The following is a 72,089-nucleotide window of genomic DNA, read 5'->3' on the forward strand; positions in this document are numbered from 1 at the left end:
AAACTTGATTTCAACGATTCAGTTTCCTGGGTTGAATGACTGGTTTCAGGCTAAATTATCCAGGCAGTTCAGTAACTGGAAGTCACTGTTTTATGCCTAATTTTACATATACATATGTGTATGTATAATTTTTCAGGCAGTCAAGTTTTATGAATAGTCCAAGCCAGAGAGATGTGGGCATCTGTGATCTGTTTTACATAAGGCAATGTCTTTTATATCTTTGGAAATAAATATCATGCTATAATTTCTTTTGTGATTCTTTTTTACTTAGAAATAAAATAGTTATGTTTTCCCTATGTCCTTAAATCTGCTTAGTCAAAGATCCATTACCACCATATTCTTCCAAGTGTCCACACGCTGACCACGTGTCTACTTTGGGTAGCAACAATGACAATAATGGCTAACATTTACATAGCACTTGCCAGGTATTATTCTAAGTGTTTACTATTTATTAATTTGTTTAATCCTCACATTAACCTAAAAAGATAGTTTTTCATAAAAGATGGGATAATTGGGGAATAGAGAGATTAAGTAATCTGCACAATCACGCTGCTATACATGGCAGAGCTGGAACACACCACTAGGCAATCTGTCCTTCTTACCTCTCAGAGCACAGCCTGGCCAAGGGTTCATACCCAGCAAGGACTGGAATCAAATTATCTCAAGAGCAAAGTGTTCACCATTTACGTCCAATCTCTTTTTCTGTTCTTTGTTAATCATTCCACAGAAAGAACTGAAAGCCATTTTCTAATAGACTGGAGAACGTGCCAACTTGATAAGATGTACTATATGTGAACTGGGGGCAACAAGCCTGTGTCCTCATCCCAGATGTCACATATGACAAAAGATTTCACAGCAGGTGCTGATTCGTTATCAATTCCATTTTACCTGTTTCTCATCCATGCTTTGTTGAAAAAGAAATCTGAGTGGCCAGGCACTCAAATATCATTTATTTCAAAATGCCTGCCTCACGTCATCCTAAATGTCATTACAAAACGTAAAAAGGGGACTTTCCTGGTGGTGCAGTGGTTAAGAATCCGTCTGCCAATGCAGGGGACACGGGCTCGAGCCCTGGTCCGGGAAGATCCCACATGCCGCGGAGCAGCTAAGCGTGTGCACCACAACTACTGAGCCTGTGCTCTAGAGCCCATGTTCCGCAACTAGAGAAGCCACCGCTATGAGAAGCCCAAGCACAGCAACAAAGAGTAGTCCCCCCTCGCAGCAACTAGAGAAAGTCTGTGCGCAGCAACGAAGACCCAACGCAGCCAAAAATAAATGAATAAATAAATAAATTTATTTTTTAAAAAAACCAAACGTAAAAAGCTCTCCTTACTCCTTTTTTTTTTTTTAAAGAGCACGTTTTTCTGTTTTTTTAAAAATTTATTTATTTATTTTTATTTATGGCCGCGTTGGGTCTTCGTTTCTCTGCAAGGGCTTTCTCTAGTTGTGGCAAGCGGGGGCCACTCTTCATCGCGGTGCGCGGGCCTCTCACTATTCCGGCCTCTTGTTGCGGAGCACAGGCTCCAGACGCGCAGGCTCAGTAATTGTGGCTCACGGGCCCAGTTGCTCCGCGGCATGTGGGATCTTCCCAGACCAGGGCTCGAACCCGTGTCCCCTGCATTGGCAGGCAGATTCTCAACCACTGCGCCACCAGGGAAGCCCTCTCCTTACTCTTTAATTGGCTACAGGAGAAAACAGTGGGGTTACACAGTGCCTTATGATCACATCATGCACTGAAGCATGGAACACAGAGTGCTTGAGGCGAAAAGGTAAGGAGGCTTTCCTCCCTTCCTCTCTCCCTCCCTGCTTGGTGTCCTGTACAGGTTGCTGTCTCCTCTACTACCCCACATTTCAGGCCTGAATTATGTCTTCACGCTGTGGTTGATACATTAAGCCACTGATCATTCATGAAAGACGTGAAGAGGGAAGCTTATCTGGGAATCAAAATCCTAGTGTTTTTTCCAGGCTCCCTTGGAACTTGGAGGACACTGTCCTGGGCTATAGCATCAACCGGCCAAGAACCAAGCTTTGGTAAATTATTTAAAGGGAAAAAGACATTCCAAATGTCTGTTTTACAAATGTTACATGAAAACCTGGTCTTAGTTCTTTTGCAAATCATGAATAAGGGTGTGAAATCAAGTAGGAAAATATGGTCTTTGGCTTCTGTCCTTACTCCCCAACCCCTACCATCAACACAGCAGAACTTTTCTCAGCTATTCTCCTCTTGTCCTTTGGCCATTTTTCTTCATCTATCAACCCAGTTCTCCCCTTGTCATACCCTTCTACCAACCTTCTCTAATAGAATCATGTATATAATTTTTTTCCACATAGTTATTTGAAAATGTTTTCATTTAATAAAACAGCAATTAAATTAGAAAGATAACACATTTAAATGGCTACATTTTCTTTTCTTTTTTTAAAAAAAATATTTATTTATTTATCGCTGTGTTGGGTCTTCGTTTCTCTGCAAGGGCTTTCTTTAGTTGCGGCGAGTGGGGGCCACTCTTCATCGCGGTGCGCGGGCCTCTCACTATCGCAGCCTCTCTTGTTGCGGAGCACAGGCTGCAGACGCGCAGGCTCAGTAATTGTGGCTCACGGGCCCAGTTGCTCCGCGGCATGTGGGATCTTCCCAGACCAGGGCTCGAACCTGTGTCCCCTGAACTGGCAGGAAGATTCTCAACCACTGTGCCACCAGGGAAGCCCCTCTTTTTTTTAGCATCTTTATTGGAGTATAATTGCTTTACAATGGTGTGTTAGTTTCTGCTGTATAACAAAGTGAATCAGCTATACATATACATACATCCCCATATCTCTTCCCTCTTGCATCTCCCTCCCACCCTCCCTCTCCTACCCCTCTAGGTGGTAACAAAGCACCGAGCTGATCTCCCTGTGCTATGCGGCTGCTTCCCACTAGCTATCTATTTTACATTTGGTAGTGTATATATTAGTCCATGCCACTCTCTCACTTCGTCCCAGCTTACCCTTCCCCCTCCCTGTATCCTCAAGTTCATTTTTACATCTGCATCCTTATTCCTGTCCTGTAAATGGCTACATTTTCAAGATGTGAAGGGTGGAAGAAACAGGGGCATTACAGGGTGAAAGCCCTCTGTTGAGTACTTCTGGGTCTCATGGTTTACCAAGTCTCTAATCAGCTGTGTGATATAACTGGGGTATACTAAGCATAGCATTTTATCAGCATGGTGGTTGTATTAGTCATACTATTCTCCCTTGCCTATTTCCGTCCCTAAAGCCTAGAAAAGCCAAATACTTACTTTCTCAGCCTCTCTTGCGAATAGGAGTAGGCCCTGACCCAGTTCTAGTCAATAACATATGAAGGGAAATCTGCTGGAAGATTATAGGGGAGGTATTTTTCTCCCTGTTAAGAGAGCAGTCAGTGCAGGTGGAGAAGGCTCTCTCCCCACTGCTTCCTACTTCTGCAGGTGGTTGTGTGAGGACATGATGGTGGGAGCTGCTGCAGCCATCTTGCAGCAAGGAGAAGGCCAAGAGAATTGCAGAGACACTGACAGAGGGACTGATATCATTCAGTTGCTGAAGTATTCACTCAACAACAGTTTGTTGAATGTTTATTATGCACCAGGCATTGTACTAGTGCTGGGGGTTCATATTGTACAAAATAAACAATGTTCTTGCTTACAGGGAGCTTACATTTTAGTAAGAGGAAAGACAGCCAATAATAAATATATGTCAGCTAGAGTTAAGAGTTATGGTGAGCAATTAAGAAGGATAAGGGATCTGGGGAGTGATGGGGTGATATTTTATACAGGTGGATAAAGGAAATTCTATCTGATAAAGTGACAATTGAGAGACCTAAAGGAAGTGAGGGAGCAAGTCAGGCAGATATTTGAGGGGGTGGGTAGGAGTGCTCCAGGAAGAGGGAACAGCATATGCAAAGGCCTCATTGCCTCTCTGGAAGCAACAACAAAGGAGAAGAGGGTCCATTTGCTTGCTGAGATTTTGCCAAGGAGAATCACAAGGGTGCAAAAGAAAGAAACCTGACCCAGAAAGAAAAGTATGGTTGAAAGGACTTCTTTTGCAAGAAAGCAGTCATTGCTGCTTATCTTCTTATTCTGGTGAAAAGTATGACAAGTCAATTCCAAGACTCAGTGAGCCTGATAATACAGGAAATGATCAAAAATAAACCCCTTTTGAAGGCTCTGGATTGTTTCATTAGAGCAGTGCTATCCAATAGAAATTTAATGCTAGCCTCATATATAATTTAAAATATTTTAGTAAGCATATTAAAAAAGTAAAAACAAGTAAATTTAAGGTCATATTTTATTTAACTGAATATATTCAGATATTATCATTTCAACATGTGACACAAGCCTCATTTCAAGTGCTCAGGAGCCACATGTGGCTAATGGCTACCATATTGAACAACATATCTTCAGAGAACCAAATATGAAAAAACGCTTTTTTAACAGAAAACTTCTGTAAGTATAAAACACAAAGTATTTTTAAAAACTCAGTAATAATTTTACCGTTTTAGTGTATCCCAACCAAAACTCAGACCATTTCTAAATCATTAAAATCTAGAACAATATTTGAGAAAAATCCAGGACTTGGCAATTCAAGGGAAAATGGGGATGATAATATCCATTAAGTTGATGTATATACTAAATGAGATGATATATATATTTTAAAAAATAGAGCATGGTGTAAATATGCCTCTATGATATGAATAGTATTACTTCTTTGTTTTATTCGTATATTGGTCCCTGGTTATATAAACACTGCAGAAATCTGTGGATGATCCTTTCCTTCCAATATTATTGTGCTTTTTGTTTTTGAAACAATTATACATTAGGAAACACCGACCAGGAACACAGTTAAAGTCCTAGGAATAATCAGTTTGATAAAAACTGTGACCTTTCCCAACATTCAAGAAATATCTGGGTCTGCACACATGGGAAATCTAGGGAGCTTCTAATGTAGCAACAAATGCGGGAACGGGAAACTCTGATGGTTTCTGAAGCCTTTTTTGAATTAAAATCTGATTTAATTTACTGTATTCTGAGAGATATAAGTAAATATAAACATAAATATATAATGTAAATATATAAACATCTTTTTTCTCCATAATGTCTGAGATTTCTGAATTTCTCTGTAATTACATTTAGCAGCGAGAAAACATCCATGACTGTGCAGAGCAGATCCCAGGAATCTGTCAGCTTTTCGCAGCATAGTAACCCACCGATCACTGCCTCAGACCTTCAATAGATACATAGGCCGTGTGCCTGTGCTTACAGAACTTCAGAGGTTTCCATGGATACGGGAATTTCAGTGTTAAAGCACATTGACTATCGTTTTTCTTGTCACCAAGAGTCCTGTAAACACTTGTGCTTTAAGATTTTTGTGCAGAAATTTAGCATTTTATAGAGGACCAAGTCAGAATTACGTTTTCCCAAATGCATTGTATGATTTCCCCTTAGGGCAAAGTCCCTGAAATCATTTACATTTGTGGCCTCTTTTTACTAATGGACTTTTATTTATTAGACTAATAAAAGACAATAAAGGCTTAACTACATTGTCAGTATCACTTTTAAGGGACAGATATTTATACTGTGTAAATGTTACAATTAATGAATAAGACAGTTTGCTCTAAATTTAAAATGGAAAGAAGCAAATAGGAAAGCAAGAACAGGAATATTATGTATATATTTAGCCATTTCTCTTCCTGAACAGGGTGAGATGTAAGTGTCAGTTTCAAGGACACCCTTGTGTCACATCTATCAACAAATCATTGTTTGGATGCACTCTTTTTATATTCCGTTTTTTTGTATAATTAAAAGACCTTTTTGTAAATCTGTGAACATGGCAGGCTATGTCATTACTTTTCCCATTTCATATACGTATAACTGAGGCTCTGGTTTAAGGAATATGCCCTGTGTCACACAGCTAGCAAGTGGCAGAACTGGGATTAGAACCCAAGACTCCTATCTCACTGTCAGGACTCTTCCATTGTCCTTTTTCCTGGGCAGAATACAGGCAACTTCTTCTATAGAAGGCATACCCCTGTCCTTCCTTCCTTGCCACAGGCTGATTGTTTTCTGTGCCTCTGACCTGGGCGCCATCATATCATTCTTTTCTCCACTCATTTCTCCAATTATTCAGTCCCCTTGACTGCCCCAGACACTTGGCTCAGCCTAACTGACCAAGTTTAGTAATTTCAAATGCACATAACCATTGGGAAGCAGCAGTCACAAAGATATCACATAGCCTGGATGTGCCCTACACGAGGACTCAGTAGGGAAACAGATTTCTAGCTGCAACCATATTGACCAAGAATGTACAAAGCCCATTGAAAGAGAGGCTTGAGCAATTCGTACCAAAATCCAGTCTGAGCAGACATGTTGCCTGGATAGTCAAGTAGAGAAAAAAGCTTTTACTTTTACAGCATTGACTTTGGGGGGCAGGGTTGGAACTATATGACTGACTGTCTCTACTCCCACTTATTATGCTCTGGAGCCAAAAACCTCTGCATCATCTGAGCAAGTATCTCAGTTAAGGCCATGAGATCTTTACAAGACCATTTTTGCATGAAGTCTCTCTCATTCACCTTGTATTTGTGCAGGGTCTTCTGTTTTTGCGGTTTTTTCACCTAAAAGGAAGACTTTGCTTTTAATGTCTAATAAAAGAGGGAGTCTGGGTAGAGGAAGAGCTCTTGACTAAGAGACCTGATCTGGGCCCTTCCCTGGGAGACCCTGAGTGTGGAGCTTCACAGCTCAGGCCTCAGAGCAGCTGCCAGGACCTGAGTAATCATGGGTTTGTTGTGAGGCTCAAATGAGACAGAGGATATGAAAGTGCTTTGCTAATTGTAAAATATGCATTAAAAAACAGAGTTCTTTTGCATAAATAACAAGGTCTTAATGTATAGCACAGGGAACTATATTCAATATCCTGTGATAAACCATAATGGAAAAGAATATAAAAAAAATGTCTCTATGTGTATAACTGAGTCACTTTGCTATTCAGCAGAGATTGGCACAGCATTGCAAATCAACTACACTTCAATAAAAAAACATAATACAAAAAAAAAACCCCAAACAAAACAGAGTTCTTTTGAGGACTAACTTCACATATTGCCAATTGATTTTAGTCCCCATATGCTAAAAAGGCAAATAATGACTCTTGTTAACACTGGGCTTTTTCTGGACTTTATTCATTTTACAAGAAACATGACTAAAGTATCTCCATTACGATTATTTCAATATGTTTCAACCTTTTCAGCCTAACTAGGCAGCAGCTGAGGGCATCATCCACGTGGTGCTTCACTTAATATAAAAGCCGAAGTAATGGGAATTAGTTATTTGGTTGTTTTATAACATCTGCTCCCATCACATACCATGTATAGCCCTCAACATCCCAGGACTACAACTCCAGATTCAGACAAACTTTGGCTATTACTACCCGAGGCTAATTTCTCATTCTTTCAGGATGGAAATTTTAATTCTGCACTGGTCATCCGTAGAGTACTGCCAAGGAATGATTAACTATCTCTCCAATCTGTAGGAATGAAGGGAAAACTCAGAGTTCTCCTGAACGACAAAGCTTTCTCTGTTTCCCCTACTAATTCCATTCAGGCATCGAACTGAATTTACTCTTAACTGAATGCATTTTATCTATACCTGGCAGGGATCTAGAAGTAAAATTACAAGATTTATTTCATTTTGATTCTATCATGATGCATTTAATCACAAATATCCCCCAAAATGAAAAGATAATTTATCCTTGTGCCCTGACTGAGCAACCCTCCTCGGTTCAGATTCATGAATCCATAATGCAGGGAGGAGAGCAGATGATTAAGTGTCTGATTAGAGAAAACAGATTAACCTGGCAAACATAATAAATTTAGCTCATAAGCAGGATGGCATTATAAATGCTCACAATAACTCTCCTGTATAAAATCATGAACCACTGCCTTCAGTGATGACTCAATTGAAGTAGTTGGGGAACATAAAGCAAATGCATGTTTATGGATCTCTCTTTGAGACATTAAAAGAGTATTGAAAGGTATATCTGATTCAGTTTATAACTAAAAATACATTAAATAGGGAACATGTAAGAAAAATATTAACTCATAAAAACAAAGCTACAACCTCTTAAGTGTTTGAGTTTCTGTGTTACCAATAAGTATATCTAGATGCCACATGTTTTCAATGTCTTTCTAGTACTTTGTTTCCAAAGATGCCAAAGCCAGACCCCAATTTCAGACCCTGCAGATTCACCCTTAACCTTCACCACGGAACCTGATTCCTTTATAAAGGCGGCTGCATCTTTAGGTAGTTCTTATCCCATTGGGACAAAACAACATAAAATTAGAGAGCTATTTCAGCCTTTGAATCAGTGGGGAAAAAATCCTTCCTTTTAGCTGAGAGTCCATTTATATCAGGGTAAAAATCTAGGGTACGACTTGTTTGAAGGCAAGTCCTTGTGCTGTGCTCCAAAAAGTTCACTTAGCAGTCTGCGGGCCTTCCTTACTTAGCTGGTTTGTTATTCCTGGCCTCCCTTTTTTAGCAAGGAGAAAATGGATACTCTTCATGCCCAGCTTTATTTTTAAACTCTTACAGCTATATTCCTGGAGGACTCTGCTGGCCCATGGCCTGAAAGAGAGGCAGTTAGGCCCTGCCCTGTCACGTGCGCACCTGAGTCTCGAGTTGCGCAGAATAAGGGACTTGCTCTGCTCCTCTATCTAGAACCAGACCTTTGTCAGGGACAGGGCAGGGGAAGTGGGGAGGGGAATGGGCTACCCGAGGGAGTCGTGTCTTTAAGGAAGGCCCCATCGGACGGAGCCAGGTAAATTTCCCATTGGGAGAAACTGGTGCCTGGACGTCTAGGGCCCTAGGCACCCTTCTTTCCTCCTTTCCGCCCTCCTCCCACTTCTGAAGTTGATCTTAGGCTGCAGAGGGCTGACAGGGAGGAGTCCAAAGGGGGTGGGGTCCACGTGTGTCCCCACAGTCCTGGGCGCCGGAACTGGCTCCCGGGTACACATTTTGTAGGTATGTGTGGTGGGAAGCAGGGAGGTTTTTTTTAAGGCCACTCCCTCCTCCCACCTTAGCTTAGACTGAGATGCTTTCTTGGGGCACAGGGACCAGGATCCTTTCTGCTGCCTCAGAGGAATTTGTGTAGAGTGAGGAGGGGCTCACTCCTAGAGGACGCAATGTGTATTCATGCTCGCGAATATTTCTGGGCTCAACAAGACAAGTTAACGGTACAGCCGCCGCGCCTAGACCAGCCCTTGGTACCGGGAAAGTTTGATGCAGGAACGTCCCAGTGGCGGGGCAGGGTGTCCTCGGTTAGTTACCGCGCTGGGGCTGCGCTTCGGCGGCGGCTGGGTTTGTGTGTGTGTCTGTGCGGGCGGAGAGCAGGTGTGGTGTCGGTACTCCCAGGGCTGCGGAGGGGACGGAGGCAGGCGGGCGGACGGGCGGAGGGTCCCCAGGCGGTGGCGCAGGCCGGCCCGGGCGGCAGGAGCAGCGAGCGTGCGCGGCAGCGTCGGAGCGCCGGGGCCTCGGCGGCGGGGTGGCGTTGGCGCTGGAGGCCGGCCCTGGTTACCGGTAGTAACGCCGCTGCCGCCGTGCCCTCCCCCGGGCGCAGATGGAGTGGACCCCCGGCCGCTAGCTGGAGGGGCAGCAGCGGCGTGGCCGGCGCGACCCCAGGACCCTCGCCGCTGCCACCGGTGGGGGGAACAGCCCAGGCTTCAGAGTGAGGTTTGCTGGGGAGGGGGAGGGAGGACCTCTAGGACCCCGGACAGCCTTGCTGAGCCGACTCTCAGACGAGAGAGCCCCAAGGACCAGTAGAGAGTGTCTCATTTAATCCATGTCCCTTCTCCCCCTCCCCGCCCCCCTTTTTCTTTTTTTGCAAGTGGGAGAACAGAGTCCATGGGGAAAGAGAGACTCGCTTTCCCGTGTGACACAGCTATCAAGTGGCAGAACCAGGACCGGACCTCGTCTTGCTTACTAAGGCCTTCTATCCACCATCCTCACTGAAATGAGTGTGAATAATGATATAAGTATTTATTATTATAATATATTAGGTTTTGGAACTATGAATGGTGATATCACTTTGGCATTCAGGACTATTAATGTAATTTATGTGCTGGAAAAGCCCAGCCACTCTGTCCTCCCTGGGCTCGGGATCCTCGTTCCTTCATTTATTAAACATTCCCTGGGCAGTTATTTGTGACAGGCACTCTGCAGCAAACTGCAGGTGTAGAGATAAAGAGGAACCAGCCCTCCACATGGAGCAGAAGAGAAAATTCCCCAGACAGCAGTAACTCCCGCAGGTGTAGGAAACGCAATGGGCGTTAGAGAGATAAAGGAGTAGTGGTAGCTCGGAAGGAGACGTCACTTGTGGCTGAGAGGAGGTGGACCTTGGGGAGGAGGTGACATCTGATCTGGATCCTTAAGAGTGGGTCATTTGGAAATGGGCAGCGCATTCCAGGTAGAAGTTTCGGTATTAGCCACATAACTCCAGGTGAGAGTGAGGAATAATGGTTTGGTTTGCCTAGAACGTAGGGATTACATTAATTACAGAGGGAGCGAGATTCGGAGTCGACAGGGGGATCCATGGAGGGATTCCAAGCGAGGAATGAGGGGGCAATGGCTGAGGATGGTTCATTTGGCTGGGAGTTGGAACCCTCAGCTGTAGGGAGAGGATGTCGGAACAAGGATACTGGCAGCTCTGAGGGTCTGTGAATTAGCCGTTCTGGGAGCACAGGGCTTCGTGGAGCCATCTCAGTGTGGCCGGGCTATGGATGAAAAATGCAGCTTGGGTGGAAAATGGTCCAAATTGAATTGGGAGACTGTTGGACTGTAGGGGTAGCCCGTGCTCATGTTTTAGACTGCCAATAGCATCCTTGGGAGTAGTTTGTGAAAAAGTGCTCTTAGTATTCTTGTTACACAGGTGGCCCCAGGGACACAAGCAGCAGTTAATCAGCCTGACCCTATCTGTGCAGGGGGCCGTTATTTCTTTTGATGCATCCCAGGGGACCAACAAGGAGCTATAAACAAGGCAGCTTGTTTTGGCATGAAACAGGAAGTTTCTTGTACAAAGATTGCAGACACTCTTTATTATAAACTAGTCAAACAATTCTGTGCAGATGAACTGTTAAAGTACTTTTAAAGGTGCACTTTAAGGTACACCTTAAAGGTGACACACAGATTTCAGCGGAGGACTTACAAATGTATCTTTAATTTGTTCTGTATTATCATGTTCATGAAGCACTACATAACACACTTGCACTTGAATGGAATGGGTAGATGTCCATGTAAATCAAATTACCCAAGCAGACAGGTTTTAGCCATTTCCCTAAGGTATGAGTCTGGGAACCTTCTAAACGCTTCTAGAAGCTTCTCACCTTCACACCTCCCCTGCAGAAGAGCAGGGGTTCCCCAAGGCTCCACTTCCTATTACTCACTGGTTCCACATATGAATGTTTAAAAACTTCCTGTGTTGTCTTATGAAATATACATTATGCTTTTGCATATCTAATGAATATTTGAGAAGGGGGAAAAGATGAAATATTGTTTAGTAGCAATTCCTTTGGCTAGTGATGTTAATCAGTGGAGTAAGGAAGCAGCCTGCAGTCTGGAATAAGAAGACAGACCTGGGATTGAATTCTAGTTCTGTCAGTTACTACCTGTGTGACTTTTAGTTCTGATACTTAATTCATCTGAGTCTCAGTTTCCTCATCTGTAAAAAAGGTGATTGTAATCATCAGCTCACAACTGTTACCCAGTCTCACAGCGTGCAAGAAGGGCTACAGAAAGGCCAGCAAGGGAGGAGGTATAGTGCACATGGGGACAAGCAGTTACAGATGAGGAGCCTGACCTTGGACGTAGGCTAATCTGAGTCCACATGTGGGTTCTGCCCTTTCCCACTGTGTAACTTTGGATGAATCCCTGAACTGCTGTGAACATCAGGTTCCTCATATTTAAAATGGGGGAAATAATTATATCTACTTTGTGCTGTTGATTTGAGGATTGCACAGTTACTGGGAAATAGAATGAGATGAACACTAGAGGTGGAAGGGACCTTGGAAGGCCTCCTCACCTTACCAGCGCTACCCCCCGCCCCCACCATGGAAATCTTATTTTTATCAACTGTGACTGTGTGTAAACATTCCCAGTGACAGAGACTGATATCTGTACAAGGTGCTCCATTCCATTGTTGGATCACTTTCAACAAAAGAGAAATTTTCCATGTATACAGCTAAAAGCTGCCTCATTGTAACTTCCCCATATTGGTCCTCTTCTATGCTCTGTACGAAAAAAATACATTGATTTTATTTTTTTATTAAAGATTTTTATTTTGAGGTAATTGTAGATTCACATGCAGCTGTAAGAAATAATACAGAGAGATCCCTTTTACCTTTGCTGGGTTATCCCCAGTGGTAACATCTTGCAAAACCACACTGCAGTATCACAAACAGGTTATTGACTTGGACCACATGGAGAGGCAGAGCATTCCACCACCCCTAGCATCTTTCATATGTTGCCTTTTATTTGGGGGGGGGCTTCTTTATTTTTTTTTAATATATATTTATTTTTGGCTGTGTTGGGTCTTCGTTTCTGTGGGAGGGCTTTCTCTAGTTGCGGCGAGTGGGGGCCACTCTTCATCACGGTGCGCGGGCCTCTCACCATCACGGCCCCTCTTATTGCGGAGCACAGGCTCCAGACGCGCAGGCTCAGTAGTTGTGGCTCACGGGCCCAGTTGCTCCGCGGCACGTGGGATCTTCCCAGACCAGGGCTCGAACCCGTGTCCCCTGCATTGGCAGGTAGATTCTCAACCACTGCGCCACCAGGGAAGCCCCATATGTTGCCTTTCTATAGCCACACCCACTTCCTTCTTACCACTTCCTTAACCCCTGGCAACCATTATTAGTTCTCTGTTTCTATAATTAGGTCATGTCAAAATGTTGTATAGATGGAATCATATATATAACATGTCATGTCACTGGCTCTTTTCACTCAGCACAGTTCTCTAGAGATTCATCCTTGCTTGTGTTGTTCAATTATTAATAGTTTGTTCTTTTTTATTCCTTAGGAGTAGTGTTCCATGGTATGGGTGTACCACAAATTGTTTACTGTTCACCCATGGAAGGCCATCTGGGTTGTTTCCAGTTTTGGGCTATTATGCTATAAACATTCGTGTACAGGTCTTTGTGCGAATATACGTCTTTAATGTCTTCAGTCTCTGGGATAAATGCCTAGGAGTGCAATTGCTGGACCATGTTTTAGTTACAAGTTAAGTTTTTAAAGGAATTTCCAGACTGCTTTGAGTGACTGCAACATTTTATATTATCAACAGCAGTGAATGAGTGATCCAGTGGCTCCACATTCTTGCCAGCATTTTCTCTGGTCACAGTTTTTTAATTTAGCTATTGTGATACGTATGTAGTGCTATCATGGTTTTAATCTAAATATCCCTAATGGCCAATGATGTATAACATGGCTTGACATCTGCGGCTCTTCTGTGATAAAAGGTGTCATTGTGTCTTTTGCTCAAGTTCTAATTGTATTCTTTGCTTCTTAATTGTTAAGTTTTGAGAGTTCTTTGTATGTTCCTGATATTGGTCCTTTCTCGGATATGTAGTTTTCAAAAATTTTCTCCTGCTCTGTAGCTTGCCTTTTTGTCCTTTTAATAGAGTCTTTCGTGCTGCAAAAGTTTTAAATTTTGAGGACATCCAATTTGTCAGTTTTTCCTTTTACGAATAGTACTTTTGGTGTCAAGTCTAAGAACTCTTTGTTTACCCTAGATCCTGAGGATTTTCTCCTATGTATTTTTCCCTCTATGTTTTATAATTTTATATTTTACATTTAAGTCCCAAAGTGACAGAACTAGCATGGAGAAGACCTGAAACAAGAGCTCATGTCTCTCACACCTAGGCTAGTTATTTTTCCCTCCGTATTTTATAATACAAGTGTTTCAGGGAGTATTTTAAAAAGGTTGGCATTTGCTACTATCACTTTTTAGCTGTAAAATGGGATAATAACATAATAAACTCAAATCATGGTAGATTTTTTAAAAACTGAATTAGTGTTAATTGAATAGTGCACTTGAAAAAAACTTTACACTACAAAGTACTTTCTGTTCAAATGGTGGTTATTATTGTAAGCTTGGCTAGGTCTCTGAATGCTAACAGGCAGCTGTGTGTGCTTGCTGATTCCTTTTCATGGGAAATGTGTTTGTTTATATCATAGTATAGTATCCATTTTTCCTTTTAGTGACCATGTGACCAAATTGTGAACTGCCATATTAATAAGACTCAAACATATTTGAGAGGGTGGTTAGACTTAATAGTTTCCATAAAGTTTTTTTTTTTAAATTTATTTATTTATTTATGTATTTATTTATTTTTGGCTGTGTTGGGTCATCGTTTTTGTGCGACGGCTTTCTCTAGTTGCGGCGAGCGGGGGCCACTCTTCATCGTGGTGCGCGGGCCTCTCACTATCGCGGCCTCTCTTGTTGCGGAACACAGGCTCCAGACGCGCAGGCTCAGTAGTTGTGGCTCACGGGACCAGTTGCTCTGCGGCATGTGGGATCTTCCCAGACCAGGGCTCGAACCCGTGTCCCCTGCACTGGCAGGCAGATTCTCAACCACTGCGCCACCAGGGAAGCCCCATAAAGTTGTTTTAATAGTTATTTTTCAACAGATGGGCAGCTTGCATTTGGCCTCATTTCTGTGACAGTATGATGATTGAAGTTTTCAACAGATGGCCTACAAATACTTGGGAAAACACCCTCCCAATATTAATTGTTGTAAAAAAGACTTTTAGTGTGCCAGGAAAATGATAGTCTGTATCCCCAAGCTCTTTGCCTATGCTATTATAACTATAATTTAGATGATTTGGAAGTTTCCCTTTCTGGCACTTGGGTTTATTTTGTAAATGAGTATGCGTATCTACATTAGAGTGAGAGATGCAGAGGAATACTCTGTTGTCAATTAGATATTCAACGTGGATGTAGCATGAAATCTCCTTTTGATTATCAATGAATGTACATAACTTCCTCTTGCTGAGTCATTCTACTTGGATGCTGTACATAGAAAATGTAATGTTCCATAAAAATCAACCATCAGAGACTTATATGTTCTTTCTGAAAACTACTGACTTAAAAGGAAAAAAATTCACCAAACTCTGAATTTTCAGACATACCCATCAATATGATGAACTCCCCAACCTTCCAAGTTGTCCCCCTTCTGCATCAACCACCTTGCGCTGTTTTGGGAATCAGAAATGAGGAATCAGACAGTAAGTGGGGCAGTTGGGGAGCGGTGGAAATCTGTGGGGGTGTTTGTGGTTGTCATAATGACAAAGGGCATTTACTGATATTTAGAGGGTGTGTTGTCGAACTTGGATTTGGGTCCCCTTGCCTGACATGCAACAAAGCCAACCTACTGACACTGGGTTGTGGTGAAGGAAAGTACAGTATTTATTGCAGGGTGCCAAGCAAGAAGAATGGGCAGCTTATGCTCAAAAGTTCTGAACTCCCCAATGGCTTTCAGGGAAGGGTTTTTAAAGGCAAGGTGAGGGAGGGGCCACAGGATGTGTGATCAGCTTGTGCTCAATTCTTGGCTTGGTTGGCATCAAGGTGAAGTTTCAAGCATCGTTAATCTTCTGGTTTCAACCAGTCTGGGTCTATGTGCTTAAAGTCAGTAGTTTTCACCTGGTGGGGTTCTGCTTCCTGTAAAAACAACTTAGGAATGTGTGTCAGATATTTATCTATATATTTCAGGGAACTGGAAGTTCGGTGACTCCGCTATCTGGCTGATTTATAGTCTAAATTTTTACCAGTTTCCCCACCCAACAGCTATTCTTTTTTTCTACCTCTTCATCTTTCCTAATCATTAACTCTTGAGCCAGCCTTTTAAGACTCAGGGGAAGCCTGGGAGATTAAAGCAAAAGCCTTTTTCTTCAAAGGACAGGGACACAGGGACTTGTATATGGTTTCAGGTGGAGTCCAGTGTCCCTGGTTCTGCACAGCACAGTTCAGCACAAGGAAGAAAGGTCCTGTGTCCTACACTATGCCTGAATATCTGACTGGACACTCATCTGAGCCTGGAACTTGTGTCCGCTTAAAGCACAGAGTAAGTTTTGCAAGATAAAGTATATTTTTGCACAGAATGTTAGTGTCCACCCAAACCTGTTTTTGATTTTACTAAGTCACTATATGAAAGGCTGAAAGACTTCTGATCTTCTGCTTCTGAATCCTGACTTTTTCATGCTAAGTGCTTTATTATATTTTTTGTGTAGTCATGAACTGAGCATTTATATAGTAAAACAGATATTATCATGAAATGCTTATTATAATAAAGGAGCCCTGGGGTTAATCAGTATGAGAAGCCTTGCTATAGAAAATTAAGCAATAGTAGAGAAATTCTTTCTCCACTTGTCCATGTGTGCACACATAATTCCGTGTAGGAATCATTGAAAGAAAAGGACAGTGGTGTGAATCTAAGTATTTAATAAGGAATGCAATCCCAAGAAATTCTGTATTGCCATGTTTCTATAGAAGTCTTGAACTGATTTTCTTTTGCCAAGTCATATCAGCTAGATCTTCTTTGTGTCTGTCATTGCAGATGGCGTTTAATGATTGCTTTAGTTTGAACTATCCTGGCAACCCTCAGCCAGGTGACTTGATTGAAGTGTTTCGTCCTGGCTATCAACACTGGGCACTGTACTTGGGTGACGGATATGTTATCAACATAGCACCTCTAGGTAAGGTTTGTTTCCAGAAGCTCCTGGGAGCTTTTTAGTTTTCTTGTTACAAGAAGGAATCATGAACAAAATCATAAAATAAAACAGACTAGAAATAAAATGTAGAAAGTAGATAAATCCAACTGATCTAGGTTTACAGAAGGACCTTCTAAGAATAAAGTGGCATTGAAGAAATCACAAAAGCCAATTAACATTAAAATTTTAAACCTCTGGATTAAAAAAACACAGTTAAAAAGTAAATACTCAGCTGGGGAAAATATTTGCCACAAACATGACAAGAGTCACAATGTCTTTATATATAATACAAATAGATTATTTAAATTCATTCAACATCTATTTATAGATTTTCCAGTATGTGCCAAAGGCTATTCTAAATGCTAGGGATACATAAGCCAGTCCCTACATAGTGGAGCTTACATTCTAGTGGAGAGAGAGGGAGACAGAGACAGAGAGAGAGGGAGAGAGGGAGAGAGCGAGAGAGGGAGAGAGCAAGCCTGAAAGAGGGAGCATGAACAAAATACAGAAAGTAATGTTAGATTAGAGATAAGTGATAATGGAGAAAATCATAGAAGCAGGATAGGAAGTGCTGGGGAGTTGTGGCTGCTGTAGTTTTAAATTAGCTGGTCAGGAAAATCTCATGAGAAAGTAACATTTGAGACATGACTTGAAAGAGGTGAAGAAACCCAGCATGTGATATTTGGGGAAAGAGTTCCTTAAGCTGAGCGAACAGTGAACACCCAAATCCCAACAAACAAATGGGTAAAAGATTGTGAACAGTTTGTAGAAGACAAAAATCCAATACCCATTTTTTAAAAAAATTATTATTTATTTATATATTTATTTTTGGCTGTGTTGGGTCTTCGTTTCTGTGCGAGGGCTTTCTCTAGTTGCGGCAAGTGGGGGCCACTCTTCATCGCGGTGCGCAGGCCTCTCACTATCGCGGTCTCTCTTGTTGCGGAGCACAGGCTCCAGACGCGCAGGCTCAGTAATTGTGGCTCACGGGCCTAGTTGCTCCGCGGCATGTGGGATCCTCCCAGACCAGGGCTCGAACCCGGGTACCCTGCATTGGCAGGCAGATTCTCAACCACTGCGCCACCAGGGAAGCCCCCCAATACCCATTTTTAAAGGTTTCAGCTTTTCAGTCATCTAGGAATTACAAAATAAAATGACAGATTTTATGCCTCTCACATTAGCAAAATTTTAAAAAAATGATAATCTGTTGATAAAGGTATAATGAAATAAACACAAGGATACTGTTGACAGAAATATAAGTTGATAAAATTGTTCGCAAAAACAATTTAACAATATGTGCTAAGAGTCTTATAGGAGTTCATATGCTCTGACCCTGTAATTTTACCTCTATGAATCTATTCTTGGGGAATACTTTTAGAAATACTTATTTAATATTTGCGTATGAGGATGTTCACTTCTATCTCATTTATGATGGTTTAAAAAACAGAATGGATCAATGGCCAGCAAGGGAATGGTTAAGTGAATTATGATTTAGCCACAAGATATTAGGTGTCTGTGTTTGGCAGAATTTTTTAGTTGCAAGTAACATAAATCAAATTCAAATTCACTTAAACAAAAAGGCAAATTCATTGCTTCAGTGAAGGAAACTACAGAAAGAGTAGAGATGGTGCTGGCCTCAGGGATGCCCGGATCTAGGGGCTTGAACACTATCAAAATTCTCCATCCCACATCTGCATTCTTTTTCTATATATTGTCTTCATTATCCCAGGCTATGTCTAAGAAGCTGAACTGATGACCATAAGCATCCTTAGGCTCTCATCCTTATAGGCTTGTGACCCACAGGAGAGAGTTACTCCCTGCCCATTGCAGTTAGAAAAATCATGGAGAATGACTCTAATTGTCTGGTGTGGGTCCCATGTCCATCACTGAACCATCACTGTGTCCAGGAATAGGATAGTATGACTGGCCTAGAAAGAGTCTTTTCCAGAAAGAAAGAAACAGTGGTAAGATGGGGTGCTTAGTAGACTAAAACAATAATACTTTAACAGCTAAAGATCATTTCTGGACATCTTTAATTGCATGAAAGATGATCTTGTATGATAGCTATTGGAAAATTCCAGATTAAAAGTGCATTGTGTAATATGGTACCTGGTGTGCAAAGAAATCATATATACACACATACATGTTAATGCAAACATATACACACACATAAACAAATGATAATAAAAGACAGTACAAATACATCAAAATAATAATAATAGTTATTTCTGAGTGGCAGGATAATAGGTGGTTTATATTTATTTATGTGTTTATGCTGTATTTTTCTGTATTTTCTACAGGTTTAGAAATGAGCACAAATTATTAAGAAAAAATGTATGCAAATAACAAATAGCCTAGAATATTTTTTCCTCAAGATACCTTTATAAAGAAGTGTTTATAGGCCTAAGTCTTACTATCTTGAGAGCTTCTGAGAACTGTTAATGAAGTGATTTTTTGCAAGATTTTGAGTTATTTGCCTCTTGTTCTAGAATATTGGAAGTGGAAATGGCAAATAAAATGACATTTACGATACAGAGCCATTCATTCTGTAGAGTCTAATAATTAACACTAAGCAATTCTTTACATTATCTCTGCAGTTTTCACATTTTGAAAATAATATGAGGTTTTTGTGCAGTTTTCTTTTTTCCCATCTTAAGCTCCATCTTAATGTGGTTCAAGCACTGAGCTTTGATTGATCCTGTAGACTGAAGTTAAATTCCTGTTTCTGTTAACTACTTGTGGGATGTTCCACAAACCAGTTTATCTCTCCAAGCTTTGATTTTCTCATCGGTAAATTGATTGCATCAAACTAGTCAAAAAAAAAAAATTGAATAATTCTAACTAGGATATATGTGTCCTATGAACTTGTAATGTGTAAGAACCTCCAACGTGTAAGATAATTAACTGGAAATGCTGCTCCAATGAAAAGGATTTTGAAGGAGAGAAAAAAAAGAGGAGTGGAAAAAAAAGTTTGCTTTTAGTCATTACTGAAAGGAAAAGTGTCATAACACTGGTTATACAGAGACCCTTCATCTCATGGTTTACTTGAACAATGGCCAAGCATAGCAGTCTTGGGCAGATGGAGAGGGCCTAGGGCCTGGTGTTAAAGCTGAACACTAAGGAATCAGATGCCTCAGACGCCGACCACGGCACACCAGGATACAGAGGTTTCAGGCAGTCTAGACCAATGCTTACTAATAGAGGCCGTAAGATGGAGTGGTAGGGCATGGGGCATTGTGACAGGTGGGTAGGGCACAGCTAGGGGCCACATAGCGTGGACAGTGCCGACTACATTAGGTTTAGTTTTAGGACTTAGTTTCTTGGCTAAAGGAACTAGCAAAACAAAGGCAGGGCCCCCGCCTGACCCCAACTTACCTCTCAGAAGACTGGGGTCCCCTGCAGGTTTCAAAGTGAAGCCTAATTAAAAGAGCAAGTGTCAAAACAGAGCTGGGGGTAAGGAGTGCTGCTTAGATGCAGGACAAGAGCAATAATCATAATGCACTAGTGCTAAGCCCAATGGTATTAGTTTGGAAGTGTTCAAATGCTGAAAAATAGACAGCGTCATAGAAAAAGGGGGCAATGATCTTACCTGTACTTTGTTAGAAACATATGCCAAGATCCCTAATAATAATACCAATTGATAGAGAACTTATTCCTCAAAAATAGGTAGAGTTTTCACACCCAATTTGTTCTATAAATTTTCAAAAAGATAGGTAGATACAGATTTTCAAAAAGTTTTCTTATATTCTCACTCATATAGTAATTGAATAAGTGTTAGTGATAAATTAGAGAATGAGGGTTTACAGTTAGTAAGATTAAATGGTTTCTGGTTTGAGGATAAGTTAGGATGGCAGTGGAGTTCACTGGGCTGGGTCGCTATATCTTGCTAACCAAAATTCTCCTTATAGACGATGGCATTTCTTCATCATTTACAAGCGCCAAGTCTGTATTCAGCAGAAAGGCCCTGGTGAAGATGCAGCTTTTGAAGGATGTTGTGGGAAATGACACATACAGAATAAACAATAAATACGATGAAACATACCCACCACTCCCTGTGGAAGAAGTCATGCAATGGTCAGAGTTTGTTGCTGGACAGGAGGTGGAGTATGACTTATTTGTCAACAACTGTGAGCATTTTGTGACTTTGCTCCGCTATGGAGAAGGAGTTTCAGAGCAGGTGAGTTTTCTCTAGGAGAAATGGAAGTTTCTTACATTGGGAAAATAATAGCTACTGACTATGGTCAAATTTTCAGGCCTCAAACAAATGGAAAAGAACAAGAAAATATGAGAACACTGAAGGACAAAGGAGGGAATCGAGTTGCCCAAAGTCATGCAGCAATTTCATGACCAAACTGAGACTAGAACATTCGTATCATGAATTTGGGTTAGAAGGGACTTGAAGCAGAGTCAAGACCATAGCTTTCTGTCATTCTTATTGCCCTCTGTCCTTCAGTTTTTTCCCATTACCCCACCATACAGCAATTAAATCAGTAACTTTATATACTGAAAAAAATATGCTGAAAAGAATGCTGACATTTTTGAGAGGGAGTTCATTTGCCGAAAACATAGATGGTAATAGTGAGATTCTTTTCCATTAGCTGAAAGAGGCTAACTGATGCCATAGCTTGGTGGCTTTGTAAATTTCTTCTGTTTCCCTGCAATGCTAGTTTCAAAGAAATGTTGTGCTTTTGAGGAGATCCTTTGATGAATCCTTTGATTCATCAAAGGCGATCCTTTGATTCATTTGAGCTTTTGGACGATTTTCAGTGGATTAATTGACTTTTAAAAAAAAAATTATTTATTTATTTTTTTGGTTGCGCCGGGTCTTAGTTGCAGCAGGCAGGCTCCTTAGTTGCGGCTCCAGGGCTCCTTAGTTGTGGCATGCGGACTCTTAGTTGCGGTATGCATGTGGGATCTAGTTCCCTGACCAGGGATTGAACCCGGGCCCCTGCATTGGGAGCTCGGAGTCCTATCCACTGTGCCACCAGGGAAGTCCCTGGTGGGGGACTTCCCCCACCAGAGGAAGTAGCTTATAGTTTTGTTATTTACCATCACTATTCGGTAGTATGTCAGATTCCTCACTAAAGGCATGCCCTTCACCTACCTATCTTCCCACCAATCCAATTCCATCATTGATGTTTTAACCTAAAGATTTATTAAAGTGGTGTGAGAAAATGAATATATAAAGGCTTCCAGTATCTTTAAATGGTGGATCTGTTATATAAATATCTATTCTGAGGAATGAAGTTACAATTCTGCTCACGAAAGCTTGGGAAAATGGGAGATGGAACATAATGAAAGGATACATTTGTTTTTATTAAGAAATAATTTAATTGGAAATTCATTTTTATTAGGAAGTACATTACCATAATGAATGTTCTATTCACATGTAGCAATAAACTGCTTCTGAGCCAAAACACAGAGGACACGCACACAAGTCTCAGCTCACCTTTGCATTGAAAAGTAGTGGTATAGCTAAGAAATAAAGTTTGTTAATGACAAAGTTGTCCACTGCACTCAATCAGTATTTTTTTTTAATGTGGCTAAATCAAAAGGAATTAGAGCCATCTTTTTGCTTTGACTCTCACTTGTAATCTATCATCTTTCCACCTTTCATACCCAGATCAAGACCCATGGAAAAGCAACCATTTTTTTAACAACTAATAGAACTGTTCTTTAGTAGGTTCTGATGAAGATGGTGTAGTGACAGCCTTAAGGACACACCTAAGCTTTGGAATTCTGCTGATCTGAGCTAGAGCCCCATCTTCACCACTTCATAGATGGATGACTTTGGACACATTGTTTATCAGTTTCCTAATCTATAAACCGAGGTTGTTTTATAGATTGTAAGAGATTTTTAAAGTCTCTTAGCATACTCCGTTACATATTATTCATCCCAATAAAAAGTGTACTTTCATAGACTACTTTTAATTTCAGTATTTTAGCAATTTTATAGATCATTGTTGACACTCTTCAGTAAAATTCTGTTGATCTAACAAACTACAGCACTCGAATTGTTATTTTTATTACTATCAATAATTAATAGTGTTAGTACTAATGATAACTAATATTAGATTTGTTTTTCAGGGTCCCTTTAAGGCTTAGGGGTCTTGAGCATAGAACAGTACCCTTGGGAAATGGCTGTGTATTTTCCCCAATTTAAAAAACTATAAATACATAAAAAGGTTAGAAAGGTGGAAGATTGTGGCCCCATCTTTTTCTTCTTTGTACTTTTCTGTATTTTTAAAAAAATTAATGGACTTTACTTTTTAGAGTAGTTTTAAATTCACAGCAAAATTGAGCTGAAAGTATAGAGAGTTCCCACATACGCCCCCTCCCACACACACATATGTATCCTTCCCCGCTGTCAACATCCTACAGCAGTGTGGTATATTTGTTATAAAAGATGAACCAACATTGGTACATCCTTATCAACCAGAGTCCATAGTGAAGGAAGCCAGAATATGCCACCCCCAAATATGTCACTTTGGCATAAGGATTATTTTGAGCAATTGAGAGACAACTGAGTAGAAGCAGATGCAAGAAAAGCTCTCTGCCCTCCCCCTATTTGCCTAAAAGCAGGACATAAATTTTCAAAGGTGTTCCTCCTCCCCACTCTACCAGGAAGGACAAAAGTTAATCATCAGGGACAACCAGTGGTTAATGTAAGGCCCTTATCAGCCTAGAGAGGGCACTAGAGGTATCTACATAACAAGCTACTCACAAGCCTCTGTTTACCATTAGTTTCCTGTATGTTTACCTTCCCACAGACTGTTGCCCTTGGAAGGCGAACCACTTTCCTTTGTCCTGTCATTTCTCTACAAATTTATTGTTCTTTGTTGAAGATGCTATATAAGCCTGAATTCTTTGTTTCTTATTTTATCTATTTATTTTTATACAGCAGGTTCTTAGTTATGTATTTTATACATATTAGTGTATATATGTCAATCCCAATCTCCCAATTCATCCCACCACCACCACGCCCTGCTACTTTCCCCCCTTGGCATCCATACGTTTGTTCTCTACATCTGTGTCTCTATTTCTGCATTGCAAACCAGTTAATCTGTACCATTTTTCTAGATTCCACATATATGTGTTCATATACGATATTTGTTTTTCTCTTTCTGACTTACTTCACTCTGTATGACAGTCTCTAGGTCCATCCACGTCTCTACAAATGACCCAATTTTGTTCCTTTTTATGGCTGAGTAATATTCCACTGTATATATGTACCACAACTTCTTTATCCGTTTGTCTATCAGTGGGCATTTAGGTTGATTCCATGACCTGGCTATTGTAAATAGTGCTGCAATAAATACTGGGGTCATGTGTCTTTTTGAATTATGGTTTTCTCTGGGTATATGCCCAGTAGTGGCATTGCTGGGTCATATGGTAATTCTATTTTAAGTTTTTTAGGGAACCTGCATACTGTTCTCCAAAGTAGCTATATCAATTTACATTCCCACCAACAGTGCAAGAGGGTTCCCTTTTCTCCACACCCTCTCCAGCATTTGTTGTTTGTAGATTTTCTGATGTTGCCCATTCTAACCAGTGTGAGGTGATACCTCATTGTAGTTTTGATTTGCATGTCTCTAATAACCAGTAATGTTGAACAGCTTTTCATGTGCCTCTTGGCCATCTGTATGTCTTCTTTGGAGAGATGTCTGTTTAGATCTTCTGCCCATTTTTGATTGGGTTGTTTGTTTTTTTAATATTGAGCTGCATGAACTGTTTATATATTTTGGAGATTAATCCTTTGTCCGTTGATTCGTTTGCAAATATTTTCTCCCATTCTGAGGGTTGTCTTTTCATCTTGTTTATGGTTTCCTTTGCTGTGCAAAAGCTTTGAAGTTTCATTAGGTTCCATTTGTTTATTTTTGTTTTTATTTCCATTTCTCTAGGAGGTGGGTCAAAAAAGATCTTGCTGTGATTTATGTCAAAGAGTGTTCTTCCTAGGTTTTCCTGTAAGAGTTTTATAGTGTCTGGTCTTACATTTAGGTCTCTAATCCATTTTGAGTTTATTTTTGTGTATGGTGTTAGGGAGTGTTTTAATTTCATTCTTTTACATGTAGCTATCCAGTTTTCCCAGCACCACTTATTGAAGAGGCTGTCTTTTCTCCATTGTATATCCTTGCGTTCTTTGTCATAGATTAGTTGACCATAGGTGCGTGGGTTTATCTCTGGGCTTTCTGTCCTGTTCCATTGATCTATATTTCTGTTTTTGTGCCAGTACCATATTGTCTTGATTACTGTAGCTTTGTAGTGTAGGCTGAAGTAAGGGAGTCTGATTCCTCCAGCTCCGTCTTTTTTCTGCAAGATTGCTTTGGCTATTTGGGGTCTTTTGTGTCTCCATACAAATTTTAAGATTTTTTGTTCCAGTTCTGTAAAAAATGCCATTGGTAATTTGATAGGGATTGCATTGAATCTGTAGATTGCTTTGGGTAGTATAGTCATTTTCACAATACTGATTCTTCCAATCCAAGAACATGGTATATCTCTCCATCTGTTTGTGTCATCTTTGATTTCTTTCATCAGTGTCTTATAGTTTTCTGAGTACAGGTCTTTTACCTCCTTAGATAGGTTTATTCCTAGTTATTTTATTCTTTTTGTTGCAATGGTGAATGGGATTGTTTCCTTAATTTCTCTTTCTGATCTTTTGTTGTTAGTGTATAGGAATGCAAGAGATTTCTGTGCATTAATTTTGTATCCTGCTACTTTACCAAATTCATTGATTAGCTCTAGTAGTTTTCTGGTGGCATCTTTAGGATTCTCTATGTATAGTATCATGTCATCTGCAAACAGTGATGATTTTACTTCTTCTTTTCCAATTTGTATTCTTTTTATTTCTTTTTCTTCTCTGATTGCCATGGCTAGGACTTCCAAAACTATGTTGAATAATAGTGGCAAGAGTGGACATCCTTGTCTTGTTCCTGATCTTAGAGGAAATGCTTTCAGTTTTTCACCATTGAGAATGATGTTTGCTGTGGGTTTGTCATATATGGCCTTAATTATGTTGAGGTCGGTTCCCTCTATGCCCACTTACTGGAGAGATTTTATCATAAATGGGTGTTGAATTTTGTTGAAAGATTTTTCTTCATCTATTGAGATGATCATATGGTTTTTATTCTTCAATTTGTTAATATGGTGTATCACACTGATTGATTTGGGTATATTGAAGAATCCTTGCATCCCTGGGATAAATCCCACTTGATCATGGCGTATGCTCCTTTTAATGTGTTGTTGGATTCTGTTTGCTAGTATTTTGTTGGGGATTTTTGCATCTATATTCATCAGTGATATTGGTCTATAATTTTCTTTTTTTGTATTATCTTTGCATGGTTTTGGTATCAGGGTAATGGTGGCCTTGTAGAATGAGTTTGAGAGTTTTCCTTCCTCTGCAATTTTTTGGAAGAGTTTGAGAAGGATGGGTGTTAGCTCTTCTCGAAATGTTTGATAGAATTCACCTGTGAAGCCATCTGGTCCTGGACTTTTGTTTGTTGGAAGATTTTCACTCACAGTTTCAATTTCATTGCTTGTGATTGGTCTGTTCATTTTTTCTATTTCTTCCTGGTTCAGTCTTGGAAGGTTATACCTTTCTAAGAATTTGTCCATTTCTTCCAGGTTGCCCATTTTATTAGCATAGTGTTGCTTGTAGTAGTCTCTTACGATGCTTTCTATTTCTGTGGTGTCCACTGTAACTTCTTTTTCATTTCTAATTTTATTGATTTGAGTCCTCTTCCTCTTTTTCTTGATGAGTCTGGCTAAAGGTTTACAATTTTGTTTATCTTCGCAAAGAACCAGCTTTTAGTTTTATTGATCTTTGCTATTGTTTTCTTTGTTTCTATTTCATTTATTTCTGCTCTGATCTTTATGATTCCTTTCCTTTTACTAACGTTGTGTTTTGTTTGTTCTCTCTCTTTGAGTTACTCTTCCCTGAATTTCTCCCATGAGTATATGAGATGTACATGTTAATAAACTTCTGTTTGCTTTCCTCTTATTACAGAGCCTCAGCTGAGAACTTATTATGAGTAAAGGAAAAAATTTTCTTCCCCTAAAATATTTAACATTAGGGTTCACTCTTTATGTTGTAAATTCTGTTGGTTTTGACAACTGTGTAATGACATCCTGTATACTCTGCTTAATCATTCCCTGTTTCTCTAAATCTCTGGCAACCACTGATTTTTTTTTTTTTTTTTTTTTTTTACTGCCCTGTAGTTTATCTTTCCCAGAATGTCATATAGTTGAAACCATACTAAGCAATATGCACTTAAAATTCTTCCATGTCTTTTCATGGTTTGGTTGCTCATTTCTTTTTATTGCTGAATAATATTCCCTTGTCTGGATGCACCACAGTTTATTTTTCCACTCACCTACTGAAGGACATCTTGGCTGCTTCCCAGTTTTGGTAATTATGAAAAAAGCTGCTGGAAACATTTGCGTGTAGGTTTTTTGTGGATGTAAATTTTTGACTCATTTGGATAAACACCAAGTATTATGATTGTTGGATCATACGATAAGAGTATGTTTAGTTTTGTAAGAAACTGCCCACCTGTCTTCCAAAGTGGCTGTACCATTTTGAATTCCCACCGGCAATGAACGAAAGCTCCTGTTGCTCCACATCTTTAGCATCTGGCACTGTCAGCGTTTTGGAGGTTAGCCATTCTGATAGGTACATGGTTGTATCTCCATTGTTTTAATTTGCAATTCCTTAAATATGTATGATGTTGGACATCTTTTCATGTATTATTTGCTACCTGCATATCACATTTAGTGATGTGTCTCTTGAGATCTTTAGCCCAGTTTTAATTGGGTTGCTTGCTTGTTTTCATATTGTTGAGTTTTAAGAGTTCTTAGCATATTTTGGAAAACAATCCTTTATCAAATATGCCTTTCACCAATGTTTTCTTCCAGCCTGTGGCTTGTCTTTTCCTTATTTTTACAAATTCCTAAAATCAACATTTCTCACTGTTCGAGTCTAAACAAGTTATTAAAATGTGTCTATCTTTGTGGAAGATAGCAGCACCCTTGAATGGGCCTGGACAAGCTGACAGACAGTACACCCTGACTGTGTTTCTTTGCATAGCACTGCAGACTTAGAGTCTTGGAGGAAGAGGGATTTTGATAACCCCTACAGTCATCTGTGACATCAGCTACACTGATGTCTGGCCCCAGCTGCTTTAGTTATAGCTAACATTTCATTGGGCATGTATATGTAGATCCTCAGAATGGGGTGTTTACCATGCCCCCCCACCCCAAAAGCCCTGTAAAGGATGAAGTGTGCAGGATAGGATTTGGTGATCTTATAATCCTAAATCAGCCATGAAGTAAAAGCTCTTGGTCATGCTGTTTCACCACAAAAATCCTGGGATTTTATAATCTTGCAGGTCGGATCCCATTACACATAACTCTAAGGGATTGTCCAAATTACATGTGATTTTTCCATTTAGAATGCAACTTGAAAAAAATAAATGTTTGGGATTTGGGAAACTGTATGCTGGAAGTGGCTTTATTATAATTGTATCTTGCCTGTGCAATCTCAGGGGATTTTGAGTTAGGATCAAGTTGTCTGTCCCCTCCCCAGGTCTCTTAGATTTATGGGATTTCTCTCACATGTAATGTTTCTAGTGGCTGAAAGATACCCAATGAGTTAGGACTGCATCTAGCTGGGGCCACCGCACCCACAGGATCCTGCCATTTTCCCAGGGCTGTCCTCTGCTGCCATTTGATATCTCTGTTTAAAGACACCAATTGCACCTTCCTGTTTTTGCATTGCCTGCCATATGTTCCTGTATCCAGCCCTCCTTGGAATCTCAGCATCTGCCTGGAATTGCATGAGGTTTGGGCTTGGTTTATAATCCTTACTGCCTGTCTGATTATTGATTCTGCCCCTCTTTGGAATTTTGTCTGGTATCTTGTATCTCCCAGCCCCGTTTTGCTCCCCATGGGCTATGTGGGTAGCTCTATGCTATAGTGAATTCTGACTCTCTCCTGGGAAGCAACTTAGGTAGCAACTATTTAAAAATTACAAGTAAAAGAAATAACCAACCAACCAAATACATTAAATTAGAATTGTAAACTAAAATAGGATTTTTCAGTTGTTTGCCAGTGTCATTCTCCTTGGCAACTGGGGATGGTAACAGAGCAGGGAGTTATAATTATAGGCCTCGTCCCTACAGACCACAGGATGATGTAATGAAGTGACTACTCTTGCCATTGTGCTTCTGTCCTGGCCAGAACCCATGCTGCCTGTTCCCCATAGGGAACCCACAGTCAGGGAGGGAACATTATGTGGCATATGGGGGTGGCAGGCTCCGTGGTGGAGGGCTGTGGGTTAGACAGAGGGCATGCTCCAGTGTGAGCTGGGTCATGCTTTCCAGCATTGGGGCTGGTCTCCAGAGTAATTTAGGAAAAATGTTTTGCTTTATTTGAAAGCCCGATTCTTAACTCCCAGAGAATAACTGTTGTTTTCAGAATACCTGATGACTCTGAAGTATCTGAATGTGACCTTCGGGTCATAAAATTGCACTGCAGATGGAAGGCGATATTAGTTGAGTGCCATGAAACCATGAATATTCATCAGTTCCATCATCATGACGATGATTAATACCCTTAAAGATATAAATGTCTGAGCTCCTTTATGGACAGTTGAGCTTGAGAGTGGTTTATTTTCGTTTGTCTACATGAGAAATTAGTTTTTGACATGATAGTTAACATCAGTATTGACTTCTCTTGAAGTTTGTTTATCAAAATAGAAAGTGTATCTACCAAATAAGAGCCTATAGGTATTTAGCTCAAGTCACATCCCTGAATTATTTTCCTAACAGACATTAAGTCAGGGAACACACACACACACACACACACACACACACACACACACGGGTCCATCCAAATGCTGTCATGTTTTTAATAGACTTCTTGAATGAGTGCTCCCACTTTCTTATCATGTCTACACCCCTCAACCAATACACACACACACACACACACACACACACACACACACACACAGGATATTCACCTTGATATAGAATCAGTATGTGTTTAGTGGGTAGGGGTTTCATAGGGGGAGAACACATGGTTCAAGACTGAACTATATCTAAACATCCTGGTGGTACGACCTCCCTCGGGCAAATCGCTTTTAACTTCTCAAGTTTTACAAAACAGGAGTAATGCTACCTCCCAGGGGTACTATGCCAATTATTAGGAACTGTGGCATAATGAGTTTCTAAACTCTCAGAAGCTATAAAAATATGAGGAATCTCTACCTATGTGTATCGCTATCTTTGTCATAATTATAATAATTATAAATTTATTTCATCTGCATACAGAATTTTAATTTTGCATTGAGTTTTAAATTCATCCATTGTACATTAAAATGGGTCTTCAGTTTAGGAAACAAGCTAAAGCTGGGGTTTAGGACACTGAGATGCTTTTAGAATAAGATGTGTTTTTTGTTTGTTTCCTGTTTCCTTATAGGCCAACCGAGCAATAAGTACCATTGGGTTTGTGACAGCTGCTGCTGGTGCCTTCTCTTTCCTTGGCTTGTTTCCAAAAAGACTAAGACCAAAATACTATTAATTTACTGAAGAGATATTGGAGCTGAAGGAATTTGTGAGGAGGAATAAAAAACCTGGGATGAATACTTATTTGCAATGTATCATTATTGTTCCAAATTCCAATGATGGATGGCAGGCTCTTTAATAAATTGCTTACTGGTATTATCTCATCATTGAGCCATGGAAATTTTTCTCCCTACTAGCATAGATTTCCTGTGGCAGCTTGAGTAAGAAGCAGTAGCCTTTTGAGTGAGCCAGCAGAGGATCTTAATATCACATCATCATTTATCTTCTATAAATATTGTTTTCCTTTCCCCTGAGGGTAGCTATTTTGTATTTGCCAGAGGGATAAAGAACCTTTTATATGTGATTTTGAAAAAAAATGTTAAGAGCCCCAAATTTTGGGGTTGACATCAAAATTCATATTCCTTTTCTGGTGAGAAAAGAATTTTGGAAATTCAGCATTTGGTTAGGCAGCTTGAAGAACTTTTGATTAATAAACCATTTGAGGGTGGACACCCATCTCCTTGCTCCTGTGTAGATGGGGGCAGGGGGTGAATGGGAGAAGGAACTCTTGGCTCCAGTGTTTTGGATCCAGTGATTTCCCTGGAAGCGACTCATTTGTAAGGAATATGTGAGAAGCTGGAGTGGACTGTTACTTCTACAAAGCTCCATCATTCCCTTTGGATTTTGAAGTATTTGAAGAGTTTGACCCTCTTAACCTTAGCAAGAGATCATTAAATGTAGGTTTAAGGTGCCGTATTTAGAAAACAATATCCTGTGTTACTTTTTAAGGCTTTTACTATGTCAAGGCGTGTCATGATTTTACTCTTGCATTTTATTGATTATGTGTTGAATGAAACACACTACTTTTTAATACCTTTCCAGTGGAATTCTTATCGGCAGCAGGTGGGGAGAAGTGGATGCAGGTCCCTATACCCTAGGATTATATCAGATATTATAACATTACCCTACAAACAACACTGCCAGCTAATGACATCCTTATTGTGCCATCATTAAAAGTATGGCATTAAATAAAGGAAAAGTTTAAGTAAATTTAGGGCGTTGGGGGTGGAATGAGGGAACCAGGAATATGATAGATAAAGTAACTAAACAGATGACTCGGTGAAAGTCTTGGACCTATTAAACTGATTTAGATTTTACTCCCAGGCCAGAAATACTTTACAATCTAATTGCAGGGTTAAGAATAATGATAACAGAAGGCGTCATGTGCTACCATCAGGGCAAGTAGAGACCCTGTCTCTCTTCCTGTTCCCTGACTAATCCCTTCCCTTTCTTATGGCACCATTTCTGTTTGCAGATAAACCCCCAAACTCTCTTCCTCCCCTGTTCTTCTGGGAGGTGTGTCTCCTACCTGATAGTATGATCCAAAATTATCCCTGCATTTTTATTCTAAATTCAGTTTCATATTCCTTTTATGTCCTACTCTCAATAGTAAAATTACAAAAGAAGAAAAAAAGGCTCTTTCCTAGTATTGTCTAATCAGGGTGGGATTGGCAGCAGCTTAATGTGTTCTGTTTCCCTGGGTGTGCTTACTTTTTAATAAAGATAAGCGCAGAGGACAAATCTTAGCCCTAAACAGGAGACTTGGGTGTGGTGGAATTTCCACACTGGCCTATGGGTGAGGGAATGGAATTGGCAACACAGAGGACATCCTGAGGATCCTCAAGTCAAACCCTTCTAGAGAACTCTGGACATGTCCACTCCAGAAGGCAGTCCTAGCAATACTGAATAACACTGAAAAGTCACAAGAGTGCTTTTAAATTAAATTCATGGATTCATTTTTCACAGGTAGTGTTCAAGTCTCTAGCAGTTTTCAGCCTTAGAGGTAAGCTCACAAAGTTAGCCATCAGTCTTCTCAAAAAGTGGCCACTCTTGGTGATGGGTCGCTTAAGGCTGTCTGGTTTGTTTTTCCTATAGGTGATCATTTGATATGTGGCCATGTTCATTGTGCTTTCGTCAAACATTTTCCCCAAGACTACTTAACCTTTCTCTGAGTGTACTTTTAATGAGGTCTAGTGTAGAGTCCAACTTTATCATGTCCCGTCCCCACCTTCAAAAAAGATGTGTGAAATAAAGATCATCGCCTATCAGATACCTACTTGGTTGTTGAAAAACTGAGTGGGGGGAGGCTGTACATTTGTTGAAAAAAGATTAAAAAAAAAATCTTTTTATGCTATCTACATGTCATAGTGTATCAATTGAATCTTCTCATTCTAAAGGTCAAATTACTAAATACAGATATTTCAGCTCAAGGAACCTGAGCTGCCGTGTTTTAGGTTGACATGTATTTCTTAATCATAAGCTAAATTAGACACATTTAAAAATTGTCACTCTCCAAGAGCTGCGCATCCAAGAAAAGATTAAAAATAAAATAAAATATAAATATAAAATGTTTGTTTGAATAGGAATTTGCATTTATGCTGCTGGTTTGTGTAAAAAGCATATAATACTATTTACAGCAATGAATTAGTGAAATTTGAAAACATTCTTTCAATCCTAAAGATTTCAGAATTGTAAAGACATGATTGAATCCATGCATCACAGCATTAGGCACGTAATGGGCACTCTTAGAATGGGACTGGTTAACTAATTGCCTATGACCCATTAAAGATCTGTTTAATTAGCAAAATTAGATTTATGCTTACAAGGAAAGCCTAGTAGGGAATTTAAAATGTTCACTAGGAATAAATATCCTCTCAAGGTCACAATGAGGTTGATATATTTTAACGGTAATAAAGTGCAGAATATATTTGTAAAGCATATACCCGTTCTTGTGGTCCTTAATGTGCATCTGATAATTGATTTAGATTATGAAAAGATGAAATGGAACTTAAGTTGTTTAGCATCCTGAGAATTGTCATGCTGTAGATACAAACATTATGGGTCCCTTCCCTAGGATTGCTTCTTTTTAGATGAGCAATGCTGAGTCTGGGCCAACTTTTGGAGTTAGAACTTGAGATTTTCCTCTGTCAGTAATAAAAAGCAAATAAAGGTGCCATGCTTCTTTGAGTGAAAAGTACATTTTAATAGTTTATTTCATTACCTTTGTGATCTACTCTGGACCTTCTAGCTCACCAGCCCCAAAACAATATACTTTGGGAGATGCCAACTTCGGTGGAGTTTGCTTAGATGTTAGCTGTGCCCAAGCCAAGATTATAGGCAATTATCAGACACCTCCATCATTCTCCACTTCCACACTTACCACAGTTAGAGCTGAATTTTCTGAAGTAAATTTCAATTCTTGTTTTTCTATTAAAACCATATAAAGAAGCAAAAAGAGGAATTCTGTGACCTTGGGAAAAGATATATGCATAAATGTTCTTTGCAAGTGTATATAAGGTTAAGTAAACATGTGACAATTTATTGAGAGAAGCTTTTTTTTTTTCAGATTCCTTTATTTCCATAGATGAAAGTAAAAATATGTTGGTGAAACTTTCAAAGATCAAACTGTCCTTCAATTTTTCTTTCTTCTATTGATGTTCATACTATTAATTTTACTACCGTGAAAAGTTGTGCATTTTAATCAGGATAATGCTATGCATTGTGAATAAAGTTTGTTAGGAAAAAAACGATACTCTAGGAAATGCATTATTTTTCTCCATGGTAGAGGATACAGTCAAAATAAGCATATTTAAGGTCCTTTGTTGCAAGGCTGAATACACTGAGAAGTGCACTTTGAATCTTCAGATGGAGAAAGAAAAGATAAGGGTAGACTATCATTACCTCTCTACAGTGTTTTAGTTTCTGGGTAAGAGAGGGATGCTGTTAACAATTCTGATTACAATCTGGTCCAAAAATGTTGTTCTGTGGTTTGGCCTCCCAATTCGAGTTTTTCTTTTGGAATCTGTTCAGAGCTTTCATAGCCTTGGTTGATGTAGAATCCATTTGTGCCATCGCCTGAATAATCTGTTCTGTTTGTGGAAGGCCAGGTTGGGTCTTCTGCCAGTTTTTTTTTGCCAGTTCTTATATTGACTTTTAGAATGGATTCCAAATTTTGTCTTGATCAATAGCCAGAGCTCTCGGTTTTGAAGGATGGCATCCTGGAAAATCAGGTGGAAAAAACAATTAAACCGGGCTTCCCTGGTGGCGCAGTGGTTGAGAATCTGCCTGCTAATGCAGGGGACACGGGTTCGAGCCCTGGTCTGGGAAGATCCCACATGCCACGGAGCAGCTGGGCCCGTGAGCCACAACTACTGAGCCTGCGCATCTGGAGCCTGTGCCCCGCAACGGGAGGGGCCGCGATAGTGAAAGGCCCGCGCACCGCGATGAAGAGCGGTCCCCGCACCGCGATGAAGAGTGGCCCCCGCTTGCCGCAACTAGAGAAAGCCCTCGCACGAACCGAAGACCCAACACAGCCAAAAATAAATAAATAAAGTAGCTATTAAAAAAAAAAAAAAATTAAAAAAAAAAAAATAAAGAGCATCATTTAAAAAAAAAACAAAAAACAAAAAACAATTAAACCATCATCCACTTCCCCTGGCCGCCAGGTTGCCCACTGCCACCCCCTGTTCTCCCAGGCCTTGCTCTAAAGGTGCTTATTACTGATGCTCTGTGGCCCCTTCTCTCTGCAGCCCCACAAAGCCTAGCAGCTCCCCGGGTTCGTTCCCTTGAGAATCGAGAGCGTGCTTGTGTTCACAGAAATCTGCAAAAGCTTACAGCCTTTCGTTTCCACAGATTTCCTAGTTCAATCCTGGCTGGCGATTCACTTAGAATTATTTTACTGCCGGACTGAAATGATAACAAAATAATGTACTCAAAATCAAGAGAAGAAAACAAATCACTGCTACCTGCCCCATACCACAAAGAAGGTGTCAAATAATGGTTTGTTGAATGAATGAATGAACTCTAGAAAGCAGATGGGTTTTGCTTTCCATTTTGGGGGGGGGGTCCTCTTTTTTCGATGTTTACAAGTACACACAATTTTTATGCATTTATAATAATAGAATTGGTCAAATCTTGCATTCCACTTTTGTTTATACTAGACTCTCTGTCATATACAGTTTGTAGCTACCATCTTCTCAATAATCATTTTTAATGATGGTATAACATCTCTTCAAATTGCTGTATTACTATTTATTTAAACAGCATCTCTATTTCTGAACCCTTGAGTTGAATTTAATATTTTACCACTGTAGATAATACTGTGATGAAAACCTTCATACATACAAGTTTTTTCTCTCTTTTTAGGTTGTTTTTTAAAATGAAGTCTCAAAAATGGAATTCCTTTGACTGTGAGAAATTTTATTTGCATTGTGTACAATGGGATATTTGTATATAAACATATTTTTTCTTAATTTGGTCGATGCCTTTTCCCAAGGAACTTCAGTACATGAATCTTTTTTTTAAACTGTCCCTTAAAAAATAGTACCTGAGCCTTTCACTGAGTAGGTAAAGTCATTTAGTGACACTGAGTAGAAGAGAAATGCTATAGGAGAAGACCTTCAAAGGGTAAGAATTGACTAGAATGAACAATGGCTTCCCTTCTCTCTTAATTAAGGAAGCCTTCCTGAAGACAGTTCTTCACTCTAAAAGGTCTCATTGAATTTTAGAGCTAGAAGGTCACCTGCTCTAGTCTCTACCAGATTATTAAAAATACTAGGAAAGTACAATACAGTGCCTTCATATGAGACAAAATTAGTTAATTTGATGTTTTGCTTTCTACACTACAGATACTGAGAGCATTTCTATGCAGCCTTCAAAGAATTTCTCATTTCCCCCAAAGAGAGCATGTGCAGTATCACTTGGGGGGATAAAAGTGATTGCTCTAAAAAATGAGCATCTGTTGAGAGTCAGTCCTTTATTTATCTCCCCAGAAAAATAATAAGAGCCACACAGAGATTTCTTTACAAAGAAGGCCACACAGAATTGGGTGAAGGCTGCCACGAAAATTGAAATCCTCCATGATGTGATGGTTAGGATGAACTGTTGAAAAAGAAATACTACCTTTATACTTTGCATACCTTACACTTCAAAAGAACACCTATTATCTAATTTAATTTATGTATTTGTAACAACTCTCTGGGCTTGGAGGGTTGGCATTACTCTCTCCACTTTACAGATGAGAAGGTCAGTATCTTGCCCAAGGGATCAATGCCAATAAATAAATGGCAGAGCCAGAATTCAAATCAGATCTCACTGTCTCTTGCCCTGTGTTCCCTCCACTGCCTGACAATAGACACGGAGTAAACGTGCCCTGGGTTGCAGACATGAGACTGGACACTTTGGAGCCTGTGTGTCTCTCTTCATTTTTATCTTCTCTAATAGAGGGAAGATTAAATTGTTCATCTAATAATATTATTACTTCTGATTCTCCCAAAGCAAAAGCTACTGGAGTTCATTCTTTCAGTAAAATTGACATATGAGTTAAAGAAACAAAAGGGGGACAGAAGTTCCAGTTTATTTTGATAGAAACTAGGTGAAAAAATTTTGAACAATGTTCCCAGCCCTAAATCTAATGGCTTGATGAAAGTTGAACCTGCCCAACCCACCTCCTTTTAAGGATTAGAGGATACACCTTGACCACCAGATACACTTATTTAATAGGTGTGAGAGCTACAACTTTCCATGGCTGCTTCATAGCAAAAGAATAGTTATGCAGCTCCCTTTCTGACCCTAAAGGGTATAGAATACGTAGGATGACTGTGAAGAGGGTGGGCTGCATTTAGGGCTAAAGCCACAGACCTTCCGCAGTGTCTAAATGCTCCCCTTTGATTCTCATCCCTATTCTGATAGGGGTTATTTCAAAGTAACACTATGTTATTTTTTCCCCTAAGTGGAGACAGCTTTTTTTAGGGTTGTGAAATAGGCTCCCTGGGTAAAAGGGTGGTCTGGAGAAGGCTGTAAGATTCGGCAGTGGGTCAGATGGTAGTGGAGAGACTGGCGCTTTCCCTCCTGCTGCCATCACCCTGATCTGGGAGGTCTCTTTTCCATCTGTTAGCCTGGAAGACACTGGCCACACTGCTTTGGAATTTGCTTCTGTGATGCTCTCTGCTCCTAGCTTCTGAGCTACTTGAGAGTGGTGACTACATCTTACTCTTTGTAACCCCAGTGCCAAGCCCACCCTGGAGCTTGACGTTTTGTAAATGACTGAATGGTCTGGGTTTTCATGTCCTAAGTGCTTCTCTCTCCACAGCCACTCTGCTCTCACATACAGCCTTCCTGCTGTCATCTAACGAATCTGTCTTAAGTGCCCCGCTGAAAAACCTGCCCCGATATCTTCAAGGACTCCCATTGTCCTCGGCATAGAGTCAAAACATCACTGCCCGCCTACCTCCATCCGTGCCTGTTCCGCAGCATGCTGCCTCAGTCTTAGCTAATTTTCCAGGTGTTCTGTGAAACAAGGCTTGCTTTTGATTTTTCTCTCTGCCACCCTCCATTCTTTTGCATTTCCAAGACAAAAGAGAGTCATTCAGCCCTCTCTGTTTGTGCTTAGGCTGTTGTCCTGGCTGGGACTATACCCGCCTCCTACTTAGCAAAATCTAGCCTATCCTTCTGGACCCAGATCAAGTTTCATCTCCTGCATGAAATCTCCTATGGCAGGAGGATCCTGCCCCAAGGAGAGCTCCTCCTTCCTATGTCCTTCCCACTTCTATTTTACAGTCTCTTCAAGCATGGATGGCCTCAGGTGGCCATGCCATCGTTTCACTTGGGTATGGCTCGTCTTTGAAACAAAACAAGAGGTAGAGGGCCACAGTCAATCTTTCTCTTTCTTTTATTTCTCTCACAATGCTGGGTCCAAAAATGGGCTCAATAACTTCTTAATAAATTTAATTTTAACACATGCACCCTGGATCCAATGATGCCCACTGAACTAAAATTCCTTACAGTCACTGTATTACAGACAGAACACGATTGTCCTATAAGTCTATTTTTTCTCACTTCACAATCACATTATAAAGGATTTCTACTATATGATTTAAAAACTAAACTTGAAGGATTAATTATTGTATTAGTATAACATGGAAGAATAAAATATCCAAACATGGTGTTCCAGGTATGAACAGAACAAATGAACCCAACTGATGACCCTAATAACATGAAAACACTCAGAGGCTAGCATGTGTGCGATGGAGACATGTTATTTGCTCTTCTAGTAAATGAGAATAGCCTCACAACATTCAGTGGCCAGAGAGGATATCGGAGTAACTGACTTGCAAATTACAGTGCAAATGTGGTCCCACTGTGCATGAGAGTCACGGATGTCATGTGCCTCCATCCCACGGTATATATCTTGAAAATCGGAAAACAGAATGGAAATTGTGAGGCCCAAGGCAGATACCAGCAGAAGTGAGAATATATCTGAAGAAACAGCAAACAGTATTTTTAGATGCTAAAGGAATGTTTCCTATAATTTGGCACACACGTTGCAGAATCAATTATCTCTGTTGGGCAAATACCAGATACATCTTCAGATGTTTTGATATATCCTCATATGTTTTAAAATATGTTCTAATGCTTGCAAGACAAAGGTGATATCTTAAAAATCTTTCCTTCAAAGGCTGAGCCTAGAAGCTGTTAATTAAACATATTCTAGTAAACTCCATAAAGGAGTTGCCTCAACTGAGGAGTCCTTGGGGCTGGGACACCCTGCAGTGACCAGCCCATGTAAATGGTCACCAGAGAGATCCTGATGCTTTATCACCTCAGGTCTAGTGTCGTTCATGAATAAATAGTCATTCTTCTTGGTGACACCTCACCCTTCTTCATTGCCTAGAGAATAAAGTCCAAGGGTCTTGAATGACTGACATTCAAGGCCTTCCACAATCTGGTTCCAATCAGCCTTTCTAAACTGATCTCTGGTTGCTCTTCCCTGTGTGCCAGGAAAGTTAAACCACAAACCTGCTGCTTCCACAGAGGCCCAACACTTCTGTGCCTTGGTTCATAAAATACCCTGCGTAGATGATATTCTTCCAGTCTTGGCAAGTTCCAATTTTTCTTTTTTTAAAAAAAAATTTATTTATTTATTTATTTATTTTTGGCTGCGTTGGGTCTTCGTTGCTGAGCATAGGCTTTCTCTAGCTGCGGCGAGCGGGGGCTACTCTTCGTTGCGATGCTCGGGTTTCTCATTGCAGTGGCTTCTCTTGTTGTGGAGCACAGGCTCTAGGCATGCAGGCTTCAGTAGTTGTGGCTCGCAGGCTCTAGAGCACAGGCTCAGTAGTTGTGGCACACAGGCTTAGTTGCTCCGCCGCATGTGGGATGTTCCAGGACCAGGGCTCGAACCCATGTCCCCTGCATTGGCAGGCGGATTCTAAACCACTCCACCACCAGGGAAACCCCCAATTTTTCTTAAAAAGCCCAGTTCCAACACCACTTTCTTTTAAAGACTCCCCAGTCTTCCCTTACCAGGTTTTATTTCATATAGTGTCTATCACTCTGCTTTACATGGTCTTCATTTATGTATCCACTAGGCTGTAACCACCTGAAAGGGACTTTGTATCTGCTTTTCTGGGACTCTAATTGAAAGAGGAAGTGAGAAACTAGCGTGCACATCTGCTGGCTTCTTTATCTCCAACCTGCCCACATTGCTTTACTTTGGGGCGCTCAACTTCTCAGGATGCACTGTACCAACATCCCTGTTCTTATCCCCCAAACCCATCCTCTCCTGTGTCCATCAGAACTTTCAGGTGCTTTGTAGATGGTGCCTTATAAATGCTCTTTGATGGGATGAGCACCTTCAGGCCGAAACAATAGCATTTAATCAGTGTTGATATGATATAAATGATTCTTACAATACTCAAAATTTATAAACAAACAAATTAGATTTTCTCTTATATTCTCTCTACCTCATTTATTCTAGTATTGGTGGTCTGTTGGCTCCCAACTCCATAGAGGTCCATACCAACCGGAAATCAGAGGCAACTGTCCCTCTACAGCAGACCCTACTTTTTGAAGCCACAAGGGCTCGGTTTTCCCCCTCACCACCTACACCCACCCTCATATTCATCCATGCCTCATTTTATATATACAACTAGAGGTAGCACCTCCTGGAAGAATACCAAGGCTTGCTTGAGAGGGGTGTGAGACAGAAGAAAAGAGGGAGCTGCATCTCCTAAAATAAAGCAATCTGAGCAGCTTGGTGATGACAATACCCCCAGGAGATGGCTGTGTGGATTTTTCATTTACTTCATTGTTTCCAAGTCCCAAGGACCCAGATGCTGGGAAGAACATGATGCCCCAAATGTCCATCCTGATGAAGGCCTGGTACTTACTGGAACTGGGCTGACTGCTGTGCGCATCACACTGTACTCAGACTAGTGATCTGAAAAGCAGGCCAGGCTAGGGCACAAATGAGCAGTGTAGAAACAAAATGATAAGGCTCTCTTCTTTAATTCAGCTTTGACTGGAAAACGTAATAAAGAACGGAAGTGAATGTTGCCCTCCTTGGTTAATTGCTATTGATGAGGAAAGTTGAAAGAATGGGCTCTGTTTGCACAGGTGATTTGGGAAGACAAGCCCTGGGCAAGCCATTACAGATTATTCTCAGATAAGAAGAAGGTTAGTGAATATTCACACCTGTTTCCATAAAAATTAAACCTATACGTTTCTTACGTCTCATCATCATAAAGTTGATCTTCTGTCAAAGGATGTTAAGAAAGGTAAAGACTTTTCTGTTACATCAGAATAAAATTGCTTGTATATTTTAATAGTAGTTCCAAGGACTTTTGACTTGTAACCTTGAGAGTATATGATTTATTATAAGACTGTGTTTGTTAAAATATGTTTATAAAACTTTTTTCATTTAAAATTATCAGTTATGTTTGACATAGGGATTTGAATTTACCCACAAGCTTTAAGTCACTATGATGTAACTAATCCAGCTCCAATTAACTCAATTTATGTAGAAGGACTTGGCAGCTACTATTCAAATTAAAGTACTAGACAATGTAATATAGCCTCGTAAAATATATCTATGATTAAAAAAATTGCTATAAGAGATTAACTTGAAAATATAAAACAGAACCTTGATTTGTTGTTACAAGAGCCAAGGGCATTATCAAATACTATGTCAAAATTAAGAAAAATTATAAGAAATTCAGGAAGAAATTTGTAAAAACTATAATTAAAAGAAGATCTTAGCATGCTCTCAAAATCTTTGACAAAACAGCTTATACAAAAAGAATCGGGGAGGATGAAAACAGAGAGAATGTGAATAATATAATTGCTAAAACTGGTTTTGTATGGTAAATTACATTTCATATTTAAGAATAGCAATGAGACTGACTTCTGTAATATCTATGACTTTTTTCGAAAATTAGAAATTAGAGTTTATGACATGTGATGTACAAAACTGGTGTAAATTCTCCAAAGCAGAAATATTACAGGCTAGATTTTCTCTGATCATGACAATAAAACTAGAAATTAGTAACCAAATTTAAATGAAAAATCTCCCCACATACAAATTAAAAACAAAATTCTAAAGATCTGTTTGGTCAAAAAGGAAACCAAGTCCATTTGGAAGCTGTTGGAAAAAAGAGCAGTAGAAGAATGAAAACAAAATCCCTTCCCACTTGAAAGTTAAAAATCACTATTCTTGAAACTAGTGGGTCAAAGAGGAAATTAAGTCATAATTAGAGACATAAGAAAATGTAAAGAAGTAACCCAAACTACAATTATTGGCCTTGAATGCTTTTCTAATATCACAAAAATAAAAGAAAATACATGGATTATAAAATCAATTCAAATGTTAAAAAATTTTTCAGAGAAAGTAAGAAGAGGGGAAAAATGAGAAAAGCAAAAATGAACAAATTAGAAAATAGAAAGCATACAGAATTATTAAATAATTCTTTAAATTATTTAAAGAAAACCAGTAAAAATACATTTCTGATAAGAATAAATAAACATAACACATAAACATGATTAAGATGAGAAGCTGTTAAAAGAGCTGTAGAAGTCATTAAAAATTGTAAGAAAATACCATCCCAAACCCTATGCTAAGACAAAATAATCTCGATGAAATGGAATTATCTGGGCAAAAATAAATTTATTTTGAAAAACAGTTTACAAAGAGGACAACCTAAATCAATCCTCAAAAAATTAACTCTTTCAAAGAAAGGATTTGGAACCAGATGATTTTACTGGGTTCTTGTAAATGGTCAAGGAGTAGACTATTCCTACTTACAAAATATTTTCCAAAAGAAAGAAAAAGTCCAAGAGTTTTCAAGTCTAATACCCAAACCTGACAAGACACTACACAAAAAACTTCAGATCAATCCCATATAAGATGTAGATATTAAAAACCAATAAAATTCAATTCAGTAAAAGTGTAATCCACCACAAATAAGTAGAGTTTGCTCAAGAATATGAAGATGATTTAATAATAAGTTAATTAATGTAACACATTCCAGCAATAGGTCAAAATAGAAGACAAGTATAATCATCCCAGTAGGTGATAGGAAGACATTTGATGAAATACATCTCCCATTTTTTATTTTAAAACATAGTCTTGATTTACTGGAAATAGAAGGCTATTTTCTTTACATGATGTGGCTCACCTTGAACCAATATTCAAAATCCTATTTACAGTTGAAAACTACTAGAAGTATTTTTATGAGGGAGTAGGACTATCTGCTATTTCCACTATTACTTGACATTGCTTTGGAAGTTCTGGACTGTACACCAAAACAGAAAATATAAATAAGCATTTTAGCTATTTAAAAGAAGGAACATTATTAATTGCAGATAATAGTAATTATCTTTCTAGAACACTCAAAAATCAAGGATTTACAGCAAAGTTCAGAAAGGATTTGGAGTAGAAAAATAAATACAATAAACAACACTATACCTTTCACATGTATTTGTGATTACTGATTAGAAAATATCATGGGAAAAAGTCAATCACAATATAAACAAAAATACGAAAAGCATAGATTAGTTTTTTTAATAAATGTGCAGGATCTATAATGGAGGAAACTACAAATATTTACTAAGAGACATAGAAGAAAGACATGAGATGTTCTTAAATGTGAATACTAAATTGTGTAAACAAATACATTTTTCTCCTAGTATTAAAATCCCAAAGGAGATTTTTTAAAAGCCTGCCAATTTATTCTATAGTTTATTTGGAAGAATGAAGAAGAAAGAAAAGTAAGAAATTTTTGAAAAATGAAGAGTAATGATGGTATACCAATCTTATTACTTATTAAGTCATTATAAAACTATAATTTCTAAAGTATAATAGTAGATCAAAGAATAGGCTGGCCTATCAATGAAACGTAAAAGACAGTCTAGAAACAAATTAATTATATATAAATTAATATATAACATAAATATAATATGAAAACATATAAATTATATATATCAGCAAACCATAAATATACATGTATATAGGTATGATAAAGGTGGCATTATATTCAGTTGAATAAATGACCAAAAGGAATATTAAATAATAAAATCTGCTGGGAGAACTAGTGACTAGTTGGATAAACTAGTTTGATCTCTACCTCAAACTATATGCCAAAATTAACATTAGATTTAAAAAGCATTACAATAAATCAAAAAACTAAATGAGTGATGATCTGATTTTGTAATGAGAAAAAAGCTCTTTATGCATAAAGGCAGTGGAAAAAAATCACAAAGGAATAAACAACTCACAAATAAATAAGAATGTAACAGCCACCAAACAGAAAAAAAAAATGGATAAAAACTGTAGACCATTCAGAGAAGAAGAAAAACTAATAACACGAAAATACATTCATTGTCACTGATGATCAAAAAAATGCACAGAATGATTAAAATGACTTGCCTAAAGTTATAAAACTACTAAGAGGACAAATTGTATTTGAATTGGTTAGAAAGTCTTTTACAAAATATATTGACATATGTGTATGTGCTTAAAACAATTCTTGATGACTCAAATTAGGACAGGACTCATGTGACCATTCAATATAGCACATACTTATCTGCACATGAGCAGGTTTCTGCCCATGGGCTCGACCACCTATGACAATTATGGTTCAGTACTCAATTTTAGAGTAATGCAATTGTTTCCTTCTCAGCCAATCACTTCACCAGTGAGTTGCAACTCTAGGGATGGTGGGAGAGTAGAAAAAAATATTTGAAAAGAAAAATTAACCTTCATAGTTACAGTTTGTATAGATGGGTTTTCGAAATGGCTTTCCCTTAGAAAAGATAAATGCTGTTGTGATACAGTTGATGGTGGTGATGGGCCATAGCGTGGTACTCTCAAAACTTAAAACTGAACTGGGAATCAGAGTTGCATTTCCAGTCCAGTTTCTTTCCAAACTCACATTTGTTGAGAAATTACTCTGGTTGTCCAGAAAGCACTTACTAGAAAAGAATCACCAGCATTTATGGAACTTTTTATTCTATTTTTATCCAGCTGGTAGGAAGAAATTAGTTAATCACAACCAGGAGACCTCACCTTGCAAGTTGTTCCAGCCAGTAACTACCAGGACATATTTTGTTCACCTCTTGCAATGACAAATCATGAATAAAATGCAGAGGAAGTCAAGATTGTTCTTTGTCCAGAATTCCATCTGGAGCAAATGATCTGTCTTGAAAGGGCTTAGATGACAATTTACTATGGAATCCCTTTCAGTTTGGAATATATGAACTCTGTGTGTGTGTGTGTGTGCGTGTGTGTGTGGTGTGTTTTCTTTAGTGGACTAATGTAAGCCTCCTAACATGGGTCCTGAGTTTGAATGTGCCCACTCTAATCCACTCTCCTCACACAAGCAAAGCCTCTTCCTGAGGATCTGAACATTCTCCTGCTTATGAGTGTCTGTGTTTCTATTTTGCTAATAAATTAAGTTCAGACTTCTCAGGCAGGCCCAGAAGACCTTCACACTCTGGTCTCAAGGAACGATTTGAGACATCTTTTGCTAGACCTCCCATGCCCTTATATTCCAGTCATAGGGGAATATTCCCTGTTCCCCAATTTGTACACCTCTGGGTCCAGACATCCTATTTCCTCTAAGATCACTGTATCTGAAACATCTTTACATTCAGTGGTGAACATAACGAGTGCTCCCCATTCTTCTCTCTAGTGCTGCATTTAGCTCATTGTTTTGCAGTTATTCCTTCACATATTTTTATTTTCCAACCCTGGGATGAGAGTTCTTTGAATGTGGAATGTTTCTTTTGGTTTTACTTTTGTTTGTTTGTTTTACTCGACTATATAACAAATCCTTAGCACCTAGCACAGTGATGCCACATGATATTTGCTCAGAAAAATATTTTTTTTAAGACATGGGCTTTCCCAGTTTGGATTGATCCATTTGCAATGTTCATTTTTTTCAATAATCAAGCCCACAAATAAACTTGTTTTCATCAACTTTCTTGTTCAGCTTGAAATTTTTTACTACTATTATAACTGTTTATAGATAAAATTCATTTTTCAATTGTGAACTCAAATGCAAGACTTAAGTTATATTATCCTTGACTCCCTAGGCTCCCAAAATGTGCTTTGCATATAGTAGATGTTCAGATGTCTGTAGAATAAATTAATGAAACAATTAGCAGTCACAAAGCTTTCTTGCGCAAAGAGGACAGACAGACTAGAAGGCCTGAATTACTGAATTTAACACCAAAATATATCCAATCCAGTATACTTACATGGCAGATAAAAAAGTTGAAGACTAGGGCTTCCCTGGTGGCGCAGTGGTTAAGAAGCCCCCTGCCAATGCAGGGGACACGGGTTCGAGCCCTGGTCCGGGAAGATCCCACATGCCACGGAGCAAGTAAGCCCGTGCGCCCCAACTACTGAGCCTACGCTCTAGAGCCCTTGAGCCACAACTACTGAGCCCATGAGCCACAATTACTTTAGACCACATGCCTACAGCCTGTGCTCTGCAACAAGAGAAGCCACTGCAATGAGAAGCCCGTGCACTGCAACGAAGTGTAGCCCCCACTCGCCGCAGCTAGAGAAAGCCCGCGCACAGCAACGAAGACCCAACGCAGCCAAAAATAAATAAATAAAATGAATAAATTTATATATATAAAAAAAGTTGAAGGCTAGAATGACATAGCTAGTTAATGACAGAGATAGGACTACCTATCCATCACCCTTTTGGCTATACCATGTTTCCTAGATTCAATCAAAAGGTTACTTCTCTGAATACGTGCACTCCAATTTGGGGAAAAATTTGGTTTTGAAACAAAAATGAATTCTATATTCTAAGTAATACTTGAATTGCTGAATTGGGGGTCTAAATGATAGTCTTAGACATCGTTTTGTAGTTTTCAATCTGTCCTTCACCGATCCCTGGAGCTCTGATGCCCTCAGGATGACAGTGGAGTGAGGGGCAGTTTGTACAAGCCCTACCTTAAAAAGAGCAGCTCTTTCTGCCTTTCCTTTTGGAAGTCGGGCAGGCTTTGTCAAAAAAATGTTTGAACATCTAAATTCACCTCATCTTACCCTTAATTTATAGTTAAGGAAATTAAAGCCCTGGAAGGTGAAGAGATTTGCCCTGAGTCTACTATTCGATTCAATCAGAACAATGATACCATAAATGAACGTTTTAACACTCCTTTGAAAAACTGAAACTAATTTAAGCAAATCTCTCTTGTATATCAGGGGTTGGTTGACTATAGCCCATTGGCCAAATCCGACTCACCACCTGGTTTTGTCAATAAAGTTTTATTGGAACACAGTCACACTAACTTGTTTACATGTTGTCTCTGACTGCTTTTTCACTACAACAGCAGAGTTGAGTAGTTCCAACAGAGACCACAGAGCCCACAAGGCCCGAAATATTTACTACCTGGCCATCTACAAGAAATGTTTGCTGACTCCTGGTCTATATGATGTCCAAACCACCAGCAAATGAATACATTCATTCAGTCAACCAGCCGTTACGTCTATACATCAACAGCCAATGTGAAGATCTTTCCCCACCCACTCCACATGGCTCACTCCAGCACTCAACCCATTGACTGTGTTCTGTGTTCTATCCCATCACTGGTGTTTTGCAGTCTGGAAACAATTTTGGTTAATTAAAATTTTAGAATATATATTCAAACCAAGTTGAACAGCGTCATTGGGTTTTCATTGTACCACCTTCAGAAAGGAAAACTAAGAAACCAAACTTGACCTGTATCTGTAGACCTCACAATACCAGGGCTGCTGCTTCACACAGAGAAATGCACAGACCTGCACAATGCAGGTGAAGCAGGTGTTTAAAAAGACTGACAACAGCAAAGGGGGAGAAAGGAGCTGTCCTGCTGGTTGGTATGGAGCCAGCTTTGGGTAGGCATGAGTTGAGCTCACTGAAAAGACAAATGCATTTTTCCTTGTTACAATTTCATTATTGAGAATAAAAGATTGAGAGGCATGTTACCCTGAGTCTTGTGTTAGGGTTCAGACTCAGCAAACATCAATTGAGGGTTTACATCTAGGTAAGCTCACTGCCTAGCTGCACGTCCAATGCTACCAGCCTTTGCCTCTTCCATGCTTTGGTTTCACCTTCAGAAGTGAAAATTAATGGGTTCAAAAGTTCTATAATTAATACATGTACCATATTGCATAGTGCAAATATTTTCTCCACAACCAGACTGGCTAGGAATGGTATGTAAAAGAGAAAGATGACTTTCCACACGGATAACAGTACTGTTGTCTCTCAGTGATGATGGAAAAGTGGAGAGTTAAGATGAAGAGAGTAAGGAGGCATCTAACTGGACTAATCTTCGTATGCTGGGAAATTTTTTTAAAAACACTCACTCTATTATTCATTTAGCCAACATTCTCTGAGCACTTCAGTGTACCAGGATAGATGCTAGAAGTGTGTTCTGCTCCCTCCTGGACAAGTGTGTAATTGGAGGACTGCTAGAGCACATTAGAATTAGTTAGGAAAAAGAACTTAAAGATAGCTTCCTTCCAGATGGGGATGTTAAAATATATTTTGGTCCTAGGATTTATTTTTTAACATTTAAGGGATTGGCAATGGGCAGGGATTAAACAGAACCACAAAAAAAAAAAAAAAAAAAAAAAAAAAAAGATGATTACATCCATCTCAGAAGCCTTATATGCTAACAAACTGATGAAAATGGAATGTACTTCTCAGGGCAGAGCAGGAAAGAAGCATGGGGAGGTCAGGATGTTTCAGTTCTTTACATCTGTTACTTCTCCCCTTTTTATAGCTTATGACTGGTTTTTTTGATGTAAGAAAGTGAGGTACGTATCCTTAGGTCTGTGTTCATGCATGTAAAGGCAGGGCGGCGGGCAGTGAGTGTCCAGTTTTAGATAATAAAACTCTAAAACAGGTCTTTAGTTTGCTCAATGCATGTTCTGGGGTAATCACAAAACTCTTTGGTTCTTCATTTTCTCATGCATAGAACAAATGTGTTGGAATGTCTAAATGGTCTCCAAAGGCTCTTCCAACTCATTTATCCTAAATCTCTCTGACTCTCTAAAGCTTTACCTTTATCAGTTTAATCAGTGTTTCCCAGGAGGGTGCTGGGCTAGCGGCTGTGAGTTATGCAGAGTTGAGAAGGACATCTCCTCTGCTTTTAAAGAGCTTGAAGTCCAGTGGAAAACACAGATGGGGTGTGTAATAAAAAATGTGGCTAGCCTTTGTCTCAGGTGGATCCTTGGAGTGAAAAGTTTGACTGGCCTTTGTCTCCACTTCTTGGGATATATCCTCTAAACCCTTGGAATTTCCTGATTGATAGGAGTATCTCTTCTGTTCATAGTGGGCCTGAAGAGAGTTTGTGCTAATGAGATGGCTCAGGATGGAAGATGGCCATGCCAAAAATACCAACTGTGTGATTAGAGAGCTGGGGCCTTCAGAGAAGAAGAGAGCTGGAGATTGAGTTCAACCTCATGGCCAATGATTCAATCAATCACATTTCTATAATGAAACCTCAATAAAAACTTCAGACACCAAAGCTCAGGTGAGCTTCCCTGTTTGGCAATACTCTGCATATGGTCACACATCCACGTGCCAGGAGAGTAAGGCAGACTGACTCCTTAGGGAGAGGACAATGGAAAAGTCATGTTTGAGATCCTCCCAGACCTTGCCCTTATGTCTCTCCCTTTGATTGGTTCTGATTTATATCTTTTTGCTATAATAAAACTGTAATCAGATGGAGAGCACTTTCCTGAGTTCTGTGAGTTGTTGCTGCGAATGATTGAACCTGAGGGACTAGTGAGAACGCCCACATTTATGACCAGCACATCAGAAGTGTGAGTGGCATGGGGACCCCCAAACTTACAGCTGGTGCCTAAAGTGAAGGCAGTCTTGTGAAGGCTGTCCCTTAAGCTGTGAGGTTTGGCCCAACTCCAGGTAGTTGGTGTCAGAAGTCATTGCATGGGCACAGAGAAGAGGTACACAATGCGGACTGTGGTCAATGCTGGGGGAGGGGTGCAAGGAGACCCCTCTGCAGCCGTAGAAAGCAGAGGCCGCCGTGCTTGGAGTCCTCTCTGCAGTCCAGTATCCAAGGTAGAAGTGGCCACAGAGGTCATAGAGAGGCCCTGGGTAGTGGAAAGACGTGTAATTGCACCTCTGGGCATCTGGCTTCTACCTCTTTGGTCTTCTCTTTCTCAGATGTTCATTGTAGTTTCTGCCTTTTCTTTTACACAGGGACTGTGGAAGTTTGAATTATTGGCCTCATTGTGGCAAAGTGTACTTTATCTCCCCTTAATTGTGGTTTTTACTGTGTAATTTTCTCTGGCCAGAGAGATGTTAGCAGAGTTTGGAGGCACGCTTGCATGGCTGGGCTTGCTCTCTGGCTCTGCTCTCTTTGATCTGTACTCATAGCATGCCCAGGTTTGTCCATTCAGTCCAGCCCCAGAAAGAAAAATGTAGAACCAACCTGAATTAAACCCAAAGCCTGGACCAAGACCAACTAATCTACATCCTAAGCAGAGCGGCTCAGGTAAGCCCACCTAGATCAACTGAATGGTAGTCAACTTATAGAACCATGAGTGGCTATTGTAAGCCACTGAGTTTTGAGAGTGGTTTGTTATGCAGCATTACTATGGCAATTACTGTGGCAATTGATACAGAATGCTTACATAAAGATTATTTTAACTTTTTCCCTAATAGAGATGTTTAATACTTTCTGACAGGGAATCTGTATACTTGACTATAAATAAAAATAAAAATAATGACAACCATTTTAGAGTCCCTACTAGGTTCCAGAGGCTGTGCTAAGTGTTTTATAAACATTATCGTTATTTCTTTAAGAAGCAATGCAAAATAGGTATTTATCTTTACCAGTAAAGAAACTGATGTTCAGAGAAGTAGAATCCCTTGCTTAAAGACCCATAGTTAGTGAGTGACATGGTGGTGATGTAAACTCAAGTCTGTCTGACTGTAAAGCCCCATGTTCTCTGCTCTACAGCAGATTGCAGTGGTTTGGAGCCCATGAATTGAAAAGAATAAAATGAGGAGCCCTGGAATACAAGCTCAGACAGCAGAACAGTTTATCAGCAACTAGAAGAACTTTTCTAAATTGTCTAGGTTTCTTTAAAATGATGATATCTATCAGATTGCATGCAGAGGAATAAAAACTTGTGAAGTGTTATATATTATTCAGAATTAATCATTACCTCCTCAGAGTTTCCTCAGCACATTACCCATATTGCTGCTATAGTTCAGAATGTCTGGCATTAAGTCTACTTGTTTACATATGTATTCAGCAGACTGTGAGCTCCCTAAGGGAAGAAATCCTGTCTTGTTCCACTTTCTGTTCCTTACTGAACCTAGCACAGAGCCTGCTGTATGGGAGGACTTAGCAGCTTTTAAATTCTATTCTCAAAGTATAGTTTTTAACTGTTCGTCATCATTTGGATATTATGTAGGTATGTTTCTCCTAAATAGTTGGCTTACTTGTGTTATGGACATTTCAAGTCACGTAAGTCAAATTTCAGGAGTCTTGTGAACTCATCTAAACTACATGCAAAATTTTGATTGTGCCTCAGGAGATTTTTAAGGTGAGAAGATCTCTATCTTCCATCAGATTCTCCAAGGGGACCAAGACCCAGAAAGGACTCATTGAAGCACTGATGGAACTTAAGAGAGGTATTTCTATAACAGATACAATCCCTCCTACAGCCTTCTTCTCTGTACACTGTGCCTCCTCCAATATGCTGGAGCGATTAGCCCAAATGGAGCTGAATTACATGACTTCACTCATAGAAATGATTGGCCTCGACTGGGCATCTTACCCAAGAGAAGTTGATAAATTTTCTTTCCAAACGATTTGCAAATAACACTGAGAGGCTGAGCTAATTGGCTGTAGGAAGACATGCAGAAAGGTTATGGAAACTCAACAGTAGTCACCATCTGGGGTCATTTGCAAAGTGAATGAGTAGAAGTCAGATGAAAATAGGAAGGATAGAAAGAAGAAGAAAGACAGAAGATGGTCTCTTGGAAATAAGGAAAGAGGACTCTAGCCCTCCTCAAGCCTTGATGCTTTCAACTTTCTGTTCTCAGAATTTTTTTGAGAATTAGATTCTTAAACATGTCCCTTCCTCAATTTTCTTCATCTAATTTGAGTGGGTCTTACTGAAAAGAACAGGGATGCAGCTACAACAAGTTCCTTTCAAAATGGCTTCTAAACCTATGAAGGTCAAATTGGACTTCAAGACATGCATTTTCTTAACTGACTTTTCTGACTTCATCTTGCTTTTGTCCTAGATTTTTCCTTTCATATATTATATCTTGTCTTATTAGTGGCCATTGTATGTTGCATTAAAATCTTGTGGATACATAAATCAATCAATGTGATAATCCATATTAACAAATTGAAGGAGAAAAACCATATGATCATCTCAATAGATGCAGAAAAAGCTTTTGACAAAATTCAATACCCATTTATGATAAAAACCCTCCAGAAAGTAGGCATAGAGGAACTTACCTCAACATAATAAAGGCCATATATGACAAACCCACAGCCAACAATGTTCTCAATGGTGAAAAACTGAAACCATTTCCACTAAGATCAGGAGCAAGACAAGGCTGTCCACTCTCACCACTATTATTCAACATAGTTTTGGAAGTTTTAGCCACAGCAATCAGAGAAGAAAAAAAGATAAAAGGAATCCAAATCAGAAAAGAAGAAGTAAGCTGTCACTGTTGCAGATGACATGATACTATACATAGAGAATCCAAAAGATGCTACCAGAAAACTACTAGAGCTAATCAATGAATTTGATAAAGTAGCAGGATACAAAATTAATGCACAGAAATCTCTTGCATTCCTATACACTAATGATGAAAAATCTGAAAGAGAAATTAAGGAAACAATCCCAGTTACCACTGCAACAAAAAGAATAAAATACCTAAGAATAAACCTACCTAAGGAGACAAAAGACCTGTATGCAGAAAATTATAAGACACTGATGAAAGAAATTAAAGATGATACAAACAGATGGAGAGATATACCCTATTCTTGGGTTGGAAGAATCAACATTGTGAAAATGACTATACTAGCCAAAGCAATCTACAGATTCAGTGCAATCCCTATCAAACTACCAATGGCATTTTTCATAGAACTAGAACAAAAAACTTCACAATTTGTATGGAAACACAAAAGACCACGAATAGACAAAGCAATCTTGAGAAAGAAAAATAGAGCTGGAGGAATCAGGCTCCCTGACCTCAGACTATACTATAAAGCTACAGTAATCAAGACAGTATGGTACTGGCACAAAAACAGAAATATAGATCAATGGAACAAGATAGAAAGCCCAGAGATAAACCCACGCACATATGGTCACCTTATTTTTGATAAAGGAGACAAGAATATACAATGGAGAAAAGACAGCCTCTTCAGTAAGTGGTGCTGGGAAAACTGGACAGCTACATGTAAAATCATGAAATTAGAACACTTCCTAACACTATATACAAAAATAAACTCAAAATGGATTAAAGACATAAATGTAAGGCCAGACACTCTCAAACTCTTAGAGGAAAACATAGGCAGAACACTCTATGACATAAATCACAGCAAGGTCCTTTTTGACCCAGCTCCTAGAGAAGTGGAAATAAAAACAAAAATAAACAAATGGGGCCTAATGAAACTTAAAAGCTTTTGCACAGCAAAGGAAACCATAAGCAAGACGAAAAGACAACCCTCAGAATGGGAGAAAATATTTGCAAATGAAACAACTGACAAAGGATTAACCTCCAAAATTTACAAGCAGCTCATGCAGCTCAATATCAAAAAAACAAACAACCCAATCCAAAAATGGGCATAAGACCTAAATAGACATTTCTCCAAAGAAGATATACAGATTGCCAACAAACACATGAAAGAATGCTCAACATCACTAATCATTAGAGAAATGCAAATCAAAAGTACAATGAGGTATCACATCACATCAGTCAGAATGGCCATCTACAAACAATAAATGCTGGAGAGGGTGTGGAGAAAAGGGAACCCTCTTGCACTGTTGGTGGGAATGTGAGTTGATACAGCCACTATGGTGAACAGTATGGAGGTTCCTTAAGAAACTAAAAATAGAACTACCATACCACCCAGCAATCCCACCACTGGGCATATACCCTGAGAAAACTATAATTCAAAAAGAGTCATGTACTACAATGCTCATTGCAGCTCTATTTACAATAGCCAGGACATGGAAGCAACCTAAGTGTCCATCGACAGATGAACGGATAAAGAAGATGTGGCACATATATACAATGGAATAGTACTCAACCATAAAAAGAAATGAAATTGAGTTATTTATAGTGAGGTGGATGGACCTAGAGTCTGCCATACAGAGTGAAGTAAGTTAGAAAGAGGAAAACAGATACCATATGCTAACACATATATACGGAATCTAAAAAAGAAAAAGAAAAAAATGTTCTGAAGAACCTAGGGGCAGGACAGGAATAAAGACACAATCGTAGAGAATGGACTTGAGGACACGGGGAGGGGGAAGGATAAGCTGGGACGAAGTGAGAGACTGGCATGGACTTATAAATACTACCAAATGTAAAATAGACAGCTAATGGGAAGCAGCCACATAGCACAGGGAGATCAGCTCGGTGCTTTGTGACCACCTAGAGGGGTGAGATAGGGAGGGTGGGAGGGAGAAGCAAGAGGGAGGAGATATGGGGCTATATGTATATGTATAGCTGATTCACTTTGTTATAAAGCAGAAACTAACACACCATTGTAAAGCAATTATACTCCAATAAAGATGTTAAAAAAATAACTTAATTAAATAAAATAAAATCTTGTGGGAACAAGGCAGGGTGTGGATAGATAAGCAAGTAAATAAATAAATAATGTGATAGAATTTTTTTTTTAAAACATTCTCCAAGAGAATGTACTAGGTAGATTCATTTCATTATGGTTTTTTAAATTAATTTTTTAAAATTTTAATGCAATTTTTAAAGGTTACACTCCATTTACAGTCATTACAAAATATTGGCTATATTCCCCATGTTGTACAATATATCCTTGTAGTCTATCTTACACCCAATAGTTTGTACCCTGACCCCTTTAGTGCCCGTCCCCACCCTCCCCACTGGTAACCACTAGTTTGTTCTATCTGAGTCTGCATTTGTTGAATAATAATTGACAAAGTGCTGTCATTCAAATAGAACACTATGCTTCTGATCTATCACCCTTCTGAGACTTTTCTCTCCCACTGGTAACAGTGGTCCTGCCCTGAGTCATCCCAACTCTCCCACCAAACTCGCTCTGAGATGAGAGGGTAAGTTTCACAGCATGACCAACTGGCATGAGAGTCAGCAGGCTATTGCCATGGGAAAGCATAAAGTATATCCATCACCTTGGGAGTCAAATTCATAACCAGTATCATGGAATTAAGTGTGCAAAAGCTCAAAACAACTTGGTCAAGGTCATCTGGCAATTCTGTGGCAAGGCTACCACCCATGTTTTTGAATTTCTAATCAGTCTACTTGTACACAGCCTAAGTCTTTTCAAGGGCTCGCCAAATTAGTCAGTCATCTCAAAAAAAAAAAAGACAAAAAGGATGGGTGTAGCACAATATCATTCATCTTGTAATGAGTGCTTACAGGGTGTGATGCACTGTACTATACACTTTACATGCGGTATGTTATCTGATCCTCACAACCTTATAAGGACCTTTCATATGAGTCAGTTATTTATTTAGTAAATAATTTCCCAAAGGTCGCAGAGATAGGGAGTTGTAGAGGATGGCCATGGCCTTCACTTTCACGCTACCGCCTGCTAGCTTAGCTCTTGGAACATCCTGGTATTCTTTTCTTCTTTTTAACATCATTGTCCATCTTCACAAGTAAATCATGCAAACTGCTTAAAAAAATAGCCAACATTCTAGAAGCAATATCAAGGATTCAAAATTATCCAGTCACGTGAATATTAATAACACATAGAAAATATTTTAGAGGGCTATAAATAGACATTTCAACCCTAAGAATCAAAATTGATATTACTTACATCCCTGACACTGACAATTTTGTCATTGGGTTAATATAATATATGACCTCAATATCACTTTCATGTTTTTAAGATGCTACATGAAATTCTCAAGGTTGTTAATATCCTGCATTGCTGCATGTTTTATCTGTTATTTTTCGTAACACTTCCTTTGTTGAACAAGGAAAAGGAGATGAGTATATCATTCTTTTTCTTTGCTCTCTGTTGAGGCAGTCACCTTTCTCACTTACTAAGAGTTAGTATCAAGCTCTAAGTTCCTAGGTAGGAAATACTTTATCAGTGTCATCTCAAAGGAAGGAAATAAGAAATAGCTGCTGTGAGCCACACCTTGCTTTTGAGAGAATTCCACTACAATAAAGCGCTAGCATTTGTTCTCAAACGTCAAAGACCTAGCAAAAGTCTGGTTTCACGTCAATGTGCAGCATAGCTGAATAATGGAAAATGACCTTTGGGTTTCAAAGATTTCCCTTCCCGGATTTCTTGTACATTTTTCTTTGTACAAGACACAAACCTACAAAGAACTGAGAATGTGTTGACAATTTTGTGAGGCTAAGACCTATTTTCTATCAGGACATATTAATGCCAAGTCTGAGGACTTCAAGCCTCAACTTACTGCCAACACCACTTTCAGAAACTTCACAGGTAATGAGGTCTTGGTAGTTAAGATGTGTCATTGTCAGAACCTCTTATTTGTATGAATAGTTCTAGAATTTCATGGATAAATACAATGAATATGGTTTACTTGGCTAAAGAGCTTACTTGTTAAACAGACCATCAAGGTAGTAGCAACATCTGGCATGAGATACTGGTAAATCCCGAAGAGCTGTAGTTGCTGAAAAGGAAAGAAAAGTAAACATAAGTGAGGCTTCTGCCATCATATAGTCTTTATCATTCCCGACACTCTTCTTGAAAGTGGTCAGGAAGCAGCTGTTACTTTCCTCCCCCACTTTAGGAAGAAAGGAACTTACCTAACATCTTTAGCATCTCATTGGATAGAATGAAACGAAATCACTATTTTCCCAGTGTATAACTTAATTCCATATTAGCAATGAGAGTCAGTCAGTTGGGAAACACCCTCCTTATTGGCCATAGTAATTCTGGCAGCTGTAGACTCAGCCTGGATAGTTGAACTCTCAACATAAGATATTAAAGCCTGAAAGTTCTTCTGGGAACTTCATACTTAAAATTTGAAGTCAAGGCCTCAAATCATTCAACACGTTTTTCTCTCCATCCTCATCCATGGATTGAGTTCACAACATCATTCTCTTGGAGTCCATTTACTTTCACAAACTGAACAAGTTCCCCACCCCAAGTAAGCCCATTGCAGACTTCATTCTGGTATACCACCTGCCTTTCTAAGGTTTGTGTAGACATAGAACTCCTTTTCAGTTCACATTTATGGAATTGAAGTATTTAAACATGAAAGTCAGCTTGATACTCTCCAGGAACTTGCCTTGCAATACCTTTTGCTGCCAAGTCTGTTTCTCTGCTTCATAGCTATTGACTGAGCACTAAATCATGATCTGGTTCTATGCATATTACAGACCACATTGATGCAGATGAAAATATTTCTGGCCCTTTGGAGAGTGAACTCAAGGCCAAGATGTTTCCAGGTGAAGGTCCTTGGAGGACACTCTTACTTAGGTCTAGACCATCAGAGTGAATGGCTTCAGAGTAGACTGGTTCCAACTCTATCCATGGAGACTTTGGAACTGAAATTCTGCTTTCGTTATTTTCAGAGAATGCAAATAGTTTCTCAGTGCCCCTCTCATCCTCCAATTCTTTCTCTGTCTTTTTACATTTCCTTCTCATATTCTTTTGCCCTCAGAATGGTAAAATTATATATAAGCAGGGTGAGATGGAACAGGGCTTTTCAAAGACAGCTTAACTTTTTATTCTGGGAGCAGTTTTCAGAGAACTATCGAGGGCTTTGGAAATCAGTCAGCCTGACTTCCCGGAGGCAGATAAAGGCTCGGCCAAGGGCAAAATCTAATTTGTTTTTAGTGATAGAGGCAGAACTTGAATCCAGGTTTCCTGACTCCCAATCCATTTCTTGTTTCTACCCACCTGGTTGGCCCTTAGCCTCTGTGTATGCTTCTTGCAATCAATAGCCCACTGAGGCTGGAGTCCTGTGGTCCCTGCTTTCACCACTCAAATGTCTCAGGAAAGCAGTAAAATAATTCCCTCCTCACAGTGTTCCCTGAGAGTGGTGGATCATTTTACTGTAGAGTAAGTTATGACTGAACCAATGCAGATTACTTTCAACCTATACATATTTCTTCCATATAGCTAATTAATTCTTAGATGATTATTTTTATCATTTCATTTCAAAAGTCTTTTCAAAACATTTTTATAGAATTGTTAATCCTTTACTAATGACATGTGTACATTCTGGGCAAGTTCAGAACTAAAGCTCCGGTATGGGAATTTTTCCAGTTTTTGAGTCCTTCAAAGTCAAATTCAACAACTTCTCATTCTTTTTATCTCTTCTTAGTCTGCCAAAAATATTCCATAGTTGGAGACTGATGCATTTCCTGCTGAGTTATATTTAGGCTGCCCTGAGGCTCTCTCCATACTCTAAGTGAAGAAATAGAGGCTGGAGGAGGTCAAGTGTCTCCGGTTATCTAGAGAAAAACAACACTCCTAGAAACTGAGCCACATCTACTTATTTCTAGCTCTGTGTTTCATGCACAGCTATATCAAGTTCTCAAGTTTGTAGACACCTATTTTGAGAAATGTCATTTATTTATAAAACATTAAATCCTGTGTAAGAGCTGCACCGCCTCCCCCAAATATACAAGGGATATAAATGCAATTAGAACTGGGAAGAAATTATTTTAGTTCATATCCAGTAGAGCAGTGATGTACGCATAAACTGGATTATGCCGTACATGGTCAAGTATTTAAATACCCCGAAGGATGAGACAAGAGCAGCTAGGCCTTCTCTGTTTAAGAAAACATAAAAATAACTGGTTATATATGACACACGTCTCCCAGTCTCTTTTATATTTTAAAAGGAGCTCATTTTAATAGCCTGCTGATATACATTCACTTAATCACTGATTCATCCTCTCAGTTATTCATTTAACCACTCATTCACTCACTCATTCTTTCCTTCAATCATTACCTCACCCACTGATTCATAAGTTCACATTTATTTAAGGCTTATAAGGTGCCAGCATTATGCTCAGAGTCACGGAGGATATAAATGAATCAGGCACAGTCCTTATTTTCAACAAGCTTGCAATGAATTAAGAAGATTAACATGTACATTATAAACACAATACATTGTGACAAGGTGCAAAATGTCAAGTACTGACTCGCCTGTGATTCATTCCATCCTAGCAACACTTGCTCCCCGTGTGTGTTTTAAAGTCCCTTAGAGACATAGAGCTAAGGGCCAGGTGCTCTCACATTATAGGGAGAGTAGATGTGGCACCAATATTTGAGATGAAATGGGTTTGTTGGCTTCAATACACCAGGAAGAACACAGGGTAATAATGTGAGCTGGTATGGGAACCCAAAGAGATAAAGACAATGGTAAAAATTGCAGCTAGCCAGTAAATAGTCCCTAGTCAATAATATTATAATAACTTTGTATGGTGACAGATGGTTACTAGACTTATCATGGTGATCAATTCATAATGTACGTAAATGTCAAATCACTATGTTGTACATCTGAAACTAATATAATATTGTATGTCAACTATACTTCAATAAAAAAGAAAAAAGCAAATATTACCAGATTCCCCTGGTGGCGCAGTGGTTAAGAATCCGCCTACCAATGCAGGGAACACGGGCTCGATCCCTGGTCCAGGAAGATATCACATTCTGTGGAGCAACTAAGCCCGTGTGCCACAACTACTGAGCCCATGTGCCACAACTACTGAGCCCGTGTGCCACAACTACTGAAGCCCGGGCGCCTGGAGCCTGTGCTCCACAACAAGAGAAGCCACTGCAATGAGAAGCCTATGCACCTCAACAAAGAGTAACCCCCGCTCGTTGCAACTAGAGAAAGCCCACACGCAGCAACGAAGACCCAACGCAGCCAAAAAATAAATAAATAAATAAATAAATAAGAATAAAAAAGTAAATATTACCCTCTTTAAAAAATTCTGCTTGAACTGTTATTCCTTTAACTGGGTCTGGTTGGTGGTGGATTATGACAGGCCAAAGTAAGAGGAGTGGGGAACTTGGCAAACAAGCCCTCCTGCAGCCTCCTCTGGTCAAGCAAGGCAGAAGCGAATCCATGTGGGAGGCAGCCCACATCCTCTTGGTTTCCAGTCTCCAGTGACATGGACACCGCTGCTCAAACTTTGTCAACAGGTCAGGGACATGAGAAATAAAACCCAAAGAGCCAAACTAACAACCACATTGTCTTGGACAAGGTGAGAAGGTTCTGGCGGGAGATGAGCCAGGATGCTTTGGGTGGATGTTTGCTACCAGGCTGCGAGGTACTGCCTTTTTGTTTTCAGCACAGAGGGTGGAGCAGAAGACCGGCTGAGAATGGCAAGCATGTGAAGCCTGGATTGTTTTCTGACGTGCACTTTGTGATTTCATCCTTTTTTCCTGCAGTTGTACATTTCCAGGAAAACTGACACCTGGATTTAAAAAAACAAAAAAGTGCAAAAATCTAGAATGGTAAGGCATAAAGAATGTTTGAACCCCCCCTATGCGAGGCCTCCACACCTTGCACGGGCCTCCAAAATGACTGCTATTCCTAATGGTTGTGAATTTTAAGTGGCTCACTCATTTACTTAATGCATTCCACAAACGTTCATCAAATGCTCTGAGGTACCGTGGTAGGCACAGCAACAGAGAAATGAATAAGGCATAGTCCTTGCCCTAAAGGACTTGAACTATAACAAGTCAATCATGTTTCAAAGAATAAAAATGGAAACCTGTGGATCTGGACCCATGTACCTAAAACTGTACCTCATTGCTCGTCTAGAGGATGTTTTCCCAGGACTAGGCATGTATCAAGGGTAAAATCAGCCTAACCCTGAAGTCTTAATAAGCCATCTGCCACTAGAGAAATTTTACATCCTGACTTGTATTTTAAAACAGTATATTGCCTCCAGAAATGCACTGGGCATGAGAAAGGGCATCCAAAGTTCAAGTGCCACTGTCTTTTGGATGAATCAAGTAGGCACTTGGTGCAACCGTCCTGGAGTTTGAACCCCCTATGCGAGGCCTCCACACCTGGCACTCCAGCTTCCCCTCCACAGATCCCATCTGAAAAGCCTTCCAGCCCAGTTTGGCTATCAGGCCCCTGTACTCTCCAATGAAAACCCCATTTCTGAACATGGCTCTCCGTTCCCCCACCTGGAATTCCCTCCCACCTCCTTCGCGTTTCCATACATCCTATCCATCCTTCAAATTGCAACCTTCCTTTGAAATCTTCCCTTTTGGCTTGAGTTATCATCCTGAACTACTGGAACGATGACTGTATTATTGGGACGTTCATTTATTTAAAGCTAATTTATTGAGCACCTCTTACTCATCAGGCAGAAGATTCTGTGTTATGCGATTACATCTGCATATATCTATACCCTTTACTGGAATGTGAGTCCTCCAGCTCAAGGCTCTGTCTCATTCCTAATCCACCACATTTTCAAGCACAATATTTTAAAAGACCTGCATGGGTTGTGTTGATGATGGGAAGCATGAAGTCTGGCAAGTGTCCCGAGCACTCCGGATTTGTAGTCACCATGACACAAACCAGGTTCAGGCAATAGAGATAGTAAGGGTAAGGCTTGGAGAGACTCTCCAAAAGACACACCACTATAACATAATGCCTGGCTCGCCAGGGATGAAAAAGAGGAAAGAGTTAAAAGCACTCTGAGGTTCTGAGCCTCAAAGATGGACTCTAAGGACCAAATGGTCCTCGGAAGCAGGAAGCATGGGAGTTAGCAAGGGAAGCTGCTTTGAAGGTAGGGGAGGTGATGCTGTTTGAGGGCAGGAAGGACACAGGTACAGGCACCCAGTACTCAGGGAGAGGGTCAAGCTGTCTTGCTGCTTTGCAGTCACACAGAGGCTAGCACATTTAGGTGATTCCCAACCCCAACGGCCGCTGCACATTCAGATGCACCAAGGGACATGCTGAGAACTTCATGGTTGTCTTTTTTTGTGTAAACCTCAAGATTCTGTGATGTGCTCCAGACCATCGGCCGTGACGATGGCCTGAAGTTACCCCACAGTATTACAGGAAAAATCAGAGGGAAAAAATGTATGCACAAAGTATAAAACCTGATGTAAGTCAGAAAGAAAAATGCCATATGATATCACTTATATGTGGAATCTAAAATACAACACAAATGAACTTATCTATGAAACAGAAGCAGATTCACAGACATAGATAACAGACTTGTGGTTGCCAAGGGGGGGTGGGGTGGGGGAGGGATGGAGTGGGAGGTTGGGATTAGCAGATGCAAACTGTTATATACAGGATGGATAAACAAGAAGATCCTACTGTATAGCACAGGGAACTATATTCAGTATCCTGTGATAAACCATAATGGAAAATAATATTTAAAAAAAGGTAATTGTATGTATAACTGAGTCACTTTGCTGTACAGCAGAAATTAACACAACATTGCAAATCAACTATACTTCAATAAAAAAAGGTATGTTAAATGAAAAAAAAAACCTGATGTTTTATTCTTAACTGTATGAGTAGATTTCTTTTTTTTTTTTTTTGGCTGTGCCATGTGGCATGTGGAATCTTAGTTCCCCAACCAGGGATCGAACCCGTGTCCCTCTGCAGTAGAAGCACGGAGTCTTAACCACTGGACAGCCAGGGAAGTCTCAAGGCCCAGTACTTGGAGTTTTCATAGAAACTGGGCCTTCTATTGTTTTATATCTTTATGTGCTACTTGGATGTTATATCATCCTTCTCCATTGTCAGCCTGGAGTTTGAACCATAGCAGAGATCCCTAAAAATGTCATTATTTAAGTGTTTTAACGTTAATTTAGAGCAAATGTACACGCAAATACTGAGTGCCTAATATTGCAATCAAAACACTGGTTAAGAGTAATAATTCATGAATCTCTACATATAGCTACTGGCCTGGATCACATCATAGGGTTTATGGTTGTTTGTTAGTTATTTAGCCAATAAAACCTTTATTTAATTGATAATAATTAGACCAAAAAAAAATATGAGTAGAGACAAGATCAGAAATGAGAGTGCAGTGGAGGTAAGGGAGCTATACTGGGAAAATAAACAGTTTTTAATTCCTGCCCCTTCCCTAATCCAATTGCCAATCCATTGTAAAAGTCTCTGGTGCAATCACTTTGGATATTCACTAATTTGTATTTTGGAGACATAACACTATTGGGGGAAGCTTTCTGGTGGAGGGTTCCTTTTCTGCTTCCCCTGCATCCCCAGCTCCTGAGATAAATGTTCCAGTAAGCATCCAACATACAAAATAAAGGAGAGAAGTAAGATATACAATCGGTTTTTAAATATCAACTCTAGTTTTCAGCTGTCCAAATGACACAGCCATGTATCCTTTAAAGCTCAGCATAAGTCACCTTTTTGTTGCTTTTACCAGCATTCTCAAGCAGCACTCATGGCCCCCTTAATTGATACTCAGTAGCACTTTACCCAAGCCTCTGCTGTGACATTTATCACTTTCAATTATAGTTGAATTCTGTCCAGAGCCAGACAGTGAGCCTGTCGGTCAGGGGATGGAAGGGGGATAGGTGGCTTACTTGATGAGATGAGACGCACAGTCGATGTTGGCTGTTTCCAAGGTGAAAGGGGAGGCCACAGATGCCTCCTGTTCTGACAGCAAAATGCCTGCATGAGCCATTTTCAAAGCCTGGAATGATAAAGCCACGACTCCTCAGGCCAAGCTCTAACTCTTCAAACATCGCGAGGCTACTCTTCACATCATAGAGTTGATAACATTGCACTCTTCCACCCCTGGGTCTCTGTTTATGCTGCTCCTCCAGCTGGATCCACGCAGTCACCAATTAAAGAGGCACCAAGTAAACAATGACCCAGTGGTAGAAGAGTGTGTGTGTGTGTGTGTGTATAGGTTGAGGGTGTGTAGACATGATAAGAAAGTGGAAGGACTCATTCGAGAAGTCTATTAAAATGATGACAGAATTTGGATGGAACTTTGTGAGGGCCTTTACTATCACAGTTCTTACACTTAACAGGCCACCTTCATGAACTATAGGAAAAACTAATTCCCACCTTTTCCTAGGCTGCCGGCTGCCTGATCCAGCCAACCAGCTAACTGCTGGGACGAAGTTTGGGGCATACAGCATCTTCACTGGAGGAAAGGACCAGATGCACACATCAGAGAATCGTTCCAGAATATACGTTGTCTCACTGATATAAGGGTTAATTCATTTCTCATCAAGACTGGAAACTGTCCAGACAATGCCCAGAGCAGAGAGCAGCCAATGAGCAGGCCAGTGAGCCCCTAATCCCATGAGAATTGTATGAACATAAAATGAGATTTCGTATTTCTGTAGCTCTGTAGAAAGTGCAAAGTACCTGGTTACTATGGCCAGTATACACTAAATTCATGTTCAATTAATATTAGAATATTTCCTTCTTCTTCCTTTCTCCCTTAATATTTTATATCTCTGTGATGTAATTTAGGACCATCTACTTTACGTTAGGGTTAGTTTTATGCATGATTTTTTTCCCCCATCAGATAATGAACTCTTCGGAGGAAGAGACTATGTCCTTTATAACATCCAGTTTATTTGTTTTGTTCTAAATTCCACATAATTAATGAGAATGGGTACTCACTCTAGATTTGGAAGAGGAGACTAACAACTAGCTTCTTCTCATGAAGTATGAGGCAGAAATATTCATAACAGATCTCTAATTATGTTTTTCACAGAACTTTGAAGAAAATATTTAAGAAGGAAGTAAGACAAAAACCTAGACCCTAAGTATCTAATAGACTTTGGAAATACAAAGCAATTCTCTTTACTTCTTGTTTCACAAATTAGCTCCTAAAATATTTTCTTATGTACATCAATCTTCAAGGTAAGCTACTGTTTCAACCATATCTTCGAAACTCAGATTATAAAATATGCACTGCCTTCTGTTGCGTTAGAGAAGTAATCTGCTGAGAATCTTGTAATTTAGGTTTGCTATTGTATGTAATGACCAAATAATTTGGTCTATGATTTTGCTGAGTGTAAGAATTTTGGGGTATAGCCAACTTGTAAAAAGTAACCCTGGTGTAGAAATCTGGCAGGGATAAACACAATTTACACATAATTCAAAGCTTTACCATCAGTTTCAAATTCTTCCTTCATTAAGCCTTTACCAGCTGCGTGACTTCAGGAAAAAAAAAAAAGAATTCACCTCCCTGAGTCTCATTTCCTTATTTATAACAGGAGAGATTTAAACCAGCTAGTCTTGAAAAGTCCCTTTTGGGTCTGAAATATGGGAGCCTATGTAACTTTTCCTTGTCTTTATTATTCTAGGAGTTGCTAGAAAACAGCTGAAGTGACTCATCTCACTTTACTCTAAACCACATCCAACCCACACTCTGGTAGAAGTGAATACAAACATCAGAATGATTAAGTGATGTGATTGTTGGCAGAAGGGTGAAGAGTCAGACCCCAGGAGATGTGGGGTCCTTAAAAGGGATATCAGTGAACCCCCTGCATTAGAAGAAGTAATTTCTACTCACCCCACAGTCATTAGCTCCATCTCCACACATGCCTACATAATAACTGCAGGGGAAAGGATAAGAAAAATTAATGCTTAATTTTAATTAAGCTTAATGCCTCACTTGAGTAACTTCCATCATAACTCACACGCGATGTGTGTGTATGTGTGTGTGTGTGTGTGTGTCTCCTGAACACATGTGGAATCAGGCTGAAAGAAAAAGACTTGGAGATAACTATTCCCAGAGAGATAATGCCCTTGTATCTTTAAATTGTTTCAATCAATCAATCACACGGAAATGATGGTGATACTGCCAAAGATGTCCACAAAGATGATCACACAATTCAAAAGAAGTCCTACTGGATTATATCCACCAAGACCAAGCTGAAGTGTGTGCTGTCATAATCACAGCACTTTCCACACCCTAATGCACAGGTCACAACCTAGTCCATCTGTGTTTTGGTTGCTGACTGCCGCTGAAAGTTTAACATGTAGACACTAGGGAGGGAAACATTTGGGAAATGGTTTAACAGATATAACTAGTGATATATACACATATTCTTGATGCATCTTGGAGTGAAAATGAGATAACATGCCCCCCACCTATACCAGTTTGGTGTACAAACACAACAGTATAAAGGGAAGAGTCAATTTTAAAGCTGTTACTAAAGAAAAGGAGTTTCTGATGCAAGACACACTCTGTCTTCTATTATAAGTAAATAATACATCGGAGGTATTGATTAATGGCAATACTATTAAAGACTCAGTGGTAACTTGCCAAAAACACCTGAAATAACACAATACAGGGAAAAATGAAGTTCTCAGAGAATTTCCTTATTATTAGTTGACACATAAGAAACAGCCATCTTTATTGGTCAAAAATGGTCACATGTAAACAGATTCATATGGTTTAACCCACTATTTGGCTAGTATATATGAAAATCACCCTATAAACATTTGTTTGTGTTCATGTACATATCAAGACTATACACATTTGCTGAAAATGGCTTCCTTTCTTCAGGCGTAAAGTACATATTTAGTCTTTATATCACACGAGGAATCTTACATCTTCTAGCGTTGTCTGAATAAAGGATAAATTCTGAATGAAGATCAAGATCTGGAAATTGAGAGGATAACTTATTCTGAGACAGCGTATATCCTCCTGAATTGATTTTTCTTTAGGGGAATACAGCTTTTCAAAAGTAAGCATTTAAGTTGGCAACATTTCTCAGGTATTTGAGAAGGGTAAAATTACTTTCTTCAGCCAATATCATATAATGACCATGTAAGTAAAATAGTCATTTTAGACACTAGTTACTAACCCAGCCTCGAGGCATTATGGGAGTTAATAAGCAGTTTTGGAAACTTCCCTAAGAATGCTTGGGCAACAAAAAATAATAGTCAAAGGCAGTCTCTTGATTTTACTTACTACTTATCAGCAATGATCTAAGTTTCACTACTCTCCATTCCTTTTCACTTTCCAGAAATCTGCAGTCCAGAAATTGTAACAGTCCCAGCAAGTAATACATAGGTCTGGTCTCAAGAAGAACCGTTTCACTCTGATGTGACTTGGTCATCTGTATTTTTGAAGGAGATAAGAAAGGACTTTTTCTTTTTCTGACTTTGGCCTCTATACCCAAAACAGTGAAAATGCCATTTCATCTCCTTCCTGGAGGACCTGAAATTATTCACACAGCTTCTGATGGACCAACCTCAAATAATTCCAGGTGATAACTCGCACACTTCTCCATTTTTTTCCACTCTGAGCTGTACAAACCCCTGTTGTTTCTATACTCTATATCCAAGCAGGGGATCTTCCTCTAAGATATGCCCTATGGGCCACAGAAGGAATGCTCTCCAGGGTAGACAGCTTCTAAAATGGCCCACGTCCTGGTATTCATGACGTCTAATGCCCTCCCTTGAGTGTGGACTGGACCTAGCAACTTGTTTCTAATGAAAGGAATAAAGTGACGGGATAAGATGTTATTTCTAAGATGAAGATATAAAAAATGGTCATACTTCTCTCTCTCCCTCTCTCTCTCCCTCTAACTCTTCTTGCTTGCTCACTCTCATGGAAGCTAGCTGACACACTGTGAGCTTCCTTATGAAATGACCCACGTCGCAAGGAAACAAGGGTGGCTTCTGCCCAACAGCCAGTGAAAAACTGAGACTCTTTAGCCCAACCTCCCACAAGAAACTGAATCCTGCCAACAACACATGAGTGAGGCTGGTGGCAGATCCTTCCCCCCCAAGATGATTGCAGTCCTGGCCAACACCTCATTACACCTGTGAGAGACCTAGAACCGGAAGACTCAGCTAAGCACACCTGGATTCCTGACCCACAGCAATGTAAAAAAAAAATAAATGGTGTTATTCTAAGCCACTACTTTTTGGAGTAATTTGTTACACAGCAATAAATAACAAATACACTCTCTTTTCATGCAATAACAACTACTTTAATTTCTGAAATTCTTCAATGAGGCTAGATTTCTGCCCAGGGGACATTCTTGCAAAAATGGTTCCATTCACCAGAATCTAAAGAGAAAAACAACGATTGCAATAAGATTAGGGAGATGAACACTTTTAAAATAAAAGAACAGTCCTGAAAAATTACTCCTGGCCACCGTTTTAATATAGCATTGGGTGGTGTGACATTAGACCAAATGTCAGAAAAGGGAAAAAAGAGGATTTAACACTTTAATATTTAACTTTCACTTTCAGTTTTCCATCACAAGTCTATTGCTTTGTTCCAGGCCATTTTTCCAAGATGGGGTAAGCTCTAATGAATAAAAAGTAACTAAAAAGCAGAACAGCATATAAGATTAAAACGCTTAAGGAAATACAGTTCTTTTTAATAAACACGGTCTCCGTAACCGAAGACTAAGCAGAGGAAAGAGCAATAGATCAGGAGTTGAGAATCAAGGTTCTATTCCTAGCTCTGCCCCAAATTGTGCAAACTTTAGGCAAGAGACAACCTCTCTGAGTCTCAGCTTTCCCGTCTCTCCAATGAGGAAATGCACTAAAAGCTTTCTAGAAGCCTTGGGGGTCTAGATTCTATGGCCCTTGACTGGTAAGGCGACAGGACTTTCAAGACACTGCTAACAGATGGTTGCTGCCCTGGGCTCGTTCTCCACTTATCTCCTTCCCACTGACAGCACAACCCTGCACGGCACTATTTGAAAATACACACACAGCGACAAGATAACAAATGATTTTGAGAATAAACCATGAAGTCTTTGTTTCCTTCTGCTGTAATTTAAGAATCCAGGCAGGAAGGGGAATAGAGTTCAGCCTGACATGAGTTGGTGGCTTTCAGAGAGAAACAGACACAAAAAACAGGCAGCGTCTTTGGAACTAGCTGGAGGTTCTCTCTGCTGGGGAGGGAGGGAGGAAGGAGGCAGGGGCTGGACTGGCCCCAGGGGCGGGGCGAGGGGCAGTACCAGCCTCAAACGCTGAACAGGGGGCCGTGCGCATGTGCAGGATCAGGAGGCTTAGGGGGGGCGGGAAACTCCTGAAGGAGCAGTGCCTGTCTGGGGGTGTTTATTTCCCAACTCTGAGATAACCTCGCTTATCATCCCCTTCACTGTTCTCTTACCCTTTTTAATCTCAGTAATTTGAGGAGCAAAACAAAACACATCATTTCTCCAGTACTTCCTTTTGGAAGCAAGCTGCTGAAATGCTGAAATATCACTTGGTATGATTTCCCCACTCACTGCGAAATGGTAACAGCTCCCTCTTTCTCTATCAGGCACTGAACTGTTTCCAACGTTAATGTAGGTTTCCTAAACTCAAAAGGGCATTATTTCTACATTGGTTTTTAAGGAATGTTGTTGCTTTCCTACGTTTTATGGAAGGAAGTGTATTCATGTTACACAACAGGGTGAGGACCAGCAAATACACAATATGGAATTTACCCATAGAACTTAGACTCATATGAAGAAGATACTCAAAATGCTCCCCCCGCAAATTATATGAGCAGAGAATACTTTGGCAACATGATGCTCTGTATCCTATTCTGGGAGATAATACGTGTGATGTCAGTCTACTGAGGAAATCATTCCAAGGTACCAGTGAGTGATTCCAAGGAACCAGTGAATGATTCCAAGGAAGAAGAGGAAACATTCCTCCCTTCTCTTCCTTCTCCTCCTCATGCAACCTTTTGTTTCCTAAGATCTCTTACCATTCATTCATTCAAAAATCATGCCCCAATTTCTTCCCTGTACAATAGGTAGACTCTTCAGAGCCTAACCTGGCCTCTCCCCACCCCACAGGTAACCTCTTCCCTCACGGTGCCCAGATCCTCTTCCACATCCTGTTACCCCTGCACCAGCGCTACTCCTTTTCTGAAACCCTCTCTGTCCTGTTTTTCACCTGTCAGTGTAGCCCTATCACTGAGCCCCAGCTGGCTCAGCTCCAAGAGAAAGCATCTGATGACCGTGTATGCATTCATCATGTCAATAGCTGGTAATGGCTGTTGATGCAACATTTTTCAGCGGGTCTTACATTTGTGTCGGACTCTAAATTCAGATAGTATAAAAGATGAGAACCTTTTCTTCATCAGAGGAATTCACTGGGGGAAGCATTGTATTTGGAAGAAAAAACATTTTGATGTACTAGACTGGGAGGCAAGGTGATACACCCCTCCCCTTCCAACCTCCATTGTTAAACCGCCAACCAAAGACTTGCTGTAAAGTGTTCACTTGGGGCAGGGACTGGATTCCCTGTGCTTTTCTTGGAAATCGGGGAGAGAAAGTGGGGTGGGAGGGAGCCAGAGAGGAGCAGGAAAGCCTGAGACTATGATGCGACTTCTCCCTGCAATGACAAACCTTCAGGAGAGGCATTAAGCTCATAAGTGGACTCTTTATTAAAAAGTAGTGAGGATCTATATTCAGTATCCTGTAATAAACCATAACGGAAAAGACTATGAAAAAGAACATATAGATGTATAACTGAATCACTTTGCTGTACAGCAGAAATTAACACAGCATGGTAAATCAGCTATTCTTCAATAAAATAAATTTTTTAAAGTATACCATCTCTTGTTAAAAATGTATATAGGTACAAGCAAACTAATTTTTCTTGAATAAATAATGTTAAGCACTTTGAAAAAAAATTAGTGAGGATCCCAGTTTCATCACTCGGTGCAGCTGAGGCAACATGCATGGATGCTGAGGCAAGTGGGCTCGCAAGGAAATCAGCACCAGAAATCCGCTGAAAGCAGAGACAGAGCTGTCGTCTTTCACAGTCCGTACAATGGATTTGAGCCAAGTTAACACACCTCTTCACAGGGTAGGGGTACGGCCACTCTGTACAGCTGTGCAGCTTGTGTGCTGCACAAAGGCCTACTCGACACTGAACAATCTGAAGGGCTGGTCAACCTGGAGGAAGGGAGCTTTTTTGTAATTTATCACCTAGAGGACCATCTCTTTGAATTCACACAAAGGCTGAGGTGCTACATTTAGTAAGGAAATGTCAAGCTGCAGCCCATTCTCTTCACATGAAAGAGCTGTCCCGGGGTAAGTGCACAGGAAGCTTGCTACCTAGAGAAGCCCAATATCTGTTCATATCATGTCACCGGTATAGTGCAGTCTAAATGCCCATGGGTTGGGGTTGGGGGTGGGGGTGATCAAACAGACAGAATTTTGATTTCCTGCTCTGCAGCTCACCGGTGTGTGTTTTGGGTAAGCTTACCTCTCTAGGCCTCAGTTTTCCCATTTGTAAAATGAATAGTTGGCTCAACTGTGTAGGGTAACTGAGGATCAAGTGGGAACCATGGATGTGAATCAGTGGTTCTCAGCCACATCTGCCCATTGGAATCACCGGGGGAAGGACTGATGTCAGTTCCCAGCCCAGAGATTCTGATTGAATCCGTAGTCTTGGCTTTGGAAGCTTAAAAACTCTTCTGGGTAGTTTCTACATGAAGCCAAGACTGAGAAGTGCCGGCGGAATTGCTAAAAGCTTTTCAAACAGTAAAACTCTGGGCAGATGGGAGGGATTATTATTGTGGTGACTTCTAATGCCAAGAGAGAGCTGCCCAGGGTCAGGGCTGTATTCCATCTGCCCTGGCCCATGCAGGAGCCTTGTAACATTCACTCACATTCTTTCCAGGCCCACTCTCTTGGTTCTCTACCAGCTGCCAGGTCACGGAGGCAGGGACAAACTCTTCGGGTTCATTGGCTTCAACAAGGATCACGTGGCTCCCTCGAGGAATCATTTCAGAATTCTTTGCAACAGTAACGGCTGTTTGAAGGTTGTCACCTAGATGACAAAGGAAGTGGGCTTGCTCTGTGTAGAAACCTCTCAGCATCCAGAACTGAGCTCTCCCTCCTCTGAGTGACTGTACCACAATGTTGGTGCTCTTGGGGGCATTTATCGCTTTCTGCTTTTTTCATAACCGTTTATCAGGCCTATCTGTCACGGATGCTCAAACACTACGTCTGCATTTCCCTCCCATAACAGCATCATGTCCCAGAACGTCGCATATTTCCAAAACATGCACAAGTGAATAAATAAATATTTAAGTGCTTTACGACTAATCCTCAGAAGACTGACAGCTGTCAGTGGTGAAAGTTATATGGGCCTCGTCTGATAACATAAAACTATTCTTGGAATCTGGATTCCAATTAAGTAAAGGAAAAAAGCACTTAGGGCCGGCCATGTTGGATTTGATCATCACAGGCCATGCCTACCCCACCGCCCTGAAGGACAGTCCAGCAGGGTCTCACCCCCTTTACACAGAGGTCTCACTGGGGTTCT

The 72,089-nt window shown here is 39.9% G+C and overlaps 1 protein-coding gene across 1 annotated transcript; it reads left to right on the forward strand.

Annotated features, from left to right (window-relative positions):
* The first annotated feature begins 8,709 nt into the window (after nt 1-8,709).
* On the forward strand, nt 8,710-30,474 carry PLAAT1 (phospholipase A and acyltransferase 1). The gene is made up of 7 exons (XM_059920780.1): nt 8,710-8,817; nt 9,884-10,030; nt 15,171-15,272; nt 15,975-16,108; nt 16,601-16,739; nt 20,660-20,928; nt 30,225-30,474. Exons 2-7 carry the CDS (start codon nt 10,009-10,011, stop codon nt 30,324-30,326), a joined length of 768 nt encoding a protein of 255 aa, XP_059776763.1. The 5' UTR covers nt 8,710-8,817; nt 9,884-10,008; the 3' UTR covers nt 30,327-30,474.
* The last annotated feature ends 41,615 nt before the right edge of the window (nt 30,475-72,089 follow it).

The sequence above is a fragment of the Balaenoptera ricei genome, chromosome 4, assembly GCF_028023285.1.
Source record: "Balaenoptera ricei isolate mBalRic1 chromosome 4, mBalRic1.hap2, whole genome shotgun sequence".
NCBI classification, from domain to species: Eukaryota; Metazoa; Chordata; class Mammalia; order Artiodactyla; family Balaenopteridae; genus Balaenoptera; species Balaenoptera ricei.

Coding starts and splice junctions, on each gene's coding strand:
- PLAAT1 (XM_059920780.1), top strand. CDS start 10,009: ATGAGTGTGAATAATGATATAA. Junction 16,740..20,659: donor TATCAACATAGCACCTCTAG/GTAAGGTTTGTT, acceptor TTCTCCTTATAG/ACGATGGCATTTCTTCATCA. Junction 20,929..30,224: donor GAGAAGGAGTTTCAGAGCAG/GTGAGTTTTCTC, acceptor GTTTCCTTATAG/GCCAACCGAGCAATAAGTAC.